This window comes from Staurois parvus, unplaced genomic scaffold, assembly GCF_062004578.1.
Source record: "Staurois parvus isolate SC_StPar_1 unplaced genomic scaffold, SC_StPar_1.0 ptg001053l, whole genome shotgun sequence".
Taxonomy (NCBI): Eukaryota; Metazoa; Chordata; class Amphibia; order Anura; family Ranidae; genus Staurois; species Staurois parvus.
The window spans coordinates 858,020-930,108 of record NW_028318849.1 but is presented as its reverse complement, the minus strand read 5'-3'; the positions used below and the strand labels follow the sequence as shown (position 1 = coordinate 930,108).

The following is a 72,089-nucleotide window of genomic DNA, read 5'->3' as shown; positions in this document are numbered from 1 at the left end:
GTCATCCTGTTTAGGAAGTTGAAAATCAATGAATCTACTGGTAGGAACAACAGGTCACAAAGCTATGCTGCAGGGGAGACTCAGGAAAACAGAAACTTCCGTGTGAATGCTAGTGACACACTGCATCATAATTGTCATTTTTTTATTTGGTCCATAGTTGAAGTTCCGTTAGATTTATTTTTCAGCAAACCCAAGTGAGGGGTGGTAGGAGAGAAAAAGAGAGAATATGTTATGTAGAAAATGCCACAAATTTAACACCTTGCTATAATCTATGACAGATTGATGGCCAGGCAGGATGCACCTTCTGATTGGCCGTTTTATGAGGTCCTGTCAGAAGGCGTTGCTCATGCTGTGCTAGTGACACCCTGCATTATATTTGTCACTTTTTCATTTCATCCAGAGTTGAAGCTCCATTTTATTATTTAGCAAACCCAAGTGAGGGATAGTAGGAGAGAAAGAGAAATAGAGAATATTTCATGTAGAAAAGGCCACAAATGTAAGTGAACCTTTGTGGATACAAATATGGGAGTTGCCATTTCTGACTTATTGCTTTAGGTAAAAAAAAAAAAATCAGACTATAAATTCCTTCCTTTCTTCTACCTAGTTAGTGAGTGGCCACTTATGCCACTTTTTTCATATGTCACTGTCAGGGCAGGGCTGTAGCACGGACAGGTAGGCCTAGTGGCAGGGTAACGCACTAACTGACGACAACCACCAACAGACCGAAGTCCCTCAGGGCGCGGAGTCTAAGTCCCAGGCTGCCCTTCACCAGGGCCCCTGATGGTGGGGATGGACTTGACGCAGCCAGGAACCAGGTCGTGGACCCCGAGACACCCCGGCTGCGTTAATGGCCGCCACCAATGGCGTGTAACTGGTAAGAATGACAATAGCGTAGTCAGGCAGGCCGGGTCGACAACAACGGGACAAAACGGTACAGAACAGTAGACAGAGAATCACAGGTCATGGGCCGGGTTCAGCAACGAAAGGTCAGATCAAAGGAAAACACAGGGAATGGTCTAGTCACAAGCCGAGTCAGATACCAGAAGAGTCACGAGAGTATACACAGAGCTGTAGCAAGACAAAGACACAAGACACAAGTGCAAAGAGCATGTGCGGATCACAGGCTTATATGTACTCAGCCACACCCCTCTGGGGGATGGACCTCAGAGACCTGAAGGCATAAAAGATTCCCACCATGCTCAGCAGAAATCCAAGATGGATGCCAGCACATGGAGTAACATAACCTCTGGGAAAAGGTAGGACCTTGACAGTCACTGGCTACATTTTTCTCCCAGACCAGTGACAGACTAGCTTATGAATGCAGAATGAGCATTATAGCTCTATAATCTGCACTTTTTATTCAATGATAGAAGTCAAAAGGGAGCTTCTACTTTTGTTTTCTACTTAGGTCCTTTTAAAACATCCTCAATGATTTTAATATGAAGTTATTTATTCTCAAAGATTGCAAAGCCAGTGCATGAAGACCCCTTTTCATGCGTGTATCAGTGCCTATCCCCATCCAATGCATTTCGTCATCGTTCTGGCTGACATCCAGTATGACGAAGCACATTGAGAGGGGCTAAGCGCTGTAACACTGACACACACAAGGGGTCCACATGCACTGGATTTGTGATGTGAGAGGTTTTGCAGTGGTGCAGCTTGTTAGACATATACTGCAGTCTGTATATCCTGAGTGCCAGGTTAAAGAGGTTCTTGGGTTTGGAGGGAAAAAAAGTCAGCAGCCATAAATACTGTAGCTGCTGACCTTTAATAAACATGCACTTACCAAGTCCAGGGATCCAGTGCTGTCCTCACCCAGGCTGGTTCTTCACCAGTCTTTGGCTCCCTGATTCCACCATCTTGGATGTGGGAATCCAGTTGTGACTTCCTGTGGCTTTACATCTGGCTTCCCAGTGGGCATGTGAGAGTCGCATTGCACTTTGAAAATGACAAACAAGAGATACCTGTGCTCAAATCCAAAAGCTAGTGCATGCATTTATCCATCAGGTGCTAAAGGTGTGTAACCACATATTGACACTAGAAATTCTGAAGAGCCCTCTGCACACTGGTATATACCCTTTCAAGCAGACTTTGCAATAAATAGGGATATTTGGTTCACACATATTGCAATACATGTTTAAGGCGGCCAACTGCATCAAAGTAATCCCTCTCTGGCCTGTCCTACTCTGCTCTGCCTACATAAGACCAGACCTAAACCTGGTAGCTCTCGCCCAGTTTGTCTTTTCCCCTATATTGGCATTGTGTCCACAGTAGCATTTGCGTAGGTAGAGCAGAGTCGGACTGGCCAGAGAGGGATTACTTTGACACAGTTGGCCAACTTAAGCATGTATTGCAATATGTGTACCAAATATCCCTATTCTTTATTATATAAAGTCTGCTTCAAAGGGTATATACCAGTGTGCAGAGGGCTCTTCAGAAATTCTAGTGGCACTTTGAAAATGGACCCACAGCCTCTTAGGACCTGTGATGTGTCCCAGGAGGGGCAAGGCAAGCTGAGTTGAGGTGGGTGTGGGTACTGGCCAGAAATAGGTTCCCACTCCCCAAATGAAAAATAAAGCATTAACAGGGGATGAGGAGGAGAAAAAGCAGAACTTCTGTTTTCAGCTGAAAATTTTCCGCTTCAAAAGAACACCAATATTGTTAACAAATGACGAATGTCATTTTTGTGGTATTACTACCAAATGTTTGATATGTTCAGCTGAGCCTCTGAACCAAACTGGATGTTTCGGCTCAGCCCTCATTCATAGCATTTTTGAAAGGCAAGGTCAGTAATGGCTGCCAGCATAGATCTCTAAGCACGGGTTTCCTTTAAAAATTGTTTCCACCTTTCTGTTAATTTGGAATCATAGACACTTCAATATTTATTTCTTTCAGGTACTTATATAGTGCCGTCAATTTACTCAGCGCTTTACATATATATTGTACAACCACATCAGTCCCTAACCCTCAAGGGGTGTACACTCTAAGGTCCCTAACTCACATTCATACATACACATACAAGGGCCAATTTAGACAGGAGCCAATTAACCTACCAGCATGTCTTTGGAGTGTAGGAGGAAACTGGAGTACCCGGAAGAAATCCACGCAGTCACAGGGAGAACATGCAAACTCCAGGCAGGTGGTGCCATGGTTGGGTTTCAAACCAATGACCCCAGTGGTGCCAGGTGGGAGTGTTAACCATTTAGCCACTGTGCTGCCCCACAGTAGCTTTTTTTATATCCTTTTTTATTTTAAAACCAAGGTTGTCACCATGTAAGCTATAAAAGTTAATCCCTGATTTGTGTTCTGGCTGTGCAGCAAAATGAGACTTGCTTTATTAGGACTGGGACACAGTGGAGTACAGTCCATTGATACTAGATCATACTGTGCAGCACTATTGCTGGGGAAAACTGGTACAATTGCTTGGTTTTCAGATACAAGAAGTTCTTTCTGATTGGTCAGAAGTTTATGAAGTAACGTAAACACAAACTGACCATTCAGATATTCAAGTTTAGGTAAGGGCACTGCAGAGAACACTAGATATGTGCATAATTTAAAAAAATCGTTTTGGATCTCCTTTATTCATTTTCGACCAGATTAAAATTTTTCCAATGGATTCAAAGTGTTCTAATCGAAAATATTGAATCAATCTGAATTCATTTATGCAGAATAGCTGGTTCTATTCTATTTGAAATTAAAATTTCAGAAGACAGTTCTAATCTATTATATTCCTGTATTTTCATTTCTATTTTATGGTATTCTATTCTATTGTTTTATTCTATTCTTTTCAAAATTTTAATTGCAGAAGGTGGTTATATTCTATTCTAATTTCTTCTATTCTGTTTTAGTCTATTCTTTATTCTATTCTTTTCGATTCTAATACTTTATTTTCTACTCTATTCTTTTATTTTCTATTCTATTATATTCCATTCTATTCGGTTTTCCTCTATCTAGAATTTCGGAAGACGGCTATATAGCACTAACACACACGGTCTTTGAAGGAAATCAGCAATATTAAGCAATAAGTTTAGGTTTCGAATTTGGTTTCATTTTCAAATTCCGTTTTTAGACCAAATTTAATTTTGTTATTTCGGATTCGTTTAAATTCATTACTATCATAATTCAGATACATCTACATCTAATGAAAATTTTGACCCAATTTCGATTTCGAAACAAAATGAACTACACATATCTACTGTAGATGGCACACTCCGGCAGCCAGTTCACTCATTGAATGTGTATCTGATTGAGCTGTAATTATCTCAGATCACAAACACAATCAAGAGTGGCTCTGCACCTTGTGGACATTATGCTGGCCAAAGTGTAAACACTGTAGAATAGAAAAATGATTGAATGACTCAAAACTTTAATTATAAATATAGCCTTTGACTGTCTATGAATTGTTAACATCACAACTGAGACAGACAAAATCTAATATTTAAAAAGGTGGAAGAATGAACAGTGTTATATATTATCATACCATTATAACTAGAGATGAGCGAATCGAACCAGGCGAACCGGAATTCGAGTCGAATTTCAGGAAATATTCGATTCGCGTCGAATCCGAAATTTTGCCTACTTCGGGTGCGCGAATCGAACATTTCCCGATCAGCCGGCAAAAGTGTCCCTGCAGTGAGCTCCGCTATTTCTGACAGTTCTCTGACAGAAGGAACACATGTTTAGCGGTTGAAACATTGTATCTATTAGTTTACATTTAGGATACAGATGTTTCAACTGCTGTACATGTGAAGAAGCTGTGAGAGAACTGTCAGAAATAGAGGAACTCTGCACATACACTTTTTGCCGGCTTGGAATTATTCTTATTTTCATCCTACTTCTTCTTCTTCTTCTTCATCCTCATCCTCAGAAGAAGAGGATGAGGATGAGGATGAAGAAGAAGAAGAAGAAGAAGAAGAAGAAGAAGAAGAAGTAGGATGAAAAGAAGAATAATTCCAAGCCGGCAAAAAGTGTATGTGCAGAGTTCCTCTATTTCTGACAGTTCTCTCACAGCTTCTTCACATGTACAGCGGTTGAAACATCTGTATCCTAAATGGAAACTAATAGATACAATTTGTATCTGCAGAATGTCATTTATGGAAACAAATAGATACAATGTTTCAACCGCTGTATGGAAGGAATGTCCCAGAACTGTCATAAATAGTCTATTTCTGACAGTTCTGGGACATTCCCTCCATACAGCGGTTTCCGGCAAAAAGTGTATGTGCAGAGTTCCTCTATTCTGCAGATACACTTAGAGGAGCTCTGCAGATACACTTAGAGGAACTCTGCACATACACTTTTTGCCGGCTTGGAATTATTCTTATTTTCATCCTACTTCTTCTTCTTCTTCTTCTTCATCCTCATCCTCATCCTCTTCTTCTTCTGAGGATGAGGATGAGGATGAAGAAGAAGAAGAAGTAGGATGAATATAAGATTAATTCCAAGCCGGCAAAAAGTGTATGTGCAGAGCTCCTCTAAGTGTATCTGCAGAGCTCCTCTAAGTGTATCTGCAGAATAGAGGAACTCTGCACATACACTTTTTGCCGGCTTGGAATTATTCTTCTTTTCATCCTACTTCTTCTTCTTCTTCATCCTCATCCTCATCCTCTTCTTCTGAGGATGAGGATGAAGAAGAAGAAGTAGGATGAAAAGAAGAATAATTGCAAGCCGGCAAAAAGTGTATGTGCAGAGTTCCTCTATTCTGCAGATACACTTAGAGGAGCTCTGCAGATACACTTAGAGGAGCTCTGCACATACACTTTTTGCCGGCTTGGAATTAATCTTATTTTCATCCTACTTCTTCTTCTTCTTCTCCATCCTCATCCTCATCCTCAGAAGAAGAAGAAGAGGATGAGGATGAAGAAGAAGAAGAAGAAGTAGGATGAAAATAAGAATAATTCCAAGCCGGCAAAAAGTGTATGTGCAGAGCTCCTCTAAGTGTATCTGCAGAGCTCCTCTAAGTGTATCTGCAGAATAGAGGAACTCTGCACATACACTTTTTGCCGGAAACCGCTGTATGGAGGGAATGTCCCAGAACTGTCAGAAATAGACTATTTATGACAGTTCTGGGACATTCCTTCCATACAGCGGTTGAAACATTGTATCTATTTGTTTCCATAAATTACATTCTGCAAATACACTTAGAGGAGCGCTGCAGATACACTTTTTGCCGGCTTGGAATTAATCTTATTTTCATCCTACTTCTTCTTCATCCTCATCCTCATAAGAAGAAGAAGAAGAAGTAGGATGAAAATAAGAATAATTCCAAGCCGGCAAAAAGTGTATCTGCAGCGCTCCTCTAAGTGTATCTGCAGAATGTCATTTATGGAAAAAAATAGATACAATGTTTCAACCGCTGTATGGAGTGAATGTCCCAGAACTGTCAGAAATAGACTATTTCTGACAGTTCTGGGACATTCACTCCATACAGCTGTTTCAACCGCTGTATGGAGGGAATGTCATAGAACTGTCAGAAATAGACTATTAATGACAGTTCTGGGACTGTCCTTCCATACAGCGGTTGAAACATTGTATCTATTTGTTTCCATAAATGGATCCATTTATGGAAACAAATAGATACAATGTTTCAACCGCTGTATGGAAGGACAGTCCCAGAACTGTCATTAATAGTCTATTTCTGACAGTTCTATGACATTCCCTCCATACAGCGGTTGAAACAGCTGTATGGAGTGAATGTCCCAGAACTGTCAGAAATAGTCTATTTCTGACAGTTCTGGGACATTCACTCCATACAGCGGTTGAAACATTGTATCTATTTTTTTCCATAAATGACATTCTGCAGATACACTTAGAGGAGCGCTGCAGATACACTTTTTGCCGGCTTGGAATTATTCTTATTTTCATCCTACTTCTTCTTCTTCTTCTTATGAGGATGAGGATGAAGAAGAAGAAGTAGGATGAAAATAAGATTAATTCCAAGCCGGCAAAAAGTGTATCTGCAGCGCTCCTCTAAGTGTATTTGCAGAATGTCATTTATGGAAAAAAATAGATACAATGTTTCAACCGCTGTATGGAGTGAATGTCCCAGAACTGTCAGAAATAGTCTATTTCTGACAGTTCTGGGACATTCACTCCATACAGCTGTTTCAACCGCTGTATGGAGGGAATGTCATAGAACTGTCAGAAATAGACTATTAATGACAGTTCTGGGACTGTCCTTCCATACAGCGGTTGAAACATTGTATCTATTTGTTTCCATAAATGGATCCATTTATGGAAACAAATAGATACAATGTTTCAACCGCTGTATGGAAGGACAGTCCCAGAACTGTCATTAATAGTCTATTTATGACAGTTCTATGACATTCCCTCCATACAGCAGTTGAAACAGCTGTATGGAGTGAATGTCCCAGAACTGTCATAAATAGTCTATTTCTGACAGTTCTGGGACAATCACTCCATACAGCGGTTTCAACCGCTGTATGGAGGGAATGTCATAGAACTGTCAGAAATAGACTATTAATGACAGTTCTGGGACTGTCCTTCCATACAGCGGTTGAAACATTGTATCTATTTGTTTCCATAAATGGATCCATTTATGGAAACAAATAGATACAATGTTTCAACCGCTGTATGGAAGGAATGTCCCAGAACTGTCATAAATAGTCTATTTCTGACAGTTCTATGACATTCCCTCCATACAGCGGTTGAAACCGCTGTATGGAGTGAATGTCCCAGAACTGTCAGAAATAGACTATTTCTGACAGTTCTGGGACATTCCCTCCATACAGCGGTTTCAACCGCTGTATGGAGTGAATGTCCCAGAACTGTCAGAAATAGACTATTTATGACAGTTCTGGGACATTCCTTCCATACAGCGGTTGAAACATTGTATCTATTTGTTTCCATAAATGGATCCATTTATGGAAACAAATAGATACAATGTTTCAACCGCTGTATGGAAGGAATGTCCCAGAACTGTCATAAATAGTCTATTTCTGACAGTTCTATGACATTCCCTCCATACAGCGGTTGAAACCGCTGTATGGAGTGAATGTCCCAGAACTGTCAGAAATAGACTATTTCTGACAGTTCTGGGACATTCCCTCCATACAGCGGTTGAAACCGCTGTATGGAGTGAATGTCCCAGAACTGTCAGAAATAGACTATTTATGACAGTTCTGGGACATTCCTTCCATACAGCGGTTGAAACATTGTATCTATTTGTTTCCATAAATGGATCCATTTATGGAAACAAATAGATACAATGTTTCAACCGCTGTATGGAAGGAATGTCCCAGAACTGTCATAAATAGTCTATTTCTGACAGTTCTATGACATTCCCTCCATACAGCGGTTGAAACCGCTGTATGGAGTGAATGTCCCAGAACTGTCAGAAATAGACAGAAACTGTCACAGAACTGTCCTTCTTCTCATCCTTCTCCTTCTTCTCATCCTTCTTCTCATCCTTCTTCTCATCCTTCTCCTTCTTCTCATCCTTCTCCTTCTTCTCATCCTTCTCCTTCTCCTTCTTCTCATCCTTCTCCTTCTTCTCATCCTTCTTCTCATCCTTCTCCTTCTTCTCATCCTTCTCCTTCTCCTTCTTCTCATCCTTCTCCTTCTCCTTCTTCTCATCCTTCTCCTTCTCCTTCTTCTCATCCTTCTCCTTCTCCATCTTCTCATCCTTCTCCTTTTCCTTCTTCTCATCCTTCTCCTTCTGCTTCTCCTTCTTCTCATCCTTCTTCTTCTTCTCATCCTTCTCCTTCTTCTCATCCTTCTCCTTCTCCTTCTTCTCATCCTTCTCCTTCTTCTCATCCTTCTCCTTCTCCTTCTTCTCATCCTTCTCCTTCTTCTCATCCTTCTCCTTCTTCTCATCCTTCTCCTTCTCCTTCTTCTCATCCTTCTCCTTCTCCTTCTTCTCATCCTTCTCCTTCTCCATCTTCTCATCCTTCTCCTTCTCCATCTTCTCATCCTTCTCCTTCTCCTTCTTCTCATCCTTCTCCTTCTCCTTCTTCTCATCCTTCTCCTTCTCCTTCTTCTCATCCTTCTCCTTCTTCTCATCCTTCTCCTTCTCCTCATCCTTCTCCTTCTCCTTCTTCTCATCCTTCTCCTTCTCCTTCTTCTCATCCTTCTCCTTCTTCTCATCCTTCTCCTTCTCCATCTTCTCATCCTTCTCCTTCTCCTTCTTCTCATCCTTCTCCTTCTCCTTCTTCTCATCCTTCTCCTTCTCCTTCTTCTCATCCTTCTCCTTCTCCTTCTTCTCATCCTTCTCCTTCTCCTTCTCCTTCTTCTCATCCTTCTCCTTCTTCTCATCCTTCTCCTTCTTCTCATCCTTCTCCTTCTTCTCATCCTTCTCCTTCTTCTCATCCTTCTCCTTCTTCTCATCCTTCTCCTTCTTCTCATCCTTCTCCTTCTCCTTCTTCTCATCCTTCTCCTTCTTCTCATCCTTCTCCTTCTTCTCATCCTTCTCCTTCTCCTTCTTCTCATCCTTCTCCTTCTCCTTCTTCTCATCCTTCTCCATCTTCTCATCCTTCTCCTTCTTCTCATCCTTCTCCTTCTCCTTCTTCTCATCCTTCTCCTTCTCCTTCTTCTCATCCTTCTCCTTCTTCTCATCCTTCTCCTTCTCCTCATCCTTCTCCTTCTCCTTCTTCTCATCCTTCTCCTTCTCCTTCTTCTCATCCTTCTCCTTCTCCTTCTTCTCATCCTTCTCCTTCTCCATCTTCTCATCCTTCTCCTTCTCCTTCTTCTCATCCTTCTCCTTCTCCTTCTTCTCATCCTTCTCCTTCTCCTTCTTCTCATCCTTCTCCTTCTTCTCATCCTTCTCCTTCTCCTTCTTCTCATCCTTCTCCTTCTCCTTCTTCTCATCCTTCTCCTTCTTCTCATCCTTCTCCTTCTTCTCATCCTTCTCCTTCTCCTTCTTCTCATCCTTCTCCTTCTCCTTCTTCTCATCCTTCTCCTTCTCCTTCTTCTCATCCTTCTCCTTCTTCTCATCCTTCTCCTTCTTCTCATCCTTCTCCTTCTCCTTCTTCTCATCCTTCTCCTTCTTCTCATCCTTCTCCTTCTTCTCATCCTTCTCCTTCTCCTTCTTCTCATCCTTCTCCTTCTCCTTCTTCTCATCCTTCTCCTTCTCCATCTTCTCATCCTTCTCCTTCTTCTCATCCTTCTCCTTCTCCTTCTTCTCATTCTTCTCATTCTCCTTCTTCTCATCCTTCTCCTTCTCCATCTTCTCATCCTTCTCCTTCTCCTTCTTCTCATCCTTCTCCTTCTCCTTCTCCTTCTTCTCATCCTTCTCCTTCTTCTCATCCTTCTCCTTCTCCTTCTTCTCATCCTTCTCCTTCTTCTCATCCTTCTCCTTCTCCTTCTTCTCATCCTTCTACTTCTCCATCTTCTCATCCTTCTCTTTCTTCTCATCCTTCTCCTTCTTCTCATCCTTCTCCTTCTCCTTCTTCTCATCCTTCTCCTTCTTCTCATCCTTCTCCTTCTCCTTCTTCTCATCCTTCTCCTTCTCCTTCTTCTCATCCTTCTCCTTCTCCTTCTTCTCATCCTTCTCCTTCTCCTTCTCCTTCCTCATCTCCAAGGGCATTTAAATTAAAGGTACAGTGTTCTGCACTAATTTAAAGGCTCTCTGAAGCCTAGAAACCCTTTTTATAAGTCATCTTCGTAGCGGAGAAATTCGCATCGAATCGAATTTCATACTGGAATTCGCCGAATCAGCCGAATCAAATTTTTCAATTCTTCGCTCATCTCTAATTATAACCATAAATCCTTCCAAAATATAAGTCAACCATGTATTGGACATTTAATTTATAGAAAAAAGTAATTTAAAAAGGAGTTCTATGAACGTGATTGTTTGCTCTCAATTTCTGATATCCTTGCACCATGCCTTGGCTGATTTCTGCACTAAGACGTTTGTATATTGCATCCTTTTGTTTGTTTGCATCACGGTGAACTTTCTGTTTGGTTCCAACCTCTTTGTTAAAAACTTACATAAAACAAAGAATTACAAAAAAAAAAGAAAGGAAGAAGGAGTTCTATGACCACAGCATACACTTTTATTTTATTTGATAACATCAGAATTATAATAGCAATACAAACAATAGTTATAAATGTTTGAAAGAAAAAAGGGGTGCTTAGGAAAAAAATTGATAAACATATATGTGAAAGAATTTAAGAATTTAACTATATATAAGATACCTATATAAGCAGCAGTCCTAAATGTGAATTTCTAAACACAAAATCTTTTATATTTCAAAAATGCACCACGCTAAGGTCACAAATAGACAAAATAAACTGTACAATCTTTAAAGTGATAACACCGAGCAAAATACAAATACAATATTGATATTCAGTCCCCACAATTGGTGCAACGGTGCTGTATCTTTAATATACTCCGTATTGAAATGACAAGTGCTTCATTGTGTTCACATTGGTGCCCCACATAGATGTAAACTCACCTTCATTTCATGACCACCTAATCTCTAGGTAAGTCACACTCGCTTTTTGAGACTATCCCAGTTTGCAATCCGGTCCTGATGGTCAATATTCCTTCGCCCTTATAACCGTGGTTGCTGGTAGTAACCAATAACTTTCCACTAGATCTGAATCAATGTTAGGCAACTCCTCTCCTCCACAGGCAGTATTTCATATTTTCAGCATAAATCAAAAGAAAACCAGACATCCCATAGTGTAAAACTGTATAAAACTTTAATATGGGGTCAAACAATAGAAATGTCACTAGTTTTGACCAATAGATCTTCCTCTTCCTGAGGATGATCTATTGGTCGAAACTAGTGGAGGGCTTATGACACAACTTCCGCTGACGTCACTTCCGGGATTTGGAACACATGCTGGAATGCAGAGGGCCATCTTAATTCCCATTCATAATATACAAAGCTGAATACACCTAGTGCCAGGAAAGGCACTTTTTTTGTGAGTGGCATTTCTATTGTTTGACCCCATATTAAAGTTTTAAAGTGAGTGTGACTTACCTACTGTAGAGATAGGTGGTCATGAAATGACGGTGAGTTTACATCTATGTGGGGCACCAGTGTGAACACAGTGAAGCACTTGTCATTTCAGTATGGAGTATCACCGTTAAAGATACAGCACCTTTGCACCAATTATTCACATGTTGGGACAGAATATTAATATTGTATTTGTATTTTGCTCAGTTTTATCACTTTAAAGATTTCACAGTTTATTTTCTCTATTTGTGACCTTAGCGCAGTCCATTTTTTAAAATAAAATAGTTATAACTGATCATCCAATAGAAACGCGAAAAAATGTCCTTTCATGTTGTGCATTCTGCCTCCTGGCCATCTCTTTCAAAACTATTTCCTGAATTCCCTGCATGCTTTGCATCTTTTCTTTGGCTATTTACTTTCAATTTCTCAGGACTACATGTCCCATGGTACCTTGCTGTCTGTAAGCAGCCATTCCTGTACTGACTCTGCCTCCTGAAACTCCTCCTCTCAGCTTCTGTGTAGTTCAGAAGGCAGGCTCTGTGAAATGTATGACACAGCAGTGCCTACTCACAGGAGGCCACAGGGTTGAAAAAAAACAAAAACAATCAAACAATCTGACAATCATAGTAATTAAAACTGTTGAAGCCTGAAATGCCTGCTGCTGCCTGAAATGTACTAATGAATGTTATTAAAAAGGACTACAACTAAAGATCACTATAGAAAGATATGGCTTGGTCTACCAAATAAAGTCTATATATAAAAAAATACTTTTTCACCAATTTTGCCCCTTTTTTTCTATGGCTTCCCTTTATGGCTTCAATATTTGCGGGCCAGAAGACAGAACGAAGTAGTACAACTAAACACCTCTTCTGGAAATTGTAAGTCAGTAAATGTTGTAAACTCCTGAATCTCACACCCACTCTCAGCCACCGCCTCTCGCACAATATTTTCATCAAGTGACAGAACTGGAAACTTTGTCTTGCCGACCACGTAATACGAGGCCCCTAAGTAATCGGTGATAATGAGATGACCCCCAGGTCTGATCAGAGATACAACGTTCTTTAGGGCGGCTTTAAAATCTTCCTTGTTCTTGCAAGCACAGATGAGACACCCGCCAACGATCACACAGTCTGCCTGGGGAAGAGAATTTGGCTCTAGGGGATTGGCTTTGGTGACATCACACCTCATGAGTGAGACTTTCCTGCGTATCTTCTTGGCCTTCTCCTCCTCTGTGGACCTAGAATTGGTTATATCAGAATCATTACAGGTATTCTAAAAAAATGACCATGTTGACATTTTTATTTTATCAAAGCAACTAGGCACAACTGAAATTCAGTTTTTTACCTCCCTTCCTGACCCGACCTTTTCTTGTGATATGGCACTGCAATATTTTAACTGACAATTGCACGGTCATGCAACACTGTACATTTATATCCTTTTTTTCCCCCCACAAATAGAGCTCTCTTTCGGTGGAATTTGATCACCTCTGCATTTTTTATTTTTTGAGCTATAAACAAAAAAAGACCAACAATTTTGAAAAAAAAAATATTTTTGACTTTTTGCTATAAAAACATATCCAATACATTTTTAAAATAATAATAATAATTATTATTATTATTATTATTATTATTCAGGATTTATATAGCACCAACAGTTTGCTCAGTGCTTTACAATATACTGTAATGGGAGACAATACAGCAACAATACAGTTCAATACAAGAAGGTTAGGTGGGCCCTGCTCCTTGGAGCTTACAATCTAAGAGGGAGGGGCTAGTGGTACAAAAGGTAATAACTGTCCATCCCCGGACTGGTAGGAGAAATAGAAGATTGCATTATTAGCTGAGGGCAGGATAGGCTTCTCTGAAGAGATAGGTTTTCAGAGACCGCCTAAAAGTGAGCAGAGTAGTCAATAGTCTGATAAATTGGGGTAGAGAGTTCCAGAGGATGGGGGAAGCTCTGGAGAAGTCCTAGAGACGATCATGGGAGGAGGAGACAAGGGAACTACAGAGTAGGAGGTCATGCAAGGAGCATAGAGGACGGTTTGGGCGATATTTGGATGTAATTTGGGGCAGACTTATAAATGGCTTTATATGTTATTGTTAATGTTTTGAATTTTATCCGTTGGGCAATGGGAAGCCAGTGGAGGGATTGGCAGAGAGGGTTGGCAGATACGGAACGGTTAGTAAGGTGGATGAGTCTGGCAGCAGCATTAATGATAGACTGAAGGGGGGATAGCCTGCAATGAGGTAGGCCAATGAAGAGGGAGTTACAATAGTCAAGGCAAGAGATAACAAGGGAGTGAATAAGTTGCTTAGTGGTTTCAGAGGTTAGGAACGGGCGTATCTTGGAGATGTTGCGGAGGTGAGGTCTACAAGATTTGGACAGTGATTGACTTTGGGGCTGAAAGGACAGATGGGAGTCTAGGATTACACCTAGTACCCTGGCATGAGGGGAGGGACTGATGGTTGTATTATTGATCTTGATGAAGAAGTCAGGGGAGGGGGCACGGGCAGGGGGGAGTACTAGGAGCTCAGTTTTGGAAAAGATTGAGTTTGAGGAAGTGGAGTGACATCCATTTTTTTTTTAATATTAATAATGGTGGCAATCAGAACTTATAGCGGGACTGCGACTGACATCCCCAATGACACGAATACGGTGATCAGTGCTAATAAAAAGCACTGACACTGTACTAATGACACTGAGCAGGAACGGGTTAACATCTGGGGCAATCAAAGGGTTACCTGTGTTCGTTTTACTTTGGAGACATGCTGTGCAGAGAGATACAAAACAGCATGACCATGCTGACAGAAGAGAGACCTGTGTTGTTTACACACAGGTCTCCCCTGTCAGCTTTCCCCGGCGATCGTCGAGTGCCGGTAGGAAGTCGCCAGTCAGGCCCAAATGATTGACATGCTTAGTTGCCCATGGCAGCGCGGGTATATGTGTAAGGGTGTGGAGGCATGAAATACTGATGTGTAATGTTAAACTGTAATATGCCTGCAATATGCTTTTTGGTCAGTAGATGGCAGCAAAGTACAAGAATCGATTTTGTAGTGACTTTTGCTAAGACAAGATAAATGCTTATTTACCTTATAAAGTTTAATGAATACTAATTTAGGGGCCGAGTAGGACCCTCAGAAGGGTCATAGTAAACTGTAAATGCAGGTTTGAGGCTGCAATTAAGAAATGACTTACTGCATCACAAACTCTATGGGAAGGGGAGGAGTTCCGGTGCAGAGGAGGAAGTGACAGGAAGTCTGTGTCTGGCTGGTATGTGCTGAGGAAGTCTGGAGAATCTGTGTGGGGCCTGGAAGAGGATTTACGGCTCACAGTGGAGTCTGGCGACGGCACCTAGGGAAGATTCACCGCAACGAGACCAGGAAACAAGTGACTGTATGGTCCGGTTCTGGAGTGGATCAGGAAAAAAGCACCAAGAGCCTGCCAGGAAACTGTAAGTGCGGCTTTGCCGCAGCACGTCGCACCACACGTGGTCAGTGACATTTTGGATATACCAGAAAGTTACAAGAGACACACTCCGCTTTCCTTTGGATTACAAATAGTATTGCGCAATACTTAGGGTGCACCCCAACGTTATATCTTGCTCAGGAACATTCAGGCGCAGCCAGGCTGCTTTCTGGACATTGGGGAAAGTCCGCAAGTACGGGGTTAGTGTTAGACAGTATTCTTCTTACTGTATGGTTATGCGCTGTTATCATTCTGTTTACGTATGCTCAACTACATGATCACTATAACTGTTCAGTAAACTAAATTGTTGTAAAAGAACCGCTGTCTGTGTCTGTGTGGCATCGTGTACCCTCTGAATCTGTGGGCCCAGCCCTCGGCTTTCCTTCATATGCATATGTGATTTTGCACAGCCCTGCCGCCTGTAGCAGTATTTGTGCTACAGGGCGCCGGTCAAGCAGTTAAAGATAGGAATTGTGCACTATACTCAACCACTGATAGTGTACAAGCAATGTGAATTATTATTGTTACACCCTCTGGCCATCATTGCACCCATTAATGACTGAACCAAACCATCATTGGACAGCTCAGTTCACAGACACAGTAGATCTGAGTGACTCTGTATCGCTGCGATTGGGGATCACAACAATCACATGGTACAGAGCTGCTTGGATAGGCACTATGCACTGCCTGTGAACTGAGCTGTGAACCACATACTATGGATATGCATATTGTAAGGAATTATTTCATAGCTCACTGTTTTGTATTGAAATTATGGAGTTGTATTGGTGTGGCATTTAAAATGATGGAGCTGTAACAATAGTTACAGTTGTAATGGTATTGAATTTAACGACTTCTGACCAGAGGTATACATATGTGGCCTGTTAGCAGGTGGGCTTTACCGCCGAGAGTCCGCATATATGTGGCCCTATGTAAACACTTTTCTATACTAAGATCACTGAACACTCCCAGCACAGTTACCAGTGGGGATCTGAAAGCTCCCGATGTATACTTGCATTAAGGAGCATTTCTGATCATGTGCCTCTGTGACAGCCAGTCACCGCGGTCACGTGACTGGGATGCCCACCTCCACTTCTTGGCATTTAGAAGCTCTTAAAAGGGCGGGAAGGGGTTAAAATGATGAGCTATAGCAATTTAAGCATGTATGGGGAATTACTTGGTGGCCCTCAAACACTCAAAATGTCCATCTGATGTTATGTGAACACTTACTGTATGCATTCTTGTGATGTAACCACATATAGTATTTGTCAATAATGGACTAAGGTAACCTATATGTTGTTTCCATATAGATTAGCCCTGACAAATAAATTCTCTTCTGTACTACCTACTTGACCTGTCCTGAAGTATCAGATCTGACTGAAATGCGTTGATAAATGCTTTTTAATACTTTGTAGTACAGAGATGTCAGAGTTATTCTGCAATGTTTGTGTGCTGTAATTAATAGTGTTGGGCATTGTGTTCGAGTCAAACATAAGTTCGACTTAAACATCGGCTGTTTGTGTGTTCAGTGAAAACACGAACGGTAAGAGCGTTTGGCGGGCCCTTCGCCCACTGATCCCCACAATGCATTGCGTCCTAACAGTGCATTGTGATTGGCCAAAGCAATGCATCTGACCACAGGTCAGGTGCAATGCTTTGGCCAATCACAGTGCATGATGATGTCACCTGCCCCCTTGTGAGGTCACCACAGTATTTAAGAACTGTCATCCCAGTGCAGCTGTCAGATGGCGGGAGCCAGCTTCTTTCCCCTCTTTTTTCAGGTTGGTGGTGGCAGTGGGCATTGTGATTGACGTTAGATCTACTTCTGGGGACATTTTTTTATTTTTGTTTTTGATAAAGGACTTGTCAAAGACTGTCTACTGTCATTTTTTTACACTACACTTTTTTTTGTGAATGAGTAGCAGTACTATGTACCTCATTTTCATTCACGTGGGGGGACTGAATCTGGGGGCCCAGATTCGGATAAGCCCCTCGCCCACAGACCCCCACAACCACGGTTGTGGGGAAGAGGCTCTTTTCCCCATCAACATGGGGGGAGGGACCCCCCTGCCCAAAAGCACCCCCCATGTTGAGGGCATGTGGCCTGGTATGGTTCAGGAGGGGGGACCTTCACTCACCTCCCTCCCCTTTCCTGATCTGCATGCTCGGATAAAGGTCTGGTATGGATTTGGGGGGACCCAAATACTATTTTTTTTTACATTTTGGCATGGGGATTCCCCTCAAAATCCATACCAGACCCAAAGGGCTAGGTAAGGATGGGGGGGGGAAACTCACACTTTTTAAAAAAAATGTTTAATTTCCTGACAGTGCCAGCAATTCTTATTACATTCAGCTATCAGCAGGGAACCCACTGACAGCTGAAACATTAAAGAAGGTTTTTAGTAGCTGTATGGTAGCTTACTCCATATTTAGATGCTGTAAGATACCGCTTAGTGAATTGTCCTCTCTGTTCGAAGTTCTTGGTTGAACTTTCGTTAGGCTCAATTGTTCAACCGCGAACCAAAAAAAAATAAAATTAATTTCTTAAAAATCAAGAAACAATACAGTGTACATCTAAGAATGCTTGTGTTAAATATATATTTGATATAGGCTTTAATTTTGTATATACACAATAAAATTGTGAGAACTTTCAATTTAAAAAAAATATTTCAAGAGTTCCTTTTCTTCAAATGGTGCGCCAAAAATCCCTTAATATATTTTGATATCTACCTATGTGTAGCTTTAGCGCTTGTCTGAAATTCAGGCATCGGCCTATGTTGCCAAACTTAAGAAAAACTTTGCAAATATGCTGGTAAAATCCTGTTTATTTGTATGATCAGAATTCTTCTCCATCCATACCCCTGGAGAAACAAATGTATACAATAACCCAGCGGATACAAAGTTTACTAATTGGGGAAATTCCGTCCTTATGAATATCAGACAGGTGCCTCACCACAAACATGTAGACATCCAAAAACAAGAAAATATGCAACAATGACACCACAAAAGAATTCCTCTCTCCCAACAATTTACTGAAAAATTTAACTATTGAAAACTCCACATGTAACAAAATGTCATGAAACACCACAAAAAGCAGATTAACTTTGCTCATGTTGTCCATTCGCACCTAAAGACTGCTGCCCCAACTGCTAAAATGTAGGATATTAGATCAGTGATTAATTGTACTACATTCAAACAAATAAAGAGCAAATTGTCAACTTCACAGTAGCACTGTGATATAATAGTGTCAAAGTATATGAGAGCAGAGAAAGTTTTATAATTTATTTGTACTACATTGTATATAATTTATCAGATCAGCTGTCCATGTTATATAGGCAAGATAAAAAGGGAGCAGCAGGATAGGACTGGACAATGCTTAATTGAAATTGTAGGGAAAATTGAGCGAATATTAAAAAAAAAAAAAAAAAAATAAAAATTTTTTTTGTGGATTTCTCAGCAAATTGACAAAAATTTGCAAATATTTTGAAGCATCAAACTCATCCATATCTAGTATACATTAATAGATGTTTAGTACATACCTGTGGTTTTCAATCTCACAGACATATTTCAGATGTCCAGACCAATCAAAGGCCTCCTTATCACCTTTTAGCCATTTCTCTAATTCTTGCAGATTGCCTTCTACATAATCTGTAAGGTATATCTGCTTGAAGTTTTCACAGGCAGACAGAATATGAAATATGGTGGGACCAGCACCAATCTCTACAAGACTATTGCCTTCCACACGACCTAAAAAAGAATATGTTCACATTTTTAAAAGGGCATGTAAACCCTAACAAAGAACTTATTTGGTTCCTTTTGGTAGGTTAACTGTACTATTAAAAGGTAACATGTTCCCACTCCTGGAGCTAATGCCCACTCTGCTGCATCTAGGGACAGGTAGCGGAGAATCTTCTCCCCCCCACTATCTGTCGCTATGTAAAAAAATAAATTCTGTGAATGGAAAATTACAAGTACCAATAGACTTGGAGGACCTGGTATGGCTTTTAGGGGGAACCCCACGCACTTTTCTCCCACATTTTTGGGAGGCTGGGTTCCCGTAAAAAAGTCTTACCAGACCTAAAGGGCTGGTTCCCTGGTATAGCTTTTAGGATGAACCCTGAGCACTTTTTTAAAAAACTATTTTTACTGTGGGGTCCCTCCTAACAGACCTAAAGGGCCTGGTATGGATTAAGGGGAGGGAATCTCACTTTTTTTTAATATGTTTATTTTTTTGGGGGGGGAGAGTATTCTCCCCAGTCTTATACAGTGTGGGGTGGGGACTGTGCACTGTGAGAACGCAGTGCATTGCTGGGTGCTTGGCAGGCAAACAGTTGGTGGTGCCTTCACACTGTAACTCTTCAGTAATCCAGAGTGAAGGATTGGACTCTGCTCAAAAAAATGTAAATCCTAAGCACCTGCCACACAGTGTGTTGAAAAAATGGGCCTTGGGTGTTGGCGCCTCTGCACTGTAACCCCTTATAGTTACTCTTGATGAGTGCAGGAATTGGCACTGCTCTAAAGAAAAAACTGAAATGACATGCATCTGTCAAACAGGTGCAGAAAATCGGGTCTTGGGTGTTGGTGGTGCCCTAAACCAAAACAAAAAAAAAATTGTTGGAAACTAACATAATCAGGATTCAGGAATGGGGTAGGCAATCTTCAAGGGAACCCAATTCCCTAACAAATTTAGTCAGTTATATCAGCATCAGAGGCTTAATAGCTTCTGTTGATCCAAGACTGGTTCATTTTGATAAATGTCACCCGGTTAATGGAGTCTGTGGACAGACGCACTCTTATATGTCACAAAACCTCCAGCAACACTGAATGTCCATTCATAAGCACACTAGATTCAGGACAGGCCAGTGGCTCGATTGCATATTGAGCAGGTTCTGGCCAGTGATCCATCCTCAAGACCCAGAAACTCAGTGGATCCTTAGTTGGAAAGGTCTCCAAGTCTGCTCTTGCACCTAGATAATCCTGCACTGTATGATACAGACGCTGCTGATGGGTGCTTAAAATAGCTCTGGGCGCTGAGCACTAAAGAATTGTTTAACCACTTGCCTACCGAGCACTTATATCCCCTTCCTGCCCAGGCTAATTTTCAGCTTTCAGTGCTGTTGCACTTTGAATGACAATTGCGCGGACATGCAACACTGTACCCATATGAAATTTTTAGCATTTTTTTCACACAAATAGAGATTTCTTTCGGTGGTATGTACTCGCTGCTGGGTGAGCAAAAAAAATTTGAAAAAAAAAAAGTTTCTTTGTTTCTATTATAAAATTTTGCAAACAGGTAATTTTTATCCTTCACTGTTGTGAGTCGATGAGGATGTACTGATGGGCGGCACTGATGAGGTGGCACTGATGGGCTCCGATCATCAGAGCACTGATCATCAGTGCCCTGATGATCGGGGCCGATCCCTCCTCTGACAACTGCCGGTTTTCAGCAGTGCTTTCCTCACGCTGTGACAGCGTGAGGAAAGTGCAGCCGATAATTGCCAGTTGCATTTCCCGGTGATCAGTGTGTCATTGGACATGGCTGATCATGAGGTAAAAGGCCGCTGTGTGGCCCAGATGAGGAGCAAGGAGAAGTCTGCACTTTTTTTTATGATGTGGGTCTTTCAGGTGCTGTTGCCAATGGGCTGCATTGCAGGTCATCATATGTCTTGTCAAGCATGTGGTGCCCAAGCTGCTGGTGTTTGGCCATGTTTGATCTGCTTCAGACAGACTGCAAACAGCAATGTTGCGGTCTGCTGCACGTGTAGTAAAAAGCCCACACCAATAAAACTTTGGAAGTCAGCAGCGCCCTGTACCTGTGGAGCTTTGTCATGTGATGTAATAGGGTGGCTGGCCTTACGCCTGGCCCTAGAGGACATCCTGCCTAGTTGGGAGTTGTGCCTCCTCCTCTGTTCTCTCAGGCACCCAACTACAGTCAGTGACCTCATCATTGCCTCCCTCCTGATCACTGGAGCCAACTTGGCCGTATGCTGCAGCTGGGGGAACATGACTGCCGCCCACTTCTTGTCTGTCAATGGCACCCCCTCTCTAGGCTCACATCACTCCCTTCCTCAACCTGGGAACCAACATCGGAGCAATCAAATGTGCATCCTCCAGCAGCATGTAAAACTATAATTGAATAATTCAGATGATGCCTCAGTGCAATAACGGCCAGCACCAGGAAACAAAAAAACAAACAAAACCACACACACACCACACACATACACACACCCACCCACCCACCACACACACACCACACACAAACACACACACACACAAACACACACACACACACACACACACAAGCGTGCCCTGCTCTCAGAGAAGACACCATGTCCACAACCACCACTTATCACTGTGGACACAGAGGCTGCTTGCCCTCTTTTAGCTGCCTGTGAGTGTCTGGCCTTTCAGACATGGAGATTTTTTTTCGGGGATTTTTATAATGTGGGATAGGAATTTGGTGCTTGGGTGCAACACTTATGCTTGGTGCACTGTAAACCATTTTATTATTGTTTTTTTAATAAAGAAAACGGGGCACAGCAATTATGGACAATTTTATTTCTTAAGGTTGCTGCAAAAAATTTAAATAAAATGTAACATTTTAAGAAAGCAAAACGAAAAACAGAAAACACAAAAACAAAATCAATGGGACACAGAAGGCAGAACACCTGAGACTCAGGAGGAACAAAAATTTGTTTTGTTGTTGCTGGAAAAAATAAAAAATTCAGAAAACAAAAAAAAAAAAAGACTCCACAATCTACGGGTTTGTTCAAATTACTATAGGTTTAATCAAACAAAATGACTTGCTGAGTAAGCAGATGATGCACTTTGGGAATCCATGAAAAGCTTCTGAAAAGTTTGGGACCCATGGATAACTCACTATCCTTTGTAGGATTTATTTCTATTTATCATCCATTAACTGAAATATTTCCCTGCATATCCAAAGGGATATCTCCCAGTTCTGAAATCTTACCTCTTCCTACTTTCCTTTTGCAAACTTTTCTTACCCTTCATGTATGTCTTCCCTTACCTTTTCTCTTTCTTTCTTTCTTGTCCTACTATCTACTGTTTAAACAATTGTACCTATTAGAACTAATCAAGATGACAATGACTTGGCAGTTGGGTCACCACAATAACGAATTATTGTACCAGTTATATTGATGATCTGACTGATGTGGCCATACCAGGCCTTTAAGTAATGACATTTTTGGTTTGTGATAGTATCTTTGGCCAATGCCAGGTCTTTTGCTGTCTTCGTGTTTTGTAACATGTAAAAACTCAAGAACGTGTTAAAACACAAAAAGGTAAGATAAAGTTAAATAAATTAATGGAACAATTTAAAACTAAAATAATGTCTATATTCACATCCAGACCTGAATAGACATCAAGGGGACTATACTGGCATCAACAGTATTACATACCTGATGAAAATACATTTTTCATAAATGTGTGCAGGAACATGACCTCCTTGGTCATTTCATGATCTTCATCTATTGCATAAAAAATGTCAAGGTACTTTCTTGGGTCAAAATCATTGTAATTTGTTTGCTCTTCTGATCTTGATGAAACTTCCATGCTGTACGTCAACTACCCTGTGTGTACAAAGGTAAGAATGAGTCAACATGTACCATGGACCAATACATTGCAGAGCCAAAAGTGGTAGTAGCCAATAGTATTCAGCCTGGGGGGTAAACAAAAAGTGAACATACATTCCCTGACTGGGTGGTGTAAATCTCAGAACTGGTTTGCAAAAATTACAAACAGTGACCATATATGTATTACAACTGTGAAACTTTGTCTAGAGTTCAGCTTTACCCTAACCTCTATGCCAACCCAGACACCTAACCTAACCTGAGCTCTTAAATGAACCCCATACCTATCAACTGTTACAATACCTGGCCCTTCTGTCAATGTGTGGCGTGTCACACATGACAGATTACAGCCAGTTGCATGTGTAAGCATGTTGATGCATGTTCACTAACGTTGATCCCTGAGGGAACTCCTGACCCATCAGTTGTATTGTTCGTTACAACAGCTGATCAAGGTATTTAGTGCAGGTGATGGTTGCTATGCAGTCTGATTTAATGAAGTTCATCTTTAAAACATTACCCCCGCCATCCAAAAAATAAAAAATATATACATATATTGCAGTTTACCAATCATTACATTTTTTACCTTTAATTTTGCCTGGTGATCAAGCCAGTAACATGCTTCCTGTCTTAGGGTGTCTCTACAACTCATGGAGAGCAAAAGAGATATTTTTGGACTAGCAGATTTAGATGCACTAGCAGATTTAGATGCACTGGCATCTGGCCAGTTCTGGGAGGGCATCATATGACGTCCTCCCGTGGTCTCACTTCTCGCGTGCCCCTGGAGGCGCGCATCAGAAACTGTAAGTGATGGCTATGTCCCTCGGACACAGTGCATCATGAAGAAGGGGGTGAATGGCCAATTATAGAGGCTGTTTACATTTGTGATTGCTCTGTCCAATGACGAGCGATCATAAATGTAAACACAGAAGGGTCGTAGCTAAGTTTCCTCTCTCCTTCCCTCACACCAATACCGAGTGTGAGGAAAGGAGAAAGAAAACCCGTTGCTGAACTGAGTATTCTCATCAGTACACAACTGAGCATATCAGTGCTCATCAGTGCCTATCTGTGCTCATCAGTGTCCATCAGTGCTGCCTCATCACTGCAGCTTATCAGTGCACATCAGTGCTCATCAATTACCATCAGTGCTACCAAATTACTGCAGCTTATCAGTGTACATCAGTGCCATGAATTCAAACACATCAGTGCCACCCTATCAGTGGATCCCTATTAGCACTCATCAGTGCCCATTAGTGCAGCCTCATCAGTGCCCATTAGTGCAGCCTCATCAGTGCCCATTAGTGCAGCCTCATCAGCGCCCATCAGTGCAGCCAGATCTGTCCCAGTATGTCTATCTAAAAAAAAAAATTCCTGTGAGGAGGCCTACCAAATCCGAACCATGACCGACGAGAGCAGTGGGGAGCTTTTCAAGTCTGATTCTGATTTGGATTACAAGCCCATTTTAAGCAGTGGGTCTCCTACAGAATTGGAGGAGGAGGAAAGTGTGCCAACCAAACGAAGGCATTCTGGTGAGGAGCAGGCTACCACAAGTAGTGCAGTGGCATCCACTAGTAGAGCAGCGACTTCCATCAGAAATTGAGAACCTCAAGAAAGGCCAGGTACTAGTGGGGTGTCACCTCAGCCCCAAAGAGTTAGGACCCATGCCGCTCTTCAATATGCCCTTCAAAACCCCATATGGCTTTCCCCTAACTCTGGAGCAGATAACATCCCCCCTTTTACCGCCCAGCCAAGAGTGCAGGTGAACACAGAACAATTTGCCCCCATTGATTTTTCTAATGTAATTTTTTAACGATGACTTACTAAATTCAATTGTGGATCATGATCATGCAGTTCCTCCATTAAATGATAACACCCAGTGCTCTCCCCAAAATGACCCAGCATATGATAGATTATATAAAATTTTACCACTTCTTAATTTTTTCTCTGAGAAATTCGCCCAATTATTTGTCCCGGACAAAAATATCTGCGTGGAGCAGTCGCTTGTCCCCTTCACCGGCAGGCTGAGCTTCAAGCAGTTTATCCCCAGCAAAAGGGCCCAATATGGGGTTAAACTCTATAAATTATGTGACAGAGCAAGTGGGTAGGTGTACGCCTTCCTTGTGTATGAAGGAAAGGACACCCAGCTGCATGCTCCTGAATGCCCAGATTACATTGGAGCAAATGGAAAAGTCGTTTGTGAGCTTGTATTTCCACTCCTTGAAAAAGGGTTATCATCTCTATGTTGATCATTTTTACACCAGCCTACCCCTTTTCCGCAATCTTCACCAAAGGAAAACACTAGCATGTGGCACCGTGAGAGCTAGTAGGAAGGGCTTTCTGCAAAGGCTGGTGAACACAAGACTACAGAGAGGGGAGTCGGTGAGTTTGTGGAACGAATAGATATTGGCTATGAAGTGGAGGGACAAACGAGACATCTACACGCTCTCATCAATTCACAATGACACCCACATGCAAATCACCAAGAAAAATGGCACAATCCAAAAACCAGAATGTGTCCACGATTATAATTTGTTCATGGGGGGAGTCAAGTTCAATGATAAGATGATCCAGCCCTACCTTGCTGTAAGAAGAACCCACCATTGGTACAAAAAAGTCTCCATTTATTTTTTCAATTTGGTCATTTATAATACATATGTGATGTACCGGAAATCCACCGAGACACCCATGTCCTTTCTCCTCTATCAGGAGGAAATTATCATTGCCCTTTTGTACCCTGGATGCCCACCAGAAAGTGTTTGCTCAGATGCAGTGAGCAGACTCCATGAATGCCATTTTCACAAAAAATTCCCTATCGGAGAAAGAGGTCAAAAATATAAATAAAAAAAAAATCAGGTGTGCTCCAGAAGAGGAGTTAGACGAGAATCCAGTTTTTTTTCCCCAGTGTCCTTTCCAACTAGCCCTTTGCATAGGTGACTGGTTCTGCCATTACCGTACTTCTCTACAATATTATTGAAGTAGGGAAACGTAATTCTGAATTTACTGCCATTCACTCTACATGCCTCGACCTGCCCCTGAACTGACCCTAGCCTGTTATTTGACCACACCACTGCCTGCTGCCTAAACGTAGCATACATCTGCCTGTTCTGGAACTGACCCTGGCCTGTTTATTGATGATGCCTCTGCTTGCCATCTGAACTGTCAACCACATTTCTGCCTGCCATCTGAACTGACCTCAGCTTGTTAATTGACCATGTTTTTTGCCAGCCGCTTCGACTGATCTTCTGCCCTGCTACTGTAATAGTAGGATTCAAGAGAACACAGGGGTCTCACATATGTCAGGGGCTTCAGAATAGTTTTTCAGTGTGGAGAAAACTAAGTTTTTGGTTTTCTCTAGGTTTTATAATTCCCAGAAAAGGGTCTGTTAGTCCAGAGGCTACAAAGAGGTGTGATGGGACGAAGCCTCTACCCCTGTGCCCAGGTATTACCTGACCAAGGCCCTAAGCCTGATATTTCTGCCTGCTGCTAACATGCCTTTGCTTGCCGCATGAGCTGACTCCGTCTGTCAAACGTTTGTGGTAGTGAGCCCTTGTAGATCGCCAACTCGGGGTTCCCCAGGGCACGAAGTCTAAGCCCCAGCCTGCTTCTTCCCCAGAGCCCTTGATGGTGGAGATGGGCTTGCAGCAAGCTAGAACCAGGCCACAGCCCCCAGGAACACCCAGCTGAGGATGCGGAGACTGTTCACGTGAGCAGAGTACAATATCAGGAAACAACAGGAAATCCAATAGACAAGCCGAGGTCAGGACGGACAGAAAACAAACACAGTCAGTAGACGAAGTCGGGGTCAGTACACGGGTAGTCAGATACAGGAGTAGCAACAAACAGGAGCTCAGAGAACTAGGAAGTTGCTCAGGCAAAGTGGGCTAGACTGAGCATGTCTTATATAGACAAGCAATCTAGGAAGAGGGCCAGGAAGTAATGGAAGGGAAGGAAATAAAACCCAGAGGATAGCAGATGACACCCATAGGTGAGCACAGACAAACCACACATGTGAAAGGAATCAGAAACAGCACTGCAGCAAGGAGGTAAGAATACACAAACAAGAAACTGCAAGCTAACTAGTGACACTGTCTGCTACCTGTACCATGGACCATGTTCCTGCCTACTACCAGGACTGATATTTTGGCTGTGCTGGTTGACCATGTCTCTGTCTGGAAAATTTCTTTGGCTGCTGCTGACCACATCTCTACCTGCTGCCTGGACCAGTGCTTTGGCTGTGCTGATGATATCTCTGCTTGCTGCCTGTACTGACTATGGACAATATTCCTGTCTGCTGCCTGGACAATTGCCTTTGATGTTGCTGACCACGTCCCTGCCTGCTGCCTGGACCAATGCTCTCCTCTGCGGACAACTGCACTACTAAAACCACAGGTAATCTTTCTTACCATTTTCTCAGCACAATGTATTTTGCAGTGTAATTCTTGGTATGTACATGCTATGTGTTAGAAATATGAAGGGCCTTCAAAAATGATAGGTTGTCTGGAAATTAGATGTGTAATTTATGTCCCTAGAACACCTGACGGGACTACTTGGATGTTGGGCCTTTGTATGTGGCCAGGCTGTTAAAAAGTCTCACACATGTGGTATTGCCATACTCAGGATGAGTAGCATAATGTATTTTTTGGTATTTATATGCTATGTGTTAGAAATATCTTATAAATGGACAACTTTGTGTAAAAAAGAATATATGTTTTCATTTTCTTTCCACGTATTCCCGAAAACTTGTGGAAAAAAAATTACATGTTTAAAAGACTCATAGAATATACATTGGGGTGTTTGCTTCTCAAAATGGGGTAATTTTGTTGGTACTTCCATTGTCCTGGTGCTTCAGGGCCTTCAAAAGTGTAACAGGTAGTCAGGAAATTAGATGTGTAATTTTTGCCCCTGGAACGCCTAAAGGTGCTACTTGGATGTTGGGTGTCTGCATATGGCCAGGCTGGGGATAAAGTCTCACACATTTGGTATCATTATAATCAGGAGGAGTAGCAGTATGTATTTTGGGATATTTACATGCTAGGTGTTAGAAATATCTTATAAATTGGCAACTTTTTGTAAAAAAAAAAAAAATACATTTTCATTTTCTTTCCACATTTTCCGAAAGTGTGAAAAAAAATTACATGTTCAAAAGACTCATTATGCCTCATAGAAGATACGTTGGGCCATTTGCTTCTCAAAATAGGGTCATTTTGTGGGTAATTCCATTGTCCTGGTGCTTCATGGTCTTCAAAATTGTAATAGGCAGTCAAGATATTAGATGTGTAATTTACAGTATGTCCCTAGAACACCTGATGGTGCTGCTTGCATGTTGGCATTCTGTATGTGGCCAGGCTGTGGAAAAGTCTCACACATGTGGTATCGGAGGAGTAGAAGAATGTGTTTTGGGGTGTAGTTGCAAGTATGCCTGTGCTGTGTGTGATTAAAAAAAAAATATTAATTTTCCAAAGAATTGTGGGAAAAAATTACAAGTTCAAAAAAATTCACCATGACTCATGCCTTGGAATGTCTACTTACTTATTTGTAGTGTCCTGGCTTGTTAGGGCCTCAAGAAATGATAGGCCGTCAGTACATGAGGTGCCAATTTTCAATGATTGTACCATAGCTTGTAGACTCTATAGCTTTCACACAGACCAAATAATATACAAAGTAGCAGTATAAATTTTGGTAAAAATGTATGAAGAAAAATTACTTATTTGCTAAATTTTATAACAGAAACTAAGAAAAACACATTTTTAAGTGTTCTTGCATGGCAAGACCACTTACTGTTATCTCACATATATATTCTTATTATTATAGCCAAATTTACCACCCTAACTCCTCCCACAGTTTTTACACTACATAGACAGTAATATACCGAAACGTGCGGATTGTTCCCGATTGGTGTGCTATTACTTTGTGGAACGTTTTGCCGAATGGTTCACGAAATTTCGTTTTTTGTGGTGAAATTGGTCCCATAGGAATGAATGGTGGAATGTTCAAAACTAGAGTGGGAGCTGACAAAAGCTAGAGTGTGAGCTGAAAAATCAGGACATGATTTCTAAACTGCCATCACTCCCTCATTTTCAAGCCCACCTACACAAATCTTATATCAAAACGTTCAGCTATCCCTGCTGCCAATACAAAATGTCCACAGCTAAGCCATAGTCCTGATAGTTTTCACAATATGACCATTTGTTTGCAACTCACGCCGCCCATTGACATTCAATGAAACTCCACTCTAGCCACCTCAAATTTGAAGGGCAATTTCTAAACTGCGACTGTGCCTTCATTGTTAATATTTCAGAGACATACTATGCATCAAAATGTAGGTCTGGGTCTTGTGATTCTCACAATATAAAGCTCTTCGCTGTAGGATTTATAGTTTTTAAAACTACGACCATTTGATCAATCAGTTGGTTAGTGTAATGTTTACTATCTTTACTCACTCCAAACACTCCACACAGTTACTCTGCCCACTCCATAAAGTTACTCTGCCTAGTCCAACCTTTTCACAGTTACTCCAGCCACTCCAACCACACAACAGTTACTCAAGCCACTCCACCTAGTTACTCCGCCCACTCCAGTTGTAGATTACTAGTGGAGGCAAGAACACTTCACACAATTTCACCAGAAATTGTAGCTTTTCTAGTTTCATTTATAGTGCAAAAAATCAAAAACCCAGTGGTGATTAAATACCACCAAAAGAAAGCTCTATTTGTGTGAAAAAAAAAAAATTTATATGGGTACAGTGTTGTATGACTGAGTAATTGTCATTCAAATTGGCCTGGGCAGGAAGGGGGTAGAAGTGCCCAGTGAGCAAGTGGTTAAAGAAAGAAAAGAAAAAAAAAAAGAGTTGAAAGAGCTGGTTTCTTACTACTAAATACAATACAATCTAAGTCTCAGGCTGGGTTCACATATGTGCGGTGCGGCATATCACTTGTGATTCGCACAGGAACTGCACCACATTCCTCTGCAAATCACATGCGATTTGTGTGCGGTGCGGTGCGATTGGAGCTGTACCTTTTTTTATGGCTCCAATCGCACTGCACCCGCACCAAAAATGTGCAGGACCCTTTTTTGGGTCCCCACTAGGATCGGATTGCATGGGTATTCACACCTATGCGATCGGATTCTGCACATCACACCAATTCCGCACATCCCATTTTGTGGACTGCTTTCAGGGTGTTGTTAAAATACACACCGACAGCGGTTCACATGAACGGGGTACGATTCTGATGCGGTGCAGAATTTGCACAGAAAACACTGCAAATTCCTCACCGCATCAGTGTGAACCCGGGATAAAAAGTAAATTACCGCTGTGTCTTGGCCTTCCATGCAGTGTTGTAATCTTACAACTAAGTAACAAAAATGTAAAACTGCCAATTTTGTAACATATTTGTACAACATTCAAGGACAGCTAAAACACATAGCTCTGGATGTATCTTGAAAAGAAGACAACAAGGACTGTTGTACAAATCGCAGCGATGCAATTATTGTAATCATTATCATTTGTCCATCTTTTGTTTTAACCAATTGCCCTCCAGAGTATTTCCCTCCCTTCCTCACCAGGCCATTATTTGCGTTATGGTGCTGTGTTACTGCAACTGACAATTGCGCGTTCATGCAACGTTACACCCAAATGAAATTTATGTCTTTTTTTCCCCCACAAATGGACCGTTCTTTTGGTGGTATTTGATCGCCTCTGCATTTGTTATTTTTTGCACTATAAACCACAAAAGACCACCAATTTTGAGAAGAAAAAACAATATTTTTACTTTTTGCTATTAAACATGTCCAGTAAAATTTTTTTAAAAAAAATCAAATTTCAGCAAATTTACACCAATATTTATTCTGCTACATGTGTTTACTAAAATATATCCCAATATGTGTAAATTAATTGACTTACATGAAAGTTATATCATCTACAAATGGCGGTATATATACTGGATTTTTTTTTTTTAATACTAGTAATGGCAGCTATCAGCGACTTATAGTGGGACTGCAGCAGGCATTCTGACACTGGGGGGGAACTGACTAGCTGTCACTGACATCCCCGGTGACACCAATAGAGTGATCAATGCTAATAAAAAGCACTGACACTATACTAATGGCACTGGGCAGATAGGGGTTAACATCTGGGGCAATCAAAGGGTTAACTGTGTGCTGTTTCAGTGTGTGCGGTGTGTGTTTTACTATGTAAGCACACTGCTTTGTATTGCTCTGCTATGCAGAGCAATACAAAGCAGTGTACTGAAGCTGACAGGGGAGAGGTCTGTATTGTTTACATACAGACCTCTCCCCTATCATTGATATTCGGCAACTGCCGGGTGCCTATAGGGAATCACCGACCTGGATCCGGTGATCGACAGCTTAAGCCACCAATGGCGGCGTGGGTAGGGTGCACACGGCGCACACGTCCCCTACCCAGAAATGCAAAATCACATATATACATACATGCTTTTGAGCAGCCTAGCCGCCCTGTAGCAGTATTTCTGCTATAGGGCGGCAGGCAAGCAGTTAAATAGATACAAATCCAAATTTGGAAGTAATTTTTCTCAATTTTTAAAACCTATTGCATACGTACCTAATGTAATATGCATTACAAAATTTGTTTAGTAACAACCATGCGAAGTAGAACTTGGAAAAGATTACTAGTCTAAACATAGCTGATTAAAATCAGGCTGTAAATATGTGTCTGTTTGTAAATGTTTGCAGATATGTAATGATTACAACTTCTGCTCCTAAAAGACATGACATAGAAGTACCATGCGATCCGGTTGCATTGAGTTTTCAAAAGTAGATCATACAAAATGAATGGGCTGAAGTCACAACGCACTGAACCACATGTGAATTCTTGGTGTGAACCGGTCTTTGAATGTTGTAAAACTGTTAACAATAGAACAAGTGCAATTTCTGGGTAGACTGATGCATGTTAGATGCTGATATGTTTTTTAAAAATTCACCTTCAATGTTGGTTGCAGAATGGCTTCCCTACCTTAATTTGGTGCTCGCTGTTCAGCTGAAGGTGTTCTACTTGTGAATTAATGTGGCTTTTTCTAAGCTCAATTTATAGGGAAACCCAATGCTGCTACCCTCCCTCACTACAGTAGTATAACGAGATACCTTTCATATTTGTTGTAAATGCTATTTATCCCATACATGCTGGAGAGTGTAATTACCATTCAGCACATTCCGAGGTAAGAGAGTAGAAGTTCAATTCAAGTGAAATCTGTCAAATGTAGATCGCCTTTGGTGTGCATCACAGAAAATGGTCAATGGTGTAAAGGGCTACAAATATAACAAAAAAATCATCAAGCCATAGCCAATAATCATAGTTATAGTAAACAAAAATATTAAAAAGACTCCACACACACTGCCTTAAATTTAAGTCTCACTCCAAAGACTGAAGAGTACCTTCGGTGGTCCAGACATAGAAATTGTAGTCTTCTATTAGCCAGGAAATTGATCCATAGGAACTATAGCAGGCCCTACCAAAATCACATCTTAGCAATGATCTGCCCAATCAAAACCCACAGCTAATCCTAAGTGGATTTCATTTTTACTCTAAATTTTATGCACCTCCAGATCCATTTTCTAAAGAATGTGCAGAGCAATTTTTCCCTAATCTCCCGTTTTATGCACCACAGTTGCCATAAATACTTAAAGTGGTCCTAAAGGGTTTCTTTATAACAAACATGTCATATTTACCTGCTCTGTGTAATGGTTTTGGACAGAGCAGCCCAAATCCTCCTCTTCTCAGGTCCCCCTCTGGCTCTTCTGGCCCCTCGCCTGCCAAGCGCCCATGATTGCAAGTTGCTTGCTATGGGGGCATTTAAAGTGGAGCTGCACTCAAAAGGGGAAGTTCCACTTTAAGGACTGCTCCCCCGCTCCCCATTAAGGATTGGCACCTTTGGGGAACGAGGGGGTGTGGGTACCCAAATTTGACAGGTACCCGCTCCCACTTCCGGTCCGATCGCCTAGGCAATCGGAAGAGGAAGGTGTCCTCCCTCCCTGTAGTCTTTTGGGACACGTGACAGGTCCCAGAAGACTACAGGGCCATTCACGAAAAGCAGCGCTACTCGCGCATGCGCAGTGGGTACCCGGCTGTGAAGTCGCAAGCTATCACAGAGCCAGGTGCCCACACTGAAGATGCCGGCCTCCTGGTATACAGGACGGATGGTGAAACGAGCTGCGGGGGACACACTCCGGGACCAAGGGACAGGTAAGTGGCTGTTTTTTTTTTGGTTTTTTTTTTTTTCTTCCAAAAAAATTTTTTTATTGAAATACAAGACATTTGAGATTGAAGACATGTACGGAACACATTCTGCACACGTATAACTGAAGCAATCTCCCGTAACGCAGACGGGTAGTCAGACATGTAATTGAAGTATGCAGTAAACATAAACAGGAGATCACGCTACCCAGTAAACAAAGTAGAATAACAGGTTCGCAAATATGGATGGTAAGCAATAGAGGTATAGAGGATGCAAGTGTCGGGGGTAAAAAGCGCTTAAGTAATCGGGTAGTGGAGCAAAAAACAGCATTGATGTCTGAGGCGGACGCCTCGTGTAATTCCGCACCCGGTTAAGTTAAGTTTCTGCTTGTATGTAGAAATAGTTGTTTAAGAGAAAAATATGAGACAAAAGGAAAGAAAAGCGAGAAAAGAAAAAGAGGAGAGTACTGTATATGGAGGAAGATTTAGAGAGCACAGGGAGGAGTGAAAAAAAAAAGGGGGGGGGGGGGAACGGAGAGGGGGGGGGGGGGGGGGAGGTGGGAAGGAAGTGAGAAGGGAAGGATGGATCAAGTAATAGGTAATAGCTATTAAGCCAACCATAATATAATATAGTAGACAAGCTAATAGGTATTATCCTTAGGACTTAACATACATTTCGATAAACACGGTCCGCGTCGCTATTCCAGAGGTGATAACTTTGAACGGTATTCACGACCTGTAGATTAGTTTTAGTTATTCATATAGAGATTATAGAAATTGGTAGTTTGGAAGTGTTTCCAACACGCCCAAGTTTTCCGAAATCTCTCAGGGTGGTCTCTTGTCACTGAAATCAATTCCTCCATCTCCGCAACTCTAATGACCCTATGAAACCACTCCCGCACAGTAGGAATCTGTTCTGATCGCCAGTGGACAGGAATACATTGTTTCGCCGCATTTATCATATGCAGGGTAAGAGACTTACGGTACATCCTTAACGGAATTGAGGAGTGGTGAAGTAAAAATTGAGCCGGGGTGTATTCCAGAGTGTAAGTAGTCACTTGTGAGACTATATCTCGCACTTTTTCCCAAAAAGGCTGCATCAAGGGACAATCCCACCAGATATGTAGGAGTGTGCCTGTTGTCTGTCTACATCTCCAGCACAACTCTGAAATGTTAGGGTCAAATTTATGCAGCAGGGACGGAACTCTGTACCATCTAGAGTATAATTTGTAATTACTTTCCTGCGTGGAAACACACATGGAGCCCGAATGTATGTGTTCATAAATGTGATCCCAGTCGTCAGTTGACAAAGGTATTTGTAAATCTCGTATCCAAGCCTCACACGCTTTTCGAGGTTGAGATATACTAGTAGTTTCAGAAGGGAGTAAAGCTTGGATATAACATGTCGCTGGGGGGAATTCGAGAAGCAAAGTTTCTCAAATGGAGTAAGCGACCTGGAGTAGTCTTGTAAATGCGAGGCGTTATGTGTAAAATGATGAATTTGTCTATATATCCACGGTGTTAGGTTCAGGGATGGCCATAACTTCAAAATGTTCTCTCTAGATAAGAACTTAGTATTTTTGAAAAGGTGATGTATTGTCAGATTATCTGGAAGGTCACATCCAGAGAGGAAAGTCCGGGACATACCCGGCAAAAAGTCAGGGTTCTTTTTGATTGGGGTTAAGGGGCCCGGGGAGGAAGAGAGCTCAGTGTTCTGGAATATCTGTCGGCAACAGTTTAACGTGGGGCCTACAAGAGGGTGATCCCGAAATTCAGTGGGAATATGAGCATTTCCCAGCCAAGGGGAGGAGGCAAGCGAAATCATCGAAAAATCAGATTCTACGTCAACCCAAATCTTATGATCACAGTTCGAGGTCCAGTCTACTACTCTTGCCAATTGACACGCCCTGTAGTACCGTGTAATGTCAGGTAGTCCAATACCTCCACTTCTCTTAGGCATGGTGAGTTGTACAAAGCTAATTCTGGGGTGTTTGTTATTCCAAAGAAAGGAGGAGCAGAGCTTTTTATAAGATGTAAAGAAAGAACTCGGTAATGCAATCGGTATTGTTTGGAGTAGGTACAGTATTCTTGGAAGCACATTCATTTTGAGAATGGCTGCTCTACCAAACCAGGAAAACCAAGGTTTGTTCCAAGTCTGGAGGTCTTTGGAAATATTACGCAAGAGGGGTAGGAAATTCAAATCATAGAGTTCCTTTAGATTAGTCGGTAATTGGATTCCCAAGTATGTAATTGCCTCCGACTGCCAGGCAAAAGGGAAGTTCGATTTCGCTTGCTCCCGATGAAGAATCACCTCCCGATGAAGAGAGACATTAAGGGCTTGGGATTTAGAGAAGTTTATTTTGAAATTGGCCAGGTATTGAAACAATTCAAAATCTTTTAGCAGATTAGGTAAAGTGATATGGGGATCTGTTAGAAAAAGCAAGATGTCATCTGCAAAGGCCGCTATCTTATGAATTTTGCCATTGATATGAATCCCCTTGATATTATCGTTTTGTTTGATGCAATTCAACAGTGGTTCCAGTGTTAAAATAAAAAGGAGGGGGGATAGTGGGCATCCCTGCCTGGTGCCATTACCTATCAAAAAAGAGTCCGAGAGTAGACCGTTAACTCGCACTTTAGCTGTGGGAGAGGTATATAAAGACATAATGAAGGTACGGAAACGCTGAGGCAATCCAAGGCCAAAAAGAACCGCCTCCATATAATCCCATGCTAACCTATCAAAGGCCTTCTCGGCATCTAGTGATAAGAAAAAGCCTGATTGTTGTTTTTGAATTAACCAATGATGAACATTTATGACCCGTATGGTGTTGTCTCTGGCTTCTCTCCCAGGTACGAAGCCCACTTGATCCGTTGATACAATGGGATCTATAATATGTAATAGGCGATTGGCCAAGATTTTTGCAAAGATCTTTAAATCAACATTCAATAAAGAGATCGGACGATAATTTGCTGGTAATGTGTGGTCTTTATCCTCTTTTGGTATAACCGTAATATGTGCCTCAGTGAGATGGCGCAAGGATTGCCCTGGTGTATCTAAGGTATTGAAGGCCCGTAAAAATGGTTGTGCCAATATGTCGTGGAAAGTCTTATAGTAGGCAGTGACAAATCCATCGGGACCTGGGCTTTTACCAGGTTTCAGTTGTGCAATAGCTTGTTGTAACTCCGTCAGGGTCAGAGCACCATCTAAATCTTTTGCTTGTGTTCTAGTAATTGGGTTTGGGAGATATTGGTTCAGGAAAGTCTGGATAATTGTCTTACGTGATCTAGTGTCACCTGGAGGTTTAGATGGTACAGGTAAATTGTATAAGGCAGAATAATAGTTTTCAAATTCAGCTGCAATATTCTTTGATGTTTTCAATAAGCGTCCCTGCTTAGAAGTAAGCTGGTATATGTGTCGAGCTGCCTTTTTGGCTTGTAAGGCCCGGGCTAGAAACTTGCCACTCTTATTTCCATGTTCATAAAAGAGTTTTTGTTGAAGAATAAAACTACGTTTGGCTTTCCTGTCTACAACATCTAGAAGTTGTTTACGCACTTGATCTAGTTCAGATGCAGAATTCAAGGCTCTAGAGCGTTTGTGTGCGCATTCAAGTGTACAAACTTTTTGCAGTAGGGAGGCAAAAGATGCTTGAGCTAGACGTTTTCGCGAGGCGGTTATAGACATGAAAAGCCCGCGGGTTACACATTTATGTGCTTCCCACTGTGTGAGAGGGGTTGTTTCAGGAGATACGTTTTCTTTGAAATAATTGGTCAGAGAATCACGGATCTGGAGGGAAACAGAGGAGTCTGTAAGAAGAAAGGGGTCCAATCTCCATGTTTTGGACGCGCCCGGCGCATCAGGAAATTGTAATGTCATCAAAATTGGGTAGTGGTCAGAAAGGATCATTGGTTCGACCGAAGCAGATTGCAAGTTATGTAAATCTTTCTGAGAAAGAAAAAAATAATCAATTCTAGAATGTCGCTTATGTGGTGCGGAGTAAAATGTGTAGTCTTTGTCTTGAGGGTGGAGGGTGCGCCAGGTATCATGGAGGAGAAGATCATGTAGCTCCAGTTTGATCTGTTTGAGTGCTTTGAAGGGTTTAGAGGAGAAACCGGTGGAAGTATCCTCCAATGGGTTCAATGCTACATTAAAGTCGCCGCCAAGAATCAGAATACCCGACTGAAAAGTGGACAGTAATTTGGCGATTTTGCGAAAAAAGCAGACTTGTGCGGTATTGGGGCTGTAAATGTTAGCTAGAGTAAGTGGCTTATTATAGAGGGTGCCTTTAAGAAACAGGAACCTCCCCTCTGGGTCCTCAAGATGTTCAGTGATTGTAAACGGGAGCTGTTTAGAGAGTAGAATAGACACACCCTTTGCTTTCGCCTCCGCGTTGACTGCATGATATACCTTTGGAAAGTTAGCATCCGAAAATCTTGGTATGTGGTCTGCTCGAAAGTGAGTCTCTTGGACAAAGATCACGTCTGCTCTAAGGTTTTTCATATATGTTAGAAGTTGCGAGCGTTTCTCAGGTATATTTAAGCCCTTTGCGTTGAGCGAGGCCACAGAGAGTTTGGGTGCTGAACGCGCAAATGGGAGGTTAATAGCCATTATATTGTATGCCAAAAATACCTATTCAAAACCTGTTGGCGTATCAAATGGTTGTAAGTAAGATAAGAGAGATATCAGATAGAGAAGAAGGAAAAGAAAAAAAAAAAAAAGGGGGGGGGGAGAAAGGGGGAGGGTAAGTATGGGGAGAGGGTAAAAAGGGAATTTAAGGAATACTAGAATAAAAGTGTGTCAAGATAGGAATACAGATAATAGATATGTAGGAGAGGAATAAAGGAGAAGAAGAAAGAAGTGTCAGGCGTGTCACATAGAAACCCATATATATATGTATATATAGCATTCATACGTTCCTTCAACTTCTTTTATATATAAGACTCCAGAGAAGATGTAGGCCAGCTACTCTCTCTCTCAATAAAGCTCTAGTAAATTATAAAGGTGTGTACTAGAATAGGAAATTACACTTGGAGATGTGTCGAGCCCAGAAACGGCCGTATTGTGAACGTATAATATACTCGTGAAAACGTTACGTGTCCTCAAACGAAAGGTATATAAAGGACTTTGACCAACATAAGATGGCCTTGAAACACAGAGATATGTGGGAAGCAGCCAATGTATGTCGAGCGTAAAAAGGGAAGAGAGGTGGGTAACAGATAATATACATAAAGATTTAAAGCTATATAAGCTAAAGCATTGCAGATGAACACAGGGGCCAATGACAGTCCTCACAGGCGCGAATACACGATGAGGAATATGTAAGAAGTAAGTCATGAAGGAGAGTTCCTATGTGGTGGATTATATGTACGTGAATGTGGATAGGTACCAAAAATTTTGCTAATCAATAAAGTGAAGCGTCCTCATACCTCGTAGCGTGGTAAACAAGCATAAGTTCAGTCTGTACATAATAAGTAAATAGATAATTCTTATCATTAACTATGAACCAATGATATCTGATAATCATATCACTAGACGAAGATCATTTTTAACTGTTTCAGTTTCAAGTAAGAACATCAACCGTATGTAAAACATAGTATGGATACAACAATAATATAGTGTTTAAGTGTTCCAGGATGTAGGCCATAGGCCATCTATTCCGTGTAATTGACTTTCAAACAACTTTTTAAATACAAATCCTAACCGAGGGAACTTCTGTTATTTAGCATGTTATTGCTTACAAGTGTGGAGTTTTCTTACTATTACCCTCCACGAGCGGCATATTGAAAGGAAGGTATTTAGAATCCATGGCCCAATTTGCGTATTGGTCAACGTCAATGATAGCATAGGTCACGCTTTAACACCCTAAGGTGCACCATGGATGTGAACCACAACATGGAGGGCCTTTATCCTATAGCTGGGACACTGAGACACTACCTAGTCCGAGAATAGGTTGGGGGTATATAACTAGTCAGATCCTATGATTCATGTGGGGGAGATCGGAGTAGCGTTTGGGGGAGCCCATAATTGTAGGGGTAGTGAAGAATATGCATATGCATCATATTAGTGCGAAGTCTACTCAATACCGATTCACACATAAATACGTGCATGTATATATATACGAGCTGAATCATGGACACATAAGGACGGAGCGCCATTAGTAGAGAACCCTATGGGACCCTCCAGCACCGGCCCATTCCAGGAGATAGTAAGGACCCATTATACATCCTAAGTATGAAGCAACTATGTGCTAGTATTCCCCCAGTGGCACCTTGTAGCTAATAGAAAAGGAAACACAAAAGCCAAATCCAAAATATCTCAGGGAGCATAAAATATGCAATCGTCCGGGAGGGAAGGCATTGCCTACGTAAATCATTGATGATATGACTTTATAAACACGGTCAGATAGAGCTCTAAACTAGGTGTAGTTTGGTTAAAATACAGCGGAAATCAGGACATCAGGGCATCAGGCTTAGGTCAAGCATAAGGGTTCAGTCAATGTTACCATAGCTCATGTTGGTCTACATATCGGTTTTCCATGAGGACTAGAAACTGGTTACAATAGACCGTTGCTGATTAAGCGAAAGCGCTCCAGTATCAGCAAGGGTATTCCCATTATCTCCATTAGCCATGTTATCCCATAACCCCTCCGAATCTCATAGCAGAATAACCTCAGCAAGGAAATATAATTACACTTAAGACATACGACTGGTGGATAATGTACAAAGAAAATATGAGCATTTGGTATGTTAAACATACCTAAAAGTCCATTTTCCAGGACCACAGGTGGTTGTATGGTGGATTGCATAGAAGGGTCGTGGAGTTTATTTTCCATAACTTTCTTCCTTCGGAAACATATTCAAATCTAAGATAAAGAGGCTTCAAGTAGAGAAGCTAGTTCTGCGCCTGCGTGTAAATAGGGGACAATGAAGTAGAGTCATTCATGACGTGCTTTACGATGTGCTGGAGATGCTGGTAAACTGTCATCATTAATGAGCCGTCATCGTACAGGGGAGGTTGAGGTGTGCCGGGGGGTTCTGCGTCGTCTGTCTCTGCCCGGGTAGGCAGAGAATTGCGTATCCATGGGATCTTCAGCTGATCGTGAGAGGGGGAGAGATTCAGTAGACCAGTTGGGTATATCCAGTAGTGGGATATTCAGAGATTCACAGAACATTGTAAGATCCTCTGGAAATCTCATGAGAGCGGATTTCCCCAAATGTGTTGCCGCAAGGCCAAACGGGAACTTCCAGCGATAAGCTATTCCCTTGGAGCGAAGCAGATCGAGCAAAGGACGTAGGTTTTTCCTACGTTGCAAAGTGAGGTGGGAAAGATCTTGAAATAATTTGATTTCTGTTCCATGATAATGCAGGTGGTGTTTGTCTCGAGCCCTGCGTAATATTTCCTCCTTGAGCTGGAAATCAACTAGGCAGCAAATTATATCTCTCGGTGGGTCGGCATCTCTACCTCTCGGGCGTAGCGCCCTGTGTATGCGTTCAATTTCAATTGGAGATTCAGGTGGCCTTTCCAAGAGATCATTAAAAATGGTCAGGAGCGCTTGAGTAAGTTGGGCAGATTCGATTGCCTCAGGGACACCACGCACCCTTAAATTATGCCGTCTTCCCCTGTTGTCCAGGTCCTCTATGTGGCGGTCAAGCTCTCTCAAATGTAAAGTGTGCATGTCAACCTGTTTGCGCATCTCAGAAACGGCTCGATCTTGTGCGTTAATTTTAACTTCTACTGCGTCAAGTCTGTTGGCTACTGCTTGCATATCGATATGTAGCTCGGCTATAGCTGTAGATAGAGTTCCTTTAATATCTGACGCAACCGCTTTCAAATCTCCTAAGGTGAGAGGGGAGGATTCAGGGTGTCCCGTTGTGATAGCCGTTGGCTGATTCAGATACTGTGGATGAGTTTCCGTAGGAGGCGAGTGTAATGGAGATTCACGAGAAGAGGCTTCCATGTGATCTGGAGTTTGCGACCGGAATAATTCCGGAATGCTGCGATTTGCCGGACCATTCGGACGCCGCGGGGATCGTGAGCGAGGGATAGTAGATTTCTTATCTGATTTCCCCATGTTTCCGGTTACTCTCTGTGTTATGAATGCGTAATCCCACCTCTGTGTGACAAGGATCACGATATTATGTAGACATTTTCAATGGGCGCCAGCCTGGACCCCCAGAATTAACGAGAAAGAAGAAAGGAAGTATTTCTGAACAAATCAGGGATCACAGCATAAACCTTAGCAGATTGGAGAGGGCGAGCAGAGATCAGCAGTGGTGAATCTATGTGACCCTGGCTTCTGAAGCATATTAGGGATCCATATGAGTGCAAGGATTTCCTCTGCTTTCCCTATTAAACCTTTGTGGGAGAGGCTGCTGTTTCGGGCCTAGCTGTCAGACAGATCCTAGTGGGAGGTGTGTAGGCCCTTACTATAGGCCGACGTTCTCTGGGCTCTTGGGGGGGTGCCCCGATGGATAAGGGAGAGGTGCCCACTTATATATGTGGGGAGTAGCTTAGGACTTGCGGTCCTTTTTCACGCCGGGTGTCTCACTCACCCGGCCTGTACATGTATGTGCGGCCGCGGTTTCGCCGGGCCGCGACAAGCCCCACCACTCCACTGCCTTAGATGAGGAGAATCCGACACTCCCGATGTGGACGGAGGACTCCAGCCACCACCAGCTCGTGTGAAGGAGGGAGAGAGGTATGTTCGGCAACCCTCTCCTCGTGACCGCACCGCTCTCCTCATGCACCCGGCCTCTCGCCGGGTAGGCGCTAGCCGGGTTGTCTCTCGGTCGTGTTCGGCCGTGACCGGCCACGTTTGATTGCCGCCGCGGATCTGGAGCAGCAAGGTCCAGACCCGTTCAATGTCCTTTCCGGAGGACACAGCAGGGTCTATCACGGGGTCCCGATGGCTGCTATCTCGCAGATGGTGGTGGGTACGGGGCAGGTCGTCAGGAGCTCTGTATTAAGCGGCCTGTCCCGTCGCCATCTTGGACACGCCCCCCCAAGTGGCTGTTTTTTAAAAGTCAGCAGCTACACTAATAAAGTTTTGCATAGAGTACATGAAGGTAAAAAAACTTTCTGCCTTTACAACAATTTTAATGGAAGGGGACTTTACAGTGGGAGAGGTAAAGGCAGCTATTAGACAAATTAAAAAATAAGCTCACCTTTGTAAAACAAATGATAAATGCACACATATTTATGCAGTAAAAAAAGTGCATTTATTATTTTTTATCAAAGGAACCTGCAGAGCATTGCAACATCAATCAGTGGCCTGCAGGTGCAATGCCAGGCTCCTGCAAGCCACTGCATGCAGGTCTGTTGCCCGTACCTCTGTACGGATGTCAGTTACAGAGTTATAGGCAGTGTGAATGGATTATGACCATGCTGATCAACACACTTGTAGTCAACTAAAACTATCTGCTGCGGTAGCCCATTCATTCACCGATTTCTGTCGTGCTGTTTTCAAAATGTGACAGGCTGTCACAGCATGAGGAAAGTACTGCTGATAACCGGCAGCTGTCACAGAGCAGATTGGCACTGATCATCAGGGCACTGATGAACAGTGCCCTGCAGTGCCATCCAGTAGTGCCACTCACCAGTGTCCAGCAGTGCCTCCCACCAGTGCCCATCAGTGCCACCCATCAGTGCCCATCAGTGCCCAGCAGTGCCACCCATCAGTGCACAGCACTGCCACCCATCAGTGCCGCCCATCAGTACCCAGCAGTGCCACCAGTCAGTGCCCATTAGTGCCACCAGTCAGTGCCCATTAGTGCCGTCAGTCAGCGCCGCCCGTCAGTATCACCCAGCAGTACCGCCTATACTGTAAGTGCCCATCATTGCTGCATATCATTGCAGCATCATCAGTGCCTCCTCATCAATGCCCACCAGTGCCACCTCATCAGTGCAGCCTCTCAGTGCCCATCAGACTGCCTATCCATGCCACCTCATCAGTGCCCATCAGTACAGCCTCATCAACGCACATCAGAGAAGGAGAAAAATTTCCTGTTTGCAAAAATTTTTAATAGAAACAAAGAAATTTTTTAGTTTATAGCGCAAAAAATAAAACACCCAGCAGCGATTAAATACCACCAAAAGAAAGCTCTATTTGTGTGAAAAAAATGATAAAAAGTTCATATGGGTACAGTGTTGCATGCCCGCACAATTGCCATCCACAGTGTGAGAGCACTGAAAGCTGAAAATTGGCCTGGACTGGAAGGGGGTAAAAGTACTCTGTAGGCGAGTGGTTAAGAAAAGAAAAATCCTTTGTTCTAGCAAGTGAGTGGCCTGGAGACAAATATGTAGATATTTTTCATACATCACTGGCTACATTTTTCTCCCAGGCCAGTGAAAGACTATCTCATGAAGGCAGAATGAGCATCATAGCTCAAGAATCTGCACTTTTTTCAAAGATAAAAGTCAAAGGAGGGGCTCCTACTTTGCTTTCTACTCAGGTCTCTTTAAAACATTATCAATGATTTTAATGTAAAGTTATTTATTCTCTAAGATTACAAATCCAGTGCATGAAGACCTTTCATGTGTGTATCAGTGCCTATCCCTGTCCAAAGCATTTCGTCATTGCTCCTGATGACATCCATTGTGATTAAGCACATTGGGAGAGGCTAGGCAGTATGACAGACACATGCGCAAGGTGGCGGCATGCACTGGATTTGTGATGTAGGAGTTTTTACAGTGGTGCAGATTTGTAGACATATACTGCAGGCTGTATATCCTGAGTGCCAGATTAAAGGGGTTCTTGGGTCTGGAGGAAAAAGAAAAAAGCCAGCAGCTACAAATACTGTAGCTGCCAACTTTTAATAAACATGCACTTACTAATACAGGGGTCTAGTGCTGTCCTCACCCAGGCTGGTTCTTTGCGAGTCTTTGGGTCCCTGAAGTGGCCATCTTGGATGTGGGAAGACATCTTTGACTTCCTGCAGCTTCACAGTGCACATTTGTGAATCACACAATTTGTAAATGGACCTGCAGCCTCCTGGGAACTTTGATGTGTCCCAGGAGGTGGGGGGAGGGGGTCACAAGGCAAACTGAGCTGAAGTGGGATCGGGCACCTGCCAGAAATAGGTACCCACTCCCTAAAGAAAAAATTTTTTTTTTATTTATATATATATATATATTGTGACAGGATGAACGGCGAGGTGATAGAGGGACGCTATGTGTCACCTCGCATATGCTCTTACCTGACCGTTTAGGTGGAGTCCACTCCGGGTTTCCGGGGCCACAGTTAAGCAGGTGGTTCCGGACCAGCGTTTGGGCTCCACTGATGTCCACCAACAGGTGGTATAAATAAGACAGGGCTGGAGCAAGGAGTCGCTCGTGGCCTGGGACTCAGAGAGGTATTCTGAGAGAGCTGTGTGTGTACTATACCTACAAGAAAAGGTTTGCGTTTGTTTTGTTTTTGGTGACAGGGAGAAGCCCTTCACCTCTGAGAGAGGAACATCTTCTGTTTAGTTAGTGCCTGGATGGCAAGGGTTTATTTTGATGTTTTGTTTATTTTGATATTTTCTGCAAACCTTTTTAAATAAAACTGACAACCAGTCAGATTTTGACGAAAGCCTGCTGTGCGGTCTACCTTTTTCCCAGGGAAGGAGATCCCCCACCTGAGCTATCCCCACATATGGTGGAGGATGCGGGCAACTTCCTGAGCAAGTGGGAAGATGGAGGAAGTTATAAGAGCCTTGCTGCAGGCCAACGCAGCACAACGGGAGACGAATCGCCAGTTGGCGGAAGCCCAACAGGCACAACATGAAGCCCAACAGGCACAACATGAAGCCCAACAGGCACAACATGAAGCCCAACAAGCAGACCGAGAGCTTCTTAAGCAGGTGGCCCAACACCTATTAGAATTAAAGAAGGAATCTGCAGATCCACTGCCAGTGGAGCAGAAAATGGCGCGGGCCAGCTATGTTTTGCAGAAAATGACACCTGCGGATGATGTGGAGGCCTACCTCACAACTTTTGAAAGGGTTGCTGTTCGGGAAGGATGGAAAAAGGAGCAATGGGCAGGACTGCTTGCACAGTTTTTGACAGGTGAATCCCAAAAAGCCTATTATAACCTGGAACCAGGGGATGCCCAGGACTATGAGAAACTGAAGGCTGAGGTCCTTGCACGCCTGGGCGTCACCGGGCTCAGCGGGTGCATCAGTGGCATTACAGGGCTGACAAACCACCCAGATCTCAGATGTTCGATTTGATACATCTCTCCAAAAAGTGGCCCCATTTATTGTCAGGTATTGTCAGGCCCTCAGATTGTGGAGCGTGTGGTCATGGACCAATATTTGCGTGCGCTCCCTGCCTCTTTGAGGAAGTGGGTCGGCCGTGGAGACCCTAAATCTGCAAACGAGCATGGGACCTGGTGGAGAGATATGCAGCCGCTGAGGACTTTTTCCATTCACCTGGGCCGTACCCCAAGGTCACTAGGGGTCGAAAACTATCCGGAGGATCCGGTAAGACTGTTCCATGGGCCAAAGGCTCAGGAAAGAATGATAAGACTATTGTGTCAGATAATGAGACTGTAGGCTTAGGACCTAGAGACTGGCCAAATAGGTCAGGAAGGTCCCCGAAGCCGTTTAGAGGTCTAAGTACTGAACATATACAATGTTATCGTTACCATGCCTTAGGTCATATTGCTGCAAACTGTCCGTTAAATGATGAACCTATGCAATGTGAAAATGCTTATCTAGGAAAACGCATGTCTCTTTTTGCACAGGTGGTATGTACTGCAGCATGTCAGAGACGCATGGAAAAGCAAATGTGTGTGATTGCCATTGATGAAAAGCCAGTAACTGCTCTGCTAGACTCGGGTAGTGTTGTGACCTTAGTTAAGAGTGATTTGGTAAACCCTGCCAGCTTACACCCTAGCACGATTGGGGTTATTTGTATTCATGGTGATACACGTAATTACCAGACTGCTCTGGTGGAGATTGGTACTCCCTGGGGCCCTGTGACCCATTCTGTGGGGGTGGTGCCCTCTCTGCTTCATGAAGCCATAGTGGGGAGAGATTTTCCCCATTTCTGGAAGTTATGGGATAAGGAGGGGAGTCAGGAGGACCGAGCTCCCCCTGCTGGGGAAACGCCGAAAACTCCTGAACTCACTCCTGACCCCTTTGACGGCAAGGTGGAAGGGGAAACTGTTGGTGTGTCCGAGGAAGGCGTAGATCTTTTCCCTTTCTCTGTAATGGCGGGGGAGCAGGAGGAGTTGGATCCAACCCCAGACATTGAGGATATAGAACAAGAGATGATCGCTGGCTCTAGTGAGAGTGGACAGAATGTGGCGCCTGACCTAGAGGTCAGAAAAGAGGATTTTTGTACGGAACAACTGAAAGATTCCACACTTAATAGAGCCCGTGAAAACATTAAAATAATTGATGAGGAACCCGTTGAAAATGATGTAGCGGTGTCTTTTCCCTACATGGCTCTTAATAATAACTTGCTGTATCAAGTGGTAAAGCAAGGGGAAGAGGTGGTAGAACAGTTAGTGGTCCCCAAACCCTTTCACCGGATGGTACTGGATTTAGCCCATGGGCATATAATGGGTGGACACCTGGGTGTAGAGAAAACAAAGGAGAGAATAACCCAGAGATTCTTTTGGCCAGGCTTACATGGAGACGTCAAAGCACATTGTGAGTCATGCCCGGAATAACAATATTCTGCGCCCTCACCCCATTTTCGCAGTCCGCTAGTACCTCTACCCATAATTGAAGTACCGTTTGAAAGAGTGGGCATGGACCTAGTGGGTCCAGTAGTAAAGTCTGCCCGGGGCCATCAGCACATACTGGTTATACTTGACTATGCCACCCGGTATCCTGAAGCCATCCCCTTGCGTAATACCTTCGCTAAAAATATCGCCAATGAGCTTGTCCGGGTGTTTAGTCGTGTAGGTATTCCAAAGGAGATATTAACGGATCAGGGCACGCCATTTATGTCTAGAGTTATGAAAGAGTTATGCAAATTGTTCAAAATCTCCCATCTCCGTACCTTGGTCTACCACCCCCAAACCGATGGGCTTGTGGAGAGGTTTAACAAGACCCTTAAGAATATGTTAAAAAAGGTGGTGGACAAAGATGGGAGAAATTGGGATTTTTTGCTACCATATCTCATGTTTGCTATACGAGAAGTACCTCAGGCATCTACAGGATATTCACCTTTTGAATTACTGTATGGTAGACATCCCAGGGGATTGCTAGATGTTGCAAAAGAAACCTGGGAGACAGAGTCCACGCCCTATAGAAGTGTCATCGAGCATATCTCACAGATGCAGGATAGAATCGCAGCTGTCATGCCACTTGTTCGGGAACACATGGAGCAAGCTCAGGAGGTCCAGAGAAGGGTTTATAACCGGGGTGCCAGGATCCGTACCTTCAACCCTGGGGATAGAGTGCTGGTGCTAGTCCCCACCGTGGAAAGTAAATTCCTCGCAAAGTGGCAAGGTCCCTTTGAAATTAGGGAGAAAGTGGGAGAAGTAAATTATAATGTTTACCAGCCAGGAAAAAGGAAACCCGAACAAATCTATCATGTTAATCTCTTAAAACCTTGGAAAGACAGGGAAAGTTTGTTGGCAGTACCAAGCCCCCAAAAGGACGTGGTTCCTGTGGCCCCTCAGGTACCTATAACGGAAACCTTGTCAGTAGCCCAACAAAATGATGTTAAGGAGTTTGTGAGGAAAAATGGAGATTTCTTCTCCCACCTACCTGGACTGACGACGGTCATACAACATGACATAGTTACCCAGCCCGGGGTCCGCGTAAATGTCAAGCCCTATAGAATACCCGAGGCCAGGCGGGAAGCGGTGGCAAAGGAAATAAAGGACATGTTAGAGTTGGGAGTGATTGAGGAATCTCACAGTGAGTGGTCGAGTCCCATAGTGTTGGTCCCAAAACCAGATGGAACCATTCGTTTCTGTAATGATTTCAGGAAACTGAACAGTGTGTCTAAGTTTGATGCGTACCCGATGCCTCGGGTGGATGAGCTCATTGACAGGTTGGGAACGGCTCGGTACATAACCACCTTAGATCTGACCAAAGGCTATTGGCAGATTCCTTTAACGGAAGCTGCAAAAGAAAAGACGGCATTCTCCACCCCCGAGGGGTCCTTTCAGTATAAGTGGATGCCGTTTGGTTTGCATGGGGCTCCTGCATCATTCCAAAGGATGATGGACAAGACGTTGAGACCACATCGCCAATATGCAGCTGCCTATTTGGACGATGTCGTCATCCACAGTCCCGACTGGGAATCTCATTTGTCCCTCTTGCAAGCGGTCGTAGATTCGCTGCGGGAAGCAGGTCTTACCGCCAACCCCAGAAAGTGTGCCATTGGCTTAGAGGAGGCCAAATATCTTGGCTACATCATTGGTCGAGGTCTCATTAGGCCTCAGATCAATAAAATTGAGGCAATTCAAAAGTGGCCCCAACCTGTAAATAAAAAACAAGTCCGGGCATTTCTTGGAATCACGGGGTACTACAGGCGGTTTATCATCAATTTTGCCACCATTGCAGCCCCACTGACAGATCTGACAAAAGGTAGGGGGTCAGTCATGATTAAGTGGAATCCTGAGGCGGAGACCGCATTTCAAAGGCTGAAACAAGCTCTCTGTGCTCAACCTGTGCTTGTGACTCCAGATTTCACAACAGAGTTTGTGGTACAGACTGATGCCTCTGACGTGGGACTAGGTGCGGTACTGTCCCAAATCAGAGATGGGGAGGAGCACCCTGTGGTCTTCCTAAGTAGAAAGCTCAACAAACATGAGAGAAACTATGCCATTGTGGAGAAGGAATGTTTGGCCATCAAATGGGCCTTGGAGGCCCTGAAATATTACCTGTTAGGAAGACCGTTCAAGTTGGTTACTGATCATGCCCCGCTCAAATGGATGTGTGATAATAAGGAGAAAAACAGTTGAGTGACAAGGTGGTTTCTCGCGCTACAAGTGTTCAAATTCACAGTGGAACACAGAGCGGGGAAACTGCAAAGTAATGTAGATGCCCTCTCCCGGGTCCATTGTCTGGTTGGGACAGTTGCTCAGCCGCAGGGGCTTGAGCAGAGGGGGGGGATATGTGACAGGATGAACGGCGAGGTGATAGAGGGACGCTATGTGTCACCTCGCATATGCTCATACCTGACCGTTTAGGTGGAGTCCACTCCGGGTTTTCGGGGCCACAGTTAAGCAGGTGGTTCCGGACCAGCGTTTGGGCTCCACTGATGTCCACCAACAGGTGGTATAAATAAGACAGGGCTGGAGCAAGGAGTCGCTTGTGGCCTGGGACTCAGAGAGGTATTCTGAGAGAGCTGTGTGTGTACTATACCTACAAGAAAAGGTTTGCGTTTGTTTTTTTTTTGGTGACAGGGAGAAGCCCTTCACCTCTGAGAGAGGAACATCTTCTGTTTAGTTAGTGCCTGGATGGCAAGGGTTTATTTTGATGTTTTGTTTATTTTGATACTTTCTGAAAACCTTTTTAAATAAAACTGACAACCAGTCAGATTTTGACGAAAGCCTGCTGTGCGGTCTACCTTTTTCCCTGGGAAGGAGATCCCCCACCTGAGCTATCCCCACAATAAATATATATATATATATATATATATATATATGTGTTGGGGGGGTGGGATAAAAAACAGAACTTCTCTTTTCAGGTGAAAATGTTCTGCTTTAAATGGACACCAATATTCTTATGAATTTTCTTTGAGATATAAGAAATGTGCTAGGCACCAGCACTTTACATCACTGAGACAGGTTGTATGCCCATTATTTTGTACTATGCTTAATGATCACTGAATTAACTTATGGTTTTATCACTGATATATGTATTATTTTATTGATTTGATGTGTATTTTATTTACATGTAGTGAGGGAACTGAAGCCATTGCTGACCTTCAATTAAAAATGCAGGTTGCCTGACTGTTCCGTTAAAGCACGTGTTTCGGTACAAATGCTGAATGTCATGCAGATTTGTGATATTACTACCAAATGTTTGATTTGTTTCGCTGAACTTCTTAACCCAGGGGTGTGAAAATGGCGGCCCTCCAGCTGTTGCAAAACTACACGTCTCATTATGCCTCTGCCTTTGGGAGTCAAGCTTGTAACTGTCAATCTAGCAATACATCCTGGGACTTGTAGTTTGGCAACAGCTGGAGGGCTGCCATTCAGACACCCGTGTCTTAACCAAACCAGATGTTTCGACTCTAGTCCTAGCCCTAGTGCATAGCATTTTTGAAAAGCAAGTTCAGGAATGGCTGCCTTTAAAATAGTTTCCAGCTTTAGGTTAATTTGGAATCAGAGATTCTTTATTATATACTTTTATTGTAAAATTAAAGTTATCATCATTTAAGCTATAAAAAGTGAATCCCCAGTCTGTGTCCTGTCTGTGCAGCAAAATGACACTTTAGGACTGGGACAGAGTGGAGTACAGTCCAATCATATTAGATCATACTGTGCATCACTATTGCTGGTGGAAGTGGGTACATTTGCTTGGTTGTTCAGATACAAGTTCTTTCTGACTGATCAAAGTTTCTTGAAGTAAAGTGAGCAGATAACATACTCAAGCAGCCAGTGCACTCATTGAATGTGTATCTGATTGAGCTATAACTAGCTCAGATCACAAACACAAGGTACAGAGCCATTCAGGGAGGCTCTGCACATTGTGGATGTTTTGCTAGCCAATCAAAGTGTAAACACTCTAGGATAGACAAACAAATGAATGAATGAATCAAGACTTTTATTATAAACATAACCTTCAACAGTCTTTGAATTGTTAACATAACAGCTGAGACAAACTGTCAGGGCAGGAGCTGAGAAACGGACAGGCAGGCCTAAACAATGTAACGCACTGGCTGACGACAACCACCACCCACAGACCGAAGTCCCTCAGGGAGCGGAGTCTAAGTCCCAGGCTGCCCTTCACCAGGGCCCCTGATGGTGGGGGTGGACTTGACGCAGCCAGGAACCAGGTCACGGCCCCCGAGACACTTCAGTTGCGGTTATGGCCACTGCCAATGGCGTGTAGCTGGTGGAAAAGACAATAGAGTAGTCAGGCAGGACAGGTCAACAACAACGGGACAAAACGGTACAGGACAGCAGACGAGAATCACAGGTCACGAGCCGGGTTCAGCAACAGAGGATCAGATCAAAGGAGAACACAAAGAATAGTCGAGTCACAAGCCGAGTCAGATTCCAGGAGAGTCACGAGAGTCAGAACAGAGTAATAGCGACACAAAGACACAAGACACAAGTGCAAAGAGCATGTGCGGACCACAGGCTTATATGTCATCAGCCACACCCCTCTGGGGGATGGACCTCAGAGACCTGAAGGCATAAAGGATTCCCACCATGCTCAGCAGAAATCCAAGATGGATGCCAGCACATGGAGTAACATAACCTCTGGGAAAAGGTAGGACCTTGACACAAACAAAATCTAATATTTAAAAAGGTGGAAGAATTAAACAGAGTTATCATACATTATCATATCATTATAACCATAAATCCTTCCAAAATATTCAACAATCTATTTGACATTTCATTTGCAGAAAGAAATCATTTAAAGGAGTTCTATGGTCACAGCAAACACTTTCATTTTATAATATCAGAATTCTAATAGCAACACAAATAGTTATAGTTGGCCAAACTCAAAAAATCTCCTTTCATATTGCTAGTTCTGCCTGTCTCCTGGCCATCTCTTTCCACTACTTTCTGAATTCCCAGCATGCTTTGCAGCTTCTCTTCGGCTGTTTACAATTTCTCACGACTACATATCCCATGGTACATTGCTGTCTGCAAGCAGTGATTCCTGTTCTGACTCTGCCTCCTAAAACTCCTCTTCTAGGCACCTCTGTTGTTCAGAAGGCAGGCTCTGTGAAATGTATGACACAGCAGTGCCTACTCACAGGACATAGTAAATATGTGTCACAGAATTCAAGAAAGTAAATGTGTGGGATCTTCACAAAATTTACAAACGTCACGATTGTTCAGATTAAGGGCCAGTTCATACGAAAAGCCATTGTGGTGTTGCCCAATGCAATTCCATGGGGTTGAAGATACAATCCCACAATCATAGTAATTAAAACCCTCCATGATGAATCTGCTGCTGCCTGAAATCCTACTAATGAATGTTATTAAAATAACTACAATTAAATATCACTATAGAAAGATCTGATGTGGTCTGCCATTAAAGTCTATAGAATAAAAAACATTCATGTTAATTTTGCCTCTTTTTTTTCTATGGATTCCCTTTAGGGCTTCAATGTTTGCAGGCCAGAAGACAGAAAGAAGTATTACTATCAAACACCTCTTCTGGACATTCAGACAACATCCCAAACTCCTGAAAACATTATAAACTCCGATACATAAGCTTACTCTCAGACATCATCTTTTGCACAATATTTTCATCAACTGTCAGAACCAGAAACTTTGCCTCCCCGACCACATAATACAAGGCCCCTAAGTAGTCATTGATAACGAGATGACCCTCAGGTCTGATCAGACATACATTTTTTTAGGGCAGTTTTAAAATCGTCAACATTCTTGCAAGCACAGATGAGACACCCGCCAACGATCACACAGTCTGCCTGGGGAAGAGAATTTGGCTTTAGGGGATTGGCTTTGGTAACATTGCACTTCATGAGTGAGACTTTCCTGCGTATCTTCTCTGCCTTCTCCTCCTCTGTGGACCTAGAATTGAGAATATAAGAATCACTACAGGAATTCTCATTGACATTTTTATTTTAACAAAGCAACTAGGCACAATTGAAATTCAGTTTTTAAAAGATAGATTTGTGCACTAAATTCGACACTGATAGTGTAAAAGCAAAGTAAATTATTATTACATGTTACTCCAGAAATCACCCTCTGGCCACCATTGCACCTGTTAATAACTGTGAACCAAACCATCAACTCAGTTCACAGACACAGTGGACAGAGCCGACCTGAATGACTCTGTATCATGTGATTGCTGTGATTAGTCATCATACCAATCACTTGGCACAGAGCTGCTTGGATTAGCACTGTACACTGCCTGAGAACTGAGCTGTGAACCAGATACTGCATGTAAACAGTATTATAGCTTACATCTAAGGGTTTATGTCCACCTCTCACAACAGGAGAAAAAGGAAGGAGGAGGTAATAATCAACAAAAAGTCATTCACTAGTTCCAGAGCACAAGCAGCAGATTTGGGAAGGGTCTTTGTGAGACAGGGGCGGACTGACAACTCATGGGGCCCCCGGGCAGTAGGGGATCATGGGGCCCCTGTGTCCTTACCCAAACTCAAAAAAGTCTACGAAAAAGGTGCCAGGGGCATCTCATGGGGCCCCCTACTGACCCCGGGCCCTCGGGCAGTGCCCGAGTTTCAAAATTGTCAGTCCGCCCCTGTTGTGAGATCAATGTTTTTGTAACCCTCTCACCTTCCCTTCCTCCCCTATAACTCTGATCTCCATCCTGTCTCTAGTGATCTGTATATCACAACCCCTCATCTCCCTTATCCTGCAGATCTGGACATTAACCCTCTCCTAATCTGACACAAGGACCAGCTCAGGAGATAAAATAAATGGGAGAGCCAAGCATTTATCCTGGTGGTGGGTTAGGACCTGCAAGCATTTTTAAAGGAAGACAGAGGGCAGGGGCAAGTAGTCTATGTCTTTCCATCCTAGATCAATATGGTGTAGTGGACACTATAGGGTCTAGGTAAGGTGGTCTTTGTCTGTTTATCATCTGGGCTGTTTGTCTTTGAATTTCTATGGCCCTGAAGCTCATGTTTTAATATTTAACCAGACTTTGTAATATCCCCCCAAAAGGTACATCACTCCTGCTTTGGGGAGGACTTCCTTCATTTTATACAGTATATCACCATTGCTTGAGGGGAAATGTGCAGTTCTATCTATTTTATTTTTGGTCCTTGTGTCAACTTAAAGGTGACATACATAAACTTACTTATATGGATGGGCATATTGTAAGTGATTGTCATCTTAAAGCTCACTGCTTTGTATTGAAATTATGGCTTTTTGTTGGCAATGCATTTAAAATGATGGAGTTGTAACAATTGTTTCAGTTGTACTGGTATTGAATTAAGGATAATCCCCCCAATCATAAGAAAGACTATAATGAAGAACTTAATAGGTTAGTATAGGATCATGAAACATATCAAGCATTAAAGGGTAACCCCACCAAGTATAAAGCTAAATTGAAGAAATTAGTCACAATAGGTGAAAAGGAAGGTTTTCTAAATAAAAAAGAAAGTAGATTCCTGGTCCCTGATGCCCCCATTACCCCGGTGATTTATCAATTACTGAAAATACATAATTTAAGAAAACTGTTAAATATCGCGACACTTATATTATTTAAGTGTCTGTCTTAGGCGTTTGAGGTAAAGTGTTCTAGTGCCAGGCTGATTTAAAACAGTGTGACTTTTATTTAATTCACACTTGGCATCAACATAAAATGAATACAAAAGATAAGATAAAATACAGAGTAAAATATAACAAAAGTTGTAGATTATGGAAAAAGAAATAAGCTTTGGAGAAATGTCTAATCTCTTGCCTGTTCTATGACAAGTGTTTCAGTCTTGGCAAGGAAGACAACAGGTGTATCAAGGCTTTGTAGGCCTTAAGAAAACAAAAATGTCAGTGCGTGTCAGCTGTATAATGTATTGATGAGTGAGTGTGTGTGTGTGTCTCTCTATCTCTAAGGCACATCTTATATATATTTTACCAGACCAACCCACTAAACAGTTATTTCCTAATTCAGTGTGAGCTAAATAAGTAAAAGCCTTTTTTGTACTTCTTCTATACTTATAACTCTTAGTGTCCATATTTGTAAACCTTCTAAACTTATAACTCTTAGTGTGACGTTATCTTCAAACCTCTTAGACGACAGAAATACATGATACTGTTACATGATATACAATGGCTTCACATATCTTTAGAAAGGGACAATTGATCACATAAATGCATATAACCAACAATAATTGATACTAAACTTATCACACACTATTCCTAACTAATAAATTAATTATATGAAATAATTATCCAACTAACTATATTATAGATTAGACATGATTTTCTTTATAAAAGACATATACTTTCTTTGCTCTACTCTTGGCATCACCCCTACAGTAGACGTGTATTGACACGAAACCCGTCTAGGAGGAGCCTTCGCACGCCTTGACGTCACGCCGCCGGATCAGGAGGTCCGGCGGCCCACCCATGTTTCTCACTGGTCAGTGTATAGAATCTTTTTTTCAAGCTGCTTTTACTGGCTACAGGCTGCAGGCATGTGTTTTTTGTAACTCCTAATGATTTTTACGTATTGGATTTAATATATATTTTAAAAACATACTACACTATGAGTATTTTCACTCCTTACACCTGGCACTGAGTTCCCATACCTCAGCCCCAGCATTTTTAGGTTCTCTGTGCGGACCCAAGGAGCAGTGTGATCCAACCAGACCAGTATCGTCTTACCACCGTCGGACCATCTGGGTACTATAAAGCAGCGCCTACATGGGACCACGGCTATATGTAACCTGTACATGCGCATTGTAATTGCGCTTCTGGTAAGCGGGCAATTTATCTATTCCTGGGATTGGATTACACCTATACTCCCTGCGAGTCCCCCATAACTGAACTGTCTATCATCTTGAATACTCTCATATTTGAAGAACGTATATATTTCAATTGCCACTTGGACATTATCTATAGCGCTGCACTTATATTGTCTCTATTTCTTTGCTCTACTGCATACCAATATCTTTTTACATTCCAATTTGCTATTCTTAAAAGAAGCTTATGACCTGCTGACCTCTTAGACATGAATATACCATGGTTCATCTTTAACACCTGTTTTCCAAAGCTTTCATACACACGCAAAGTTAAAAATGTACTAGCTCAATGACTAGTTGTCATTTTAGAGGAGACACTGATATGAAAAGATACAGACGTCTGTTTTATGGTGAATTAATTTCTTACAATATTCCCCCTAAATATAATTTATCATATAATATTATATAGACATTCATACTTCATTCATGGCCCAACTATACACGCTCTGAATCAGTTGTTCCAGATGCACCATTTTCTATAACCAGGTCAGTTAGGTCAGAGGTAACCTTCCTTCTAATAATACCTGACATGATTTTTTCACCTTCTTTCATTTGTTTCTTAATCAATTTGTAAAATTGTTTCATTCTAATCATAATACAGATTTGAAATAAAATACATAAAATCATAATAATAAATATAATAATTAATGGGTGTAATAATATATTTCCAACAGCTGCAGTTACTGAGGTTTTTCCCCACATTGATACAGTATTTTTAAATTTTGACCACCATGAACGACCTGAAAATTCAGACCAATCATGTTCTATCTCTAGTAGATTTCCTTGTTCATGCTTAAATATTATTTCTGCTTTCTGAAGTTCTTCAGACAAAGCAATTAATAATCCCTTATCCTTTTGTATGATTTCTGCCCATTCCTTCCATGGAAACTCATCTACTTGAGATATATTATATTGTATAGGTAGAACACTCACATTTTTCATAAGTATATTAGTTAAATTTACTCTAATTCCATTTAAACTAATTCCTGTAAGATCTCCTTCTATACAATACAAGCCTCGACTCAGGATATCTGTATGTGTGCAGGATAGGGAGAAAGCTTTAACTGTTTCAGTGTCTGTCATGACTTGAAAACATGCTTTCCTCTTTCCTATGACAGTGACTATGTCAAATGAAGTTTTTACTTTTTCTATTCTTGCTGTACATAATCAATGATTATGAAAACAAGAGTGAAAAATACTTTTGTCCTGATTAGGCAAACATATTACTTTTGATTGAAAATGTAAACAAGAAGATAAATCTAGTTTTTCTGGTTCAGATGTATTAGTATCCAAAGCAAAATCTACAAACCGTAATTGATAATATAACAACTGAGTATTACTAACTGGCAATCCTAAAACTGTAACTGGAACTAACATTTGTTCTTTCCCAGCAATGGGAATCATTGAGGTACCAAAGCATTCATTCATGTTGATTACATCCTACCCATTTATTTACCCATAAATCTATATGATTTTTTGCAAATACATATTCATTAGGTAAACTTTGCAAAAGACTTAGAGGAGTTATTCCACTTTGGAATGCTTGTGCAATTATTTTAAAATTGGTAGAATACTCTGTCTGTATTTCTAGACATGTTCTGGCTATGTGGGAATGTTGTTCTCTGTCCATTAAATTCAAAGTAACATCTTGTAAGTGGACTACAGCTGGGCCTATAACCATAGCTGTCTTCATTAACATATTTTCTAATATTTGATTTACATTTCTTTGAACTTTAATACTTTTACTACCCACTAAGCCCGCTGTTTCCAGATCAGACTTTAATGTATTAATATCCATACTATTGGTAATACTTCCAATAGTACCAACTCCTCCTAGAATTCCTTCTACGATACCTCATTTATTCCTGTTGTTATTTTTATTATTAGTTCCAAACCATCTATCCATACCCAATTCCATATTAATTAAGTATTCTTGACATTGAGGATACTTTGATGAAATTTTCCATTCAGAAACATTAAATTTCCAAAGTATAATCACAAAATGTCCTTCTCTTAAGAGATGTCTGGGTTGGAAATGATTAATTTGAAATGGACTAGAAGGAATACATTTTTCATCAGTACACTTAATTTTCTTAGGAGATGAAATTATAACATTTGCAGTATCACATTTCATTGGATTATTTTCTAATGATATGCAACATTCATATATGCCTCTGTCATTAAGATTTGGACTACTGTGTCGATAAATAAAGTTATTGTTAGTCCAATCTACATTTCCAAGATTAGTCTTACGAATTATATTAGTAGAGCTATGGAAAAGACTACCCAAAAATTCACCATTTCTTTTCCAAGTTAATAGGGAATTTTGAGGTAAATATATTTGTGTAGTACATATCACATTTAAATCATCCTTTGCTTCAATAATTTTAACAGCTTGAGGAGATACTTTTATATCTGGAATAATCAGGTCTACAATTGAAATAGTCACTCTCACTTTAACGTGAGCTGAACCTCTTGTTATTTGAAAATCCCATACTCTAATTACATCTCCTTCTTCATCTCCTGTAATCTTTAAGTGTTCAGGATCCATAAACTGTAAATAATATTGGGTCAAAAACCAAATATCTGTTTTGGATCCTCCTGCAGAAGAAGAACCTATTCTATCTCCAGTTACATCGCCAGTCCAAATTGTAGACTCATTTCCTTTTAAAACTATGGACCAGAATCCCATCTCAGTTAAATTACATTCATATGTACCAGTTTTATTATTATTAGAGATGAGCGAATCGAACCAGGCGAACCGGAATTCGAGTCGAATTTCAGGAAATATTCGATTCGCGGCGAAACCGAAATTTTGCCTACTTCGGGTGCGCGAATCGAACATTTCCCGATCAGCCGGCAAAAGTGTCCCTGCAGTGAGCTCCGCTATTTCTGACAGTTCTCTGACAGAAGGAACACATGTTTAGCGGTTGAAACATTGTATCTATTAGTTTACATTTAGGATACAGATGTTTCAACCACTGTTCATGTGAAGAAGCTGTGAGAGAACTGTCAGAAATAGAGGAACTCTGCACATACACTTTTTGCCGGCTTGGAATTATTCTTCTTTTCATCCTACTTCTTCTTCATCTTCATCCTCAGAAGAAGAGGATGAGGATGAAGAAGAAGAAGAAGAAGTAGGATGAAAAGAAGAATAATTCCAAGCCGGCAAAAAGTGTATGTGTAGAGTTCCTCTATTTCTGACAGTTCTCTCACAGCTTCTTCACATGTACAGCGGTTGAAACATCTGTATCCTAAATGGAAACTAATAGATACAATTTGTATCTATTAGTTTCCATTTAGGATACAGATGTTTCAACCGCTGTACATGTGAAGAAGCTGTGAGAGAACTGTCAGAAATAGAGGAACTCTGCACATACACTTTTTGCCGGCTTGGAATTATTCTTCTTTTCATCCTACTTCTTCTTCTTCTTCTTCTTCTTCTTCTTCATCCTCATCCTCTTCTTCTGAGGATGAGGATGAAGAAGAAGAAGAAGCAGTAGGATGAAAATAAGAATAATTCCAAGCCGGCAAAAAGTGTATGTGCAGAGTTCCTCTATTCTGCAGATACACTTAGAGGAGCTCTGCACATACACTTTTTGCCTGTTTGGAATTAATCTTATTTTCATCCTACTTCTTCTTCTTCTTCTTCTTCTTTATCCTCATCCTCAGAAGAAGAAGAAGAGGATGAAGAAGAAGAAGAAGAAGAAGTAGGATGAAAATAAGAATAATTGCAAGCCGGCAAAAAGTGTATGTGCAGAGTTCCTCTATTCTGCAGACACACTTAGAGGAGCTCTGCAGATACACTTAGAGGAGCTCTGCACATACACTTTTTGCCGGCTTGGAATTAATCTTATTTTCATCCTACTTCTTCTTCTTCTTCTTCTTCTTCATCCTCATCCTCATCCTCAGAAGAAGAAGAAGAGGATGAGGATGAGGATGAAGAAGAAGAAGAAGAAGAAGTAGGATGAAAATAAGAATAATTCCAAGCCGGCAAAAAGTGTATGTGCAGAGCTCCTCTAAGTGTATCTGCAGAGCTCCTCTAAGTGTATCTGCAGAATAGAGGAACTCTGCACATACACTTTTTGCCGGAAACCGCTGTATGGAGGGAATGTCCCAGAACTGTCATAAATAGTCTATTTCTGACAGTTCTGGGACATTCACTCCATACAGCTGTTTCAACCGCTGTATGGAGGGAATGTCATGGAACTGTCAGAAATAGACTATTAATGACAGTTCTGGGACTGTCCTTCCATACAGCGGTTGAAACATTGTATCTATTTGTTTCCATAAATGGATCCATTTATGGAAACAAATACATACAATGTTTCAACCGCTGTATGGAAGGACAGTCCCAGAACTGTCATTAATAGTCTATTTCTGACAGTTCCATGACATTCCCTCCATACAGCGGTTGAAACAGCTGTATGGAGTGAATGTCCCAGAACTGTCAGAAATAGACTATTTCTGACAGTTCTGGGACAATCACTCCATACAGCTGTTTCAACCGCTGTATGGAGGGAATGTCATGGAACTGTCAGAAATAGACTATTAATGACAGTTCTGGGACTGTCCTTCCATACAGCGGTTGAAACATTGTATGTATTTGTTTCCATAAATGGATCCATTTATGGAAACAAATACATACAATGTTTCAACCGCTGTATGGAAGGACAGTCCCAGAACTGTCAGAAATAGTCTATTTCTGACAGTTCTGGGACATTCACTCCATACAGCTGTTTCAACCGCTGTATGGAGGGAATGTCATAGAACTGTCAGAAATAGACTATTAATGACAGTTCTGGGACTGTCCTTCCATACAGCGGTTGAAACATTGTATCTATTTGTTTCCATAAATGGATCCATTTATGGAAACAAATAGATACAATGTTTCAACCGCTGTATGGAAGGACAGTCCCAGAACTGTCATTAATAGTCTATTTCTGACAGTTCTATGACATTCCCTCCATACAGCGGTTGAAACAGCTGTATGGAGTGAATGTCCCAGAACTGTCAGAAATAGACTATTTATGGCAGTTCTGGGACATTCACTCCATACAGCGGTTGAAACATTGTATCTATTTTTTTCCATAAATGACATTCTGCAAATACACTTAGAGGAGCGCTGCAGATACACTTTTTGCCGGCTTGGAATTAATCTTATTTTCATCCTACTTCTTCTTCTTCATCCTCATCCTCATCCTCATAAGAAGAAAAAGAAGAAGTAGGATGAAAATAAGAATAATTCCAAGCCGGCAAAAAGTGTATCTGCAGCGCTCCTCGAAGTGTATCTGCAGAATGTCATTTATGGAAAAAAATAGATACAATGTTTCAACCGCTGTATGGAGTGAATGTCCCAGAACTGTCATAAATAGTCTATTTCTGACAGTTCTGGGACATTCACTCCATACAGCTGTTTCAACCGCTGTATGGAGGGAATGTCATGGAACTGTCAGAAATAGACTATTAATGACAGTTCTGGGACTCTGACAGTTACATGACATTCCCTCCATACAGCGGTTGAAACAGCTGTATGGAGTGAATGTCCCAGAACTGTCAGAAATAGACTATTTCTGACAGTTCTGGGACAATCACTCCATACAGCTGTTTCAACCGCTGTATGGAGGGAATGTCATGGAACTGTCAGAAATAGACTATTAATGACAGTTCTGGGACTGTCCTTCCATACAGCGGTTGAAACATTGTATGTATTTGTTTCCATAAATGGATCCATTTATGGAAACAAATACATACAATGTTTCAACCGCTGTATGGAAGGACAGTCCCAGAACTGTCATAAATAGTCTATTTCTGACAGTTCTGGGACATTCACTCCATACAGCTGTTTCAACCGCTGTATGGAGGGAATGTCATAGAACTGTCAGAAATAGACTATTAATGACAGTTCTGGGACTGTCCTTCCATACAGCGGTTGAAACATTGTATGTATTTGTTTCCATAAATGGATCCATTTATGGAAACAAATACATACAATGTTTCAACCGCTGTATGGAAGGACAGTCCCAGAACTGTCATTAATAGTCTATTTCTGACAGTTCCATGACATTCCCTCCATACAGCGGTTGAAACAGCTGTATGGAGTGATTGTCACAGAACTGTCCTTCTTCTCATCCTTCTCCTTCTTCTCATCCTTCTTCTCATCCTTCTTCTCATCCTTCTCCTTCTTCTCATCCTTCTCCTTCTTCTCATCCTTCTCCTTCTCCTTCTTCTCATCCTTCTCCTTCTCCTTCTTCTCATCCTTCTCCTTCTTCTCATCCTTCTCCTTCTCCTTCTTCTCATCCTTCTCCTTCTCCTTCTTCTCATCCTTCTCCTTCTCCTTCTTCTCATCCTTTTCCTTCTCCTTCTTCTCATCCTTCTCCTTCTCCTTCTTCTCATCCTTCTCCTTCTCCTTCTTCTCATCCTTCTCCTTCTCCATCTTCTCATCCTTCTCCTTCTCCTTCTTCTCATCCTTCTCCTTCTCCTTCTTCTCATCCTTCTCCTTCTCCATCTTCTCATCCTTCTCCTTTTCCTTCTTCTCATCCTTCTCCTTCTGCTTCTCCTTCTCCTTCTCCTTCTTCTCATCCTTCTCCTTCTTCTCATCCTTCTCCTTCTTCTCATCCTTCTCCTTCTCCTTCTTCTCATCCTTCTCCTTCTTCTCATCCTTCTCCTTCTTCTCATCCTTCTCCTTCTTCTCATCCTTCTCCTTCTCCTCATCCTTCTCCTTCTTCTCATCCTTCTCCTTCTCCTTCTTCTCATCCTTCTCCTTCTCCTTCTTCTCATCCTTCTCCTTCTCCATCTTCTCATCCTTCTCCTTCTCCTTCTTCTCATCCTTCTCCATCTTCTCATCCTTCTCCTTCTCCTTCTTCTCATCCTTCTCCTTCTTCTCATCCTTCTCCTTCTCCTCATCCTTCTCCTTCTCCTTCTTCTCATCCTTCTCCTTCTCCTTCTTCTCATCCTTCTCCTTCTTCTCATCCTTCTCCTTCTCCTCATCCTTCTCCTTCTCCTTCTTCTCATCCTTCTCCTTCTTCTCATCCTTCTCCTTCTCCTTCTTCTCATCCTTCTTCTCATCCTTCTCCTTCTTCTCATCCTTCTCCTTCTCCTTCTTCTCATCCTTCTCCTTCTCCTTCTTCTCATCCTTCTCCTTCTCCATCTTCTCATCCTTCTCCTTCTTCTCATCCTTCTCCTTCTTCTCATCCTTCTCCTTCTCCTTCTTCTCATCCTTCTCCTTCTTCTCATCCTTCTCCTTCTCCTCATCCTTCTCCTTCTCCTTCTTCTCATCCTTCTCCTTCTCCTTCTTCTCATCCTTCTCCTTCTTCTCATCCTTCTTCTTCTTCTCATCCTTCTTCTCATCCTTCTTCTCATCCTTCTCCTTCTTCTCATCCTTCTCCTTCTTCTCATCCTTCTTCTCATCCTTCTCCTTCTTCTCATCCTTCTCCTTCTCCTTCTTCTCATCCTTCTCCTTCTCCTTCTTCTCATCCTTCTCCTTCTCATCCTTCTCTTTCTTCTCATCCTTCTCCTTCTTCTCATCCTTCTCCTTCTCCTTCTTCTCATCCTTCTCCTTCTCCTTCTTCTCATCCTTCTCCTTCTCCTTCTTCTCATCCTTCTCCTTCTCCTTCTTCTCATCCTTCTCCTTCTCCTTCTTCTCATCCTTCTCCTTCTTCTCATCCTTCTCCTTCTCCTTCTCTTTCCTCATCTCCAAGGGCATTTAAATTAAAGGTACAGTGTTCTGCACTAATTTAAAGGCTCTCTGAAGCCTAGAAACCCTTTTTATAAGTCATCTTCGTAGCGAAGAAATTTGCATCGAATCGAATTTCACACTGGAATTCGCCAAATCAGCCGAATCAAATTTTTGAGAAATTCGCTCATCTCTAATTATTATGTACATATGATCCTTGCATTTTTGTAAACTTTGTTTTAGATTCTATTCTAGCTTGTATTTCAATAGAGTTACTATGAAGAAAATAAAATTGCATAAAACAAGTAGCTCCATGACCTATACAAGCAAGTCCATACAAGTCTATGGCTGTGTCAATGTCACTGTATCTTGGAATATGTCTCTTGTTTCTGGATAAAGGCAATTCTCTTTTATGCAGGGTCTCAGACTTGTTCTTCTCTGCTGGGCTGGAAAAAGTTATATAAGTTTTTATGAATAAAAATGTCATTAATGAGAAAAGGAGTCCTGTGATGACGAATTTTCTCCTTTTAATGTTCTTTCTTTCTTTCCAATTTTCTGATGTTGTCAGTATTTCTTTTTGGTGTTTGATGTTCCTCCATATTTGATTATCAGATGTCATTTCTGTAAAAGAAATGCAGTATCATTATCTTGGCATAAACAACTTGCATTGATCAGTGTGAACCCATATTTTTTGTTGTCTCCGTGCATTTTTAACAGAATTGAGAGGTCTTTGGACTTGTATCATTACACCAAGTGTGTCCAAAATTTCAAAAGAACCTTCCCAATTACTTTGCCACGGCCCACTTTTTCTAAATGTTTTAATCATGACTTGTCCACCTTTCTCAAATTTTGAGGAGTGTGGAGGGATCATTTTCTGCATGTGAGTAGCTGCATGTGGCAAAATGGCGTTTAGATTGTCTTGCAACATCTGTAACCATTTGGTTTTCTCAATTGCTTCTTTCTGCGGAGTCGACAAAAATGGTTCATGTGGAAAAACAAGCTGCATTTTTCTACCTGTCATCAGTTCAAATGGACTGTATTGTGTAGATGAAGATGTTGTACTTCTGATGCTCATCAGAACAAAAGGTACAGCATCTACCCATGTATGTCCTTTGTCTAACAACATTTTAGCAATTCTGGATTTGATAGTCCTGTTCATTCAATACCTGCAGATTGCGGATGGTATGGAACATGAAATCTTTGCTGGATTCCCAAAATTTTACACATTGCCTGCATTACTTTACCTGTAAAATGAGTTCCACGATCTGAACTGATGTCAATTGGGATCCCCCAAGTTGGAAAAACATGATTAATTAACATTCTTGCAGTTGTTAGTGCATCGTCTGTGCGTACAGGTAAAATCTCAATTCATTTTGAGAAAACGTCAATTATGAGAGCATATTTAAAACCGTTTTTTCCTGTTGGTAATGGTCCTATATAGTCAAGTTGTAATGTGGACCATGGACCATTAGCTGGAGGAGTTCTTTGTAAAGGAGGTTTCTGTCCTTTTGGCCTGGGGTTCACTTGAGCACAAATAAGACAAGATTGAATTACATTGTCTGCAGTTTCATCCATTTTTTCCCAGAAAAATTTATCTTTGAGAATCTCTAGCAATCTCTGCTTACCTACATGGCCTAAACTTCCATGATTGTATTTTGTGAAGTCCACTTGTAAATGTTTTGGTATGACAGGACGCAGAACCCCGTTTAAGTCATGAAACAAAATCTCGTTTTCAAAAACAAAGGAAGGTTCTGTATCAACCTGAGAAGCAGAAAGGGACGGGACCTTTTTCTGTTCTTCTGCAAATGAGGGGATCTGTGTATCTGTTTTTCTGACTGTGTTTACTGAAACTACTTCAGATGGAGTTTCTGACTGTTCATTAACAGCTGCTTCTTTTGCTAATGTGTCAGCTATCATATTTCCTATGCTCAGCTCATCATTGTCTTTCCTATGCGCTGGTACTTTAACAATTGCATAGGCACAAGGGTTTATTCCTGCTAGTGCAAAAATTGACTCTAGTATTTCTCTGTGTGCTAAAACTTTGTTTGAAGCATCTACAAAACCTCGTCTTTTCCAAATTGGAAGATAATCAGTAAGAGAACGCACAACATATGAACTGTCACTATAAATCACTAGTGGACCTTGATTCTCTTCTTTGTCTACAGTTAACACTGTCTCAATGGCTATCAGTTCTGCTTTTTGTGCTGAAAAGTGTCCTGGAAGTCTGTGTTGTATGGCATATCCTCTCTTTGGAAACCAGATTGCATAACCTGAAAAATACTCCCCTGAGACACAATAACGTGAACCATCCACAAACACAGGTTCATCAGTCTTCTCTGCTTCTCTGCGAAACAGAGGAGAGTGAGTGTCTTGGACTTCACATGAACACTCATGTTCTGATCCATTATATTCCATCAATTGAGGGAGTACATATTTGGCATTATGTTCAACCTGGATCTGTTTGGGTGATAAAGCCAACAACCATTGTGAAAATCTTTGATTGGAAACACCTGGGATGTTTTTTTCAAGGAGAAATTTCAGGGTGGAATGAGCTGTTTGTAAGATAATTTTGTTGAATCCTACAGTGTGCTCAGTTGCTTTTACTGCATAGTGAACTCCTACCAATTGTTTAACACATGTGTCAAAACCTTTCTCAACAGGTGTTAAAAGCCTAGAGAAATATGCTAGGATCCTCCAATTTCCTCCTTGTAGCTGAAGCAACACCGAAGAAATAGCAGTTTCAGATGTATGCACCTGCAAAGCAAACGGTGCTTGCTTTTCTACTGTAGTTAGGGCTGGTGCTGTCTGCAAATCTTTTTTCAAAGATTCAAAGGCCTTTTGCTGAACTTCTGTCCAAGGACCAAAACCATTTTCCTCATTATTCTTTAGAAGTTCATACAGAGGTTTTGCTTTATCAGCAAATGACTCAATGAACTCTCTAGAAAAATTCACTAATCCTAGGAATTGTCTTAGTGCTTTGAATGTTGTTGGTACAGGAAGTGCAGCAATAGCATTAACCCTTTCTTGCAAAGGTTGGCGTTTACCCGGACTGATCTGAATGCCGAGAAACTTGACCTCGCGTTTCATGAGCTGAACCTTACGAGTATTCAGCTTGAGACCTGCATCTTGCAGCAGATCAAACAATTCTGCCAAAAGGGTTAAATGTTCTTGCTCATTTTCTGTTGACAAAAAGATATCGTCCACATATTGTAGGATACATTCTGGCCTAGAAAATTTGGATAGGACTTCCACTAAAGCTTGATGAAATACGCTAGGACTCAAATGTAGACCTTGCGGAAGACGGTTAAAGGTATACTGAGAATTTGCAAAGGAGAAGGCAAATTTATATTGACAGCTTTTAGATAAAGAGATTGAGAAAAATCCATTTGCAATGTCAATCACAGAGAACACTTTTGCTTTTGCATCAATTTGGGACATTATATCTGGTGTATCTGCCACAATTGGAGCGCAGCTTGGGGTATATTTATTCAGCATTCTGGGATCTACCAGAAGCCTGAATGATTTAGGGTCATCACGTTTAGGTACTACCCATATTGGATTGTTTGTTACAGAATTTGTTTTTCTGATAATACCTTGTTGCAGAAGCTCCTGTATGACTATTGATACTGGTTCAATAGATTCTGGTGGCAATTTGTATTGCTTCTGTGGGGGCGGATCCTTGCCTTGCACGTCTACTTCTATGTCTTTAAATAGACCGGCTTAATTTTTGCCTTGGCTCCAAAGATTTTTGTATGATTTGACCAATTGTTCTAATTGTTGATTGTCACCAGTATCTGGCCTGTCAGGAATGGACTTTCCAGTAATGGTGGGACTCACCTGCCTTGTGGGCTGCAGTATCAGGGTTGGCCAGCGGGTGCTCTCAGCAGAGACTCAACCCTGCAGTCAGCCAAACACCTGAAGCTGATTACGGAGGTGTATTTAAGGGATGGCCAGACCTGCAGTCTGGGCCTTGGTGTGTGTTTTTCTATGGGCCCCTGTATCTTGTTACCTGCATTCCTTTTCCTGTTCCTGTTCCTGCCTGACTGACTCGTTGCCGACCATGCCTGATCCTGACCTCTGCTGACTTCTCCTGTTTGATCCCTGGCTTGTGACCCCCACCATTCTCTGCCTGACCCCCTGTACCTACCTGCCCGTTAGTTGCTGTACCCGGGTTGGTGACCTGACTACTCTCTGCCTGCTCCTTCTGTTCCTACCTGCCCGATTGTTATTGACCCGGCCTGCCTGACTACGCTTGCATTGTATGTATTGTTATCTGTGGGTGGCTTGGTTTGGTTCGTTTGCACTTTGTTTATGTTTTAGTATTGCACTGCGTTTTGTATTGTTAGTATTAATAAATTATATTGTTTATAACATATCTGAAGCCTGCGTTTCCCTGCGTCAGTTCACATACCTCTGGTCATACCCGGAGCCCTGACATGGCCATTTATGGTCTGCAGCAAGCACTTCTGTTAAACAGATGCTGCCGACCTCACAGTAATCTGCTGGGTCAATTACCACAGGCTTACGATTAATGGAACCTTTCCATACAATGCCATTACCAAGGTCAATTATCCAACCTCTTCGTTGAAGGATATCTGTCCCAATGATATTCTCTGCACCTTGACAATACCAAATATCAATCTCAGTATCCAAATAATCAGGGATTTCAAATGAAACATTTTTACACATTGAAGCTTTCGAGTTACCTGATCCGTTAAATCCAACAACTGTACATACTGTTGCATCTGTCAAAAGAGGTAATCTTACACCGGTAATAGAGATTTCAGCACCTGTATCAATTAGAAACTTAAGCTTTTGTCCATTCAATTTTGCTTTAATGTAAGGGCGTCCACATTTATCTAGACATATTGGTGTTACATATTCTAGATCATGAGACTTTATTTCCTTTTTATTGTCTAGTCACGGAGTAGGCAATAATGGAGCTGAATTAACAGTGGTTGACTGCAAGTTCTTTTCAGTCAAACCGCTGCTGACCGATAACTCTCTGATTTGTTTTATCAGAGGAGCATAGGGAGAAGAAGATTGAGTTTCTTTCTGACTAGGAGGAGCAGATGGTTCAAGAGAAATAAGTCCATTTTCTTTACCTAAATTTCTTGAATCCTTTATCTGCATATCCTTTAAGAATTTTTTACACTTCCATTTTAAATGTCCAGGTTTTTGACAGTAGTAACAAGTTATTGGCTCTCTCTGTCTCACCTGCTTGTATCTGTCACTTTTACTAAGAGCAGTCATTCCTGTCTTGGCTGCAGTTTGACCGTTCCTATTTAAAGTTTCATTTTGAACTAGAGCTATCTTAGACTTGAGATAGTTCTGTTTCATTTGTCTGCTGATTTTATCAATGAATGAACAAGCATCTGTAATCGAATTTTTATCTTGAACAATGGCCAAAGAAGTTAGATCAAGATATTTAAATTTTTTTACAAATGCTTTTATCATACCTGTATCGTTTTCATCATCTACGCCCAACACCATTTTGTATGCCTTTGTGAATTTAATTTTAAATTCATAAGGGTCCTCTCTAACTGAAGTCTTTAATGAGTCTAGTACTTCTAAAGAAGGTACTTCCTCACCTGTGGTACATAACAACAATTGTCGTAATCTGTCTGATGCGTCACTATGTATCTCCTGTCCGTCATCGTCAATAACAGGTGATTGCACAAGTAGTCTAGCAAAATGTGCAGGTATCCATAAATAATAGATACGGTTACGCTGTTTGTCAGTCAAGTGATAACGATCTGTATAAGACTCGAAGATGTCCGCATTATAAAAGGCATCGGCCTTTGAGTCATACACTGGAATATCTTTTAAAATTTTAATTAATTGATCATGAATTTGTAATTTTCATTTAGCTGCACGGTCTAGTAGTTTTTTCTTACTGACTTCGGTTTCGTCATCTGCGTCATCTTCCCCCATTTCAGGAATGCAGGAAGCTTGAGGCTTTGACTTTTTAGAATCAATCTTTTTACCACCTTTTGTTAATACAGCAGCCTCTTTTCTGTCATTCTGTAGTTTTAACAAAAGATTTGTTTTAGAATCAATTTGCTCCTCAAGATTTTCTATGTAGTTACAAAGAATGTCACAATTTGGACAATTAAGAGGATCTTGAGACAAATTTTCATGCATTTCTGTGTTCTGTACAGTGCCACATTCTGTCTGCTTTAGTGTAGAAACACTTTTAGCAGGTAAGTCAATATTCCAAATCATTTTGTTGAATATTCTTACCAACTTTAAGATATTAGATATCTTCTTATGCTGTTTGTTTACAGTAAATCTAGATTTATCTATCTGAACATTGGCCTGTAAACATTCCTTGTATATGTACTGCCATAATTTACCATCATCAGGATATAAAGAAACATCCTTAAACTCTAACTTGCTTTCTATAGCTAGTTTATCAATAAATTCCATGACTTTTACTCACCGTAATCAGATGATTTTCTTTTTTGCAGCCGGTGGCTCAGTCACTGGACCTCTCGTCCACGTCTGACGAAACACAAACGCTTTCACTTCTAGGTTCTTTTCACCGTGTTTTTCCCAAGACTTGATCAGTCTGTGCTTTCTCCCCCTTATCAAGGAATGAAAAACCGGAAAAAACCGTGGCGGAGGCTGGCTTAGCCAAATGTTAAATATCGCAACACTTATATTATTTAAGTGTCTGTCTTAGGCGTTTGAGGTAAAGGGTTCTAGTGCCAGGCTGATTTAAAACAGTGTGACTTTTATTTAATTCACACTTGGCATCAACATAAAATGAATACAAAAGATAAAATAAAATACAGAGTAAAATATAACAAAAGTTATAGATTATGGAAAATAATTATGGAAATAAGCTTTGGAGAAATGTCTAATCTCTTGCCTGTTCTATGACAAGTGTTTCAGTCTTGGCAAGGAAGACAACAGGTGTATCAAGGCTTTGTAGGCCTTAAGAAAACAAAAATGTCAGTGCGTGTCAGCTGTATAATGTATTGATGTGTGTCTGTGAGTGTGAGTGTGTGTATGTGTCTCTCTATCTCTAAGGCACATCTTATATATATTTTACCAGACCAACCCACTAAACAGTTATTTCCTAATTCAGTGTGAGCTAAATAAGTAAAAGCCTTTTTTTTGTACTTCTTCTATACTTATACTCTTAGTGTCCATATTTGTAAACCTTCTATACTTATATTCTTAGTGTGACGTTATCTTCAAACCTCTTAGACGACAGAAATACATGATACTGTTACATGATATACAATGGCTTCACATATCTTTAGAAAGGGACAATTGATCACATAAATGCATATAACCAACAATAATTGATACTAAACTAATCACACACTATTCCTGACTAATAAATTAATTATATGAAATAATTATCCAACTAACTATATTATAGATTAGACATGATTTTCTTTATAAAAGACATATACTTTCTTTGCTCTACTGCATACCAATATCTTTTTACATTCCAATTTGCTATTCTTAAAACAAGCTTATGACCTGCTGACCTCTTAGACATGAATATACCATGGTTCATCTTTAACACCTGTTTTCCAAAGCTTTCATACACACGCAAAGTTAAAAAAGTACTAGCTCAATGACTAGTTGTCATTTTAGAGGAGACACTGATATGAAAAGATACAGACGTCTGTTTTATGGTGAATTAATTTCTTACAAAAACCATTAGGGAGACCCATAGTAAGTGGTGTGGACTCCCTATTTGCAAGAATAGGGGAGTATTTGGACAAATTTCTTCAGCCCCTTGTTAAGGAATCTCCAGCTTACCTTAGGGATAGTGGATATCTTATTAATATCCTGAAGGAGGTACGAATTGAGAATGAGTGTGTTATGGCAAGTGTAGATGTAAACTCTATACACAAACATTAGGCACAATGATGCTTTGGAAGCAGTAATGATACTCAATTAACGAATAGACATAAAGAGATTTTGTTACAAAGTTTGGCTTTAGCTATGAGCCATAATTTTTTCTGGCAAAATGGTAAATTTTTCAGATAGAAGACAGGAGTTGCGATGGGGGCAAAATATGCACCCTCAGTAGCCAATCTCTTCATGAGTAAGTGGGAACATGAGTCGATATACAGTAATAAGAGATCAGAGTTAAAGCTCTTTAAAAGATTTATTGATGATATCTGCATTATTTGGGAAGGAACTAAACAATCCCTAGAAAATGTTATTAAAGAAATGTGAATGAATAAATATAACATCTTGTTCACCGAGAGTATCAGTATTGATTCAATTAATTTTCTGGATCTCACTATATTCAGGAAAGGTAACAGACTGTATACTCACACTCATTTTAAAGAAGTGGATAGGAATGGGTACATTCCAACACACAGTTGCCACTATCATGGATGGCTTAAGGCGATTCCAAAAAGCCAATTCATGATAATTAAGCAGAATTGTGATGAGGAGATAAATTATGAAGAGTAAAGAGATATTTTGATACAAAGAGTTTAGAAGAAGGGGTATAGAGGAAAAGATCCTAGGGATACAAGGGACCAAGCACAAATATGGATATGGAGGATTTGTTAACCACTTCCATTCAGGGCACTTTTACCCCCTTCCTGCCCAGGCCAATTTTCAGCTTTTAGTGCTGTCGCACTTTGAATGACAATTGCGCGGTTAT

At 41.6% G+C, this 72,089-nt stretch overlaps 1 protein-coding gene across 1 annotated transcript; it reads right to left on the bottom strand.

Moving 5' to 3' along the window:
• Window positions 1-12,149: 12,149 nt before the first annotated feature.
• LOC149440785 (nicotinamide N-methyltransferase-like) lies at window positions 12,150-32,058 on the bottom strand. Its single transcript, XM_089658159.1, has 4 exons — window positions 31,965-32,058; window positions 22,808-22,978; window positions 18,926-19,133; window positions 12,150-13,161 (listed from the first exon to the last, which is right to left on the bottom strand). Exons 2-4 carry the CDS (start codon window positions 22,959-22,961, stop codon window positions 12,741-12,743), a joined length of 783 nt encoding a protein of 260 aa, XP_089514285.1. The 5' UTR covers window positions 22,962-22,978; window positions 31,965-32,058; the 3' UTR covers window positions 12,150-12,740.
• Between the last annotated feature and the right edge of the window lie 40,031 nt (window positions 32,059-72,089).

Excerpts from the sequence above, each read along its gene's own strand:
- LOC149440785 (XM_089658159.1), bottom strand. The coding sequence starts at position 22,961 with ATGGAAGTTTCATCAAGATCAGAAGAGCAAACAAATTACAATGATTTT. Across the intron at positions 19,134-22,807 it reads GAAAAATGTATTTTCATCAG|GTCGTGTGGAAGGCAATAGT; the intron begins GTATGTAATACT and ends ATTCTTTTTTAG. Across the intron at positions 13,162-18,925 it reads TGTGAGATTGAAAACCACAG|GTCCACAGAGGAGGAGAAGG; the intron begins GTATGTACTAAA and ends AACCAATTCTAG.